This window comes from Lycium barbarum, chromosome 9 (genome assembly GCF_019175385.1).
Source record: "Lycium barbarum isolate Lr01 chromosome 9, ASM1917538v2, whole genome shotgun sequence".
Taxonomy (NCBI): Eukaryota; Viridiplantae; Streptophyta; class Magnoliopsida; order Solanales; family Solanaceae; genus Lycium; species Lycium barbarum.
The window spans coordinates 116,142,822-116,214,910 of NC_083345.1; the positions used below are offsets into that span (position 1 = coordinate 116,142,822).

The following is a 72,089-nucleotide window of genomic DNA, read 5'->3' on the forward strand; positions in this document are numbered from 1 at the left end:
CATACTCATGAGAAAAGGTATTACATGGGGGGATACTTCCAGCAGATTTTTCAAAATGTAGATCTATGCCTTGTTGATGATTTTAACTAGTTTACATACTAGAAGAGCATGATTTATCTTTGTATTTATTGAAGTTCATTTTTTTTTAATGTTCTATGTACTATACGTTGTATTATTTCTTTCTCTGCTCTTTGTTCTTGATATGATACTATTGTGGAGCCCTGGTATGGAGATTTGGGGACCGTGTGGTTCAGATGTCTTTACTTATCTTCCAGAGGCTATGGTGCCATTTAGGAAGATTTCCCTTCTTTCTCTCTTTATCATGCGATACTTGTTTCAGATTAAAGTTTGAATTTTTCCTTTGTATTCTTTCATAGACGGTGAGGAGGAATTCATCTGCGTCTGGAGCTTAGGGACAGTACTGCATGCTGGGGCGACTACCAGAGCTAGGAGTGGGTCTCGAGGATGGGCTGGTATACAGACCAGTGTTCACACTGTGGCACAACCTAGGGCCAGAGCACCTGTTGTAAAAGTACGTTAAAATTGAATGTACCAGCCAACTATTGACACAAAGTCTACCAAAATTCATGTAGATAGGTTTTGCACCCATGATACTCAAGTTCGTACTAATATATTCCCCAGGGTTTCACCCCATAGTATTTCAATAACAAACTCGATCATCTACCACAGAACTCTCCTTATATAGCAGAACAATGGAAGTGGCTATACATGCCAACAAAAGGGTCCTCAAATTGCACAATCATTATCAATGGCAAAGGCACTGCTAAAAACCATGTCCTCCAAGAAACTATAAGCTACATCATGCTACAGCTTTTTCTAACAAAAAACATACGTTACTATACTTTATCCGCTAAATAAAAGTCAATTCTTCCCAAACAAAAGTAAGACACTCCAATTGTATTGGCCAAAATACTAATTTGACATGTGGATGACTCAAGAGGCGACACGTGGCAGTTTGAGTCTAGTTGATCCAGCTCAACCAAGATAATTCCGGTCAGAGTTCAAGGCCGCAACGGGGTAACATCCTCTGAGTACTACTCCAGTTCGGCCCAGACCCGTTACATTTAATGACGATTTACCTCACTCCGGAGTAAAGCAATCGGTGATCATCTGTAATCGGTCAAGATAAACTTCACCAGCTAACCAACAGTGTTGTTAGAGGCGCGGTTAAGCCCTGAAGCAGGGTCTAAGACATGTTGAGCACTTCACCTTGCTTAATGTGTGTTTTAGTGTTATCATCAAGGTTTTAAGACATACTTTTTCTTTTCCTGAAGAGGCGATGCTAGACAATTACTATTTCACTTTATTGTATTTTTTTTTTCAATTTCTTTATTTATGTATTTGTATCCATGCTTGTGATTATTAGTCTTGGACTAAAGATATATATTTGTATTTTTTATCGATGTGCGCCTTTTTCATTAAAGCCCATATTTTATTTGCAATTTGTGCATAAATCCCAAACGGACCTTAGAGCTTTTTTGCGCTTTTCGCTTTTGATGAACTGGTAACCGACCTTGAGAAATCCAGGATTCGCTTTAGTAGTTACACACCCACATACGTAACAGCTTCAACGTGTAGATAATAATCATTAAGAGGGGGAACGGCTATGGTTGAATATACGCAGGACATTACTTAGGGATGCCTTATGAGCACGCCACTCTCCCTCACTTGTAACCCATTTGATTTTCATCACAAATACTGCATAAACACTCAATTTGTAACAAATGCACAAGGTCAACTTTCTCGATGACACTGCCTGACAGTTCCGCCGAAAATAATTCAATAAGATCTTTTTTTATTCTTTTAATTATTGCTTCACAGCCGATGGTCTATCGGAATCAACCTCTCTACCCTACAAAGGTAGGAGTAAGGTCTGTGTACACTCTACCCTCTCCAAACCCCACGTTATGGGATTACACTAAGTATGTTGTTGTTGTTACTAATTGTTTTACAGTTCATTTTTACTTGTTAGCTCAATTTGTCATTATAAGCAAGACCCTAAGCTTCAAGAAGTTAGTACATAGATGATCATTATAATCTGTGTGTCCTTGACCTTCAAATATAAATTCAAATTGTTATCCTAAGTTACAAATTTAGGGGCAAACACCAATACCAGTACCATTAAAACCCCAAAAACTTCACCTATATCAAATGACAATATCCAACCTTTTCACAAAAACGAAGTAAAACCAAATGATAATTCACAAGAAGAGCAAAAGGACAAACCAAAAAAACAGAAAAATAAATTAAAAATTAGTAGAAGCATTAACCTTTATCAGATAAACCAATAGAAGAAAGACAGTGAATCAAGCATAGAAGTCGATTTTTTTTCTTCAGAAGACACAGATAAAATACAGTTGAGGTACAATTAAAAACTAAAAATGATCAAAATAGTCCTATGAGGTTGGACTTTTTTTATCCATACAGAACACATGACCAAATGGTGAAAAAAGCGATCACTTTACCTTTTGAAAGTAACAGCGCAAGTGAAAAAATATGATAAGTTTAACAAGCAACTCACAAGAGTTGTATAAAATCGTAATAAATGGGAGTGTAACCTTTTGACTGTAACCAAATCTTATATGATAAGAACAAATGTCAACTTTTGCTATTTTTCATGGAAACTCTTGTACCAATAATCAACGTATGAAATCATAGCTCAATTGTGTCTCTTGCTGCAAGACGAAAACTATGTTATAAGAAAAACAAGAAAAATGTATACTCTGGTGGATGGTTAAACTTAACAAATAAATTTTACTTGAACCTTTACGTTTAAGATTTAGGACTAAAATGATTATATTTTTTTTCATACATTAAAAATTATTTTAATTATGTGATATATATGAAGGGTGGTCACTTTTTTCTTACATTATGGACAAATTCGTTTGATATATACTTTCTCGTTCATTTTTACTTATCCACTTTTGACTATGCACACTCTTAAGAAATAATAAATGAAGTGCATAATTTATCAAGGTACCCATATTAATTGGTGCATATTTTTATTGAATTTGAAAAATAATTTGAAGTGAGTATTTAATATTATGAGTAAAATAGGAAAAAAGAAATTGTTTTGTTTTGATATACTAAAAATGACAAGTAAAAGTGAAAATCTATTACTCTTCTGATCTCTTAAAAAAATAAAAAAAATGAAAACCTATTTTTTGAAATATTGAATAAGTAAATGTGACCGGAGGGAAGTATAAATGAAGGAATAAAATAGTCAAACGCTCATACATTAATGACCATCTTCTCTCAAAATTTTCTAGTAACCAAAATTTATAACAAATCAGAAAACACACGTGGCGACAAGAATATGGATCATAAGATAAAAAGGCGGTTGTGTCGATAGGCCAAAAACTAAGCCCGTTATTAATGGCCGAATACTTTTGGCCCAAGGCCAATGCGCACGATTGCCTTTATTCGGGGGTGGTCATTAGTTTTTGCCCCTCAAATTGCTGCTATTTTAATTTTTTTCCTTCACCTAAAATATCAATAAGTTATAGGTTAGAATTTTAGCTCAGTCAAAAAAAGTAAAATTCACAAGACAGAGTTTCATAGAAAAGTAGGCCTCCTAAATTTTGCCTTGCAAAGTCAAAAGAAAAAAAAAAAGTTCAACATATATTTGGCGAAGACTAATAATATTAACTTTTAACAAACTTAAAGGACTAAAACCGTTAAATGGATACTTAAAGGGATATTTTGAACCAACATTCAAAAATACAGACGGCAGAAAAGCTATGGATCATAGGAAAAAAGAAGCATTTTTTTGCGCGGATTGCCCTTCTTTTGGGGTGGTCTTTAATTTTTGCCACTCAAATTGGTGGTCTTTAATTTTTGTCCTTTGCCTAATACCCCGAGGTTCTGGGTTCAAATCAGACTCAGTAAAAAAAAAAAGTCGCAAAGCAGAGATTTGAATTCACAAGGAGAATTTTGTCTTCAAAACTCTGCCTTAAGGTAGAGTTTGCCTGCAAAACTCTACCTTAACGCATAGTTTGCCGGTACACTCTGCCCCATCAAGCATAATTTGCCTGCAAACTCCGCCTTAAGGAGAGTTTTGCAGGAAAACTATGCCTAATTGGGCAGAGCTTGTAGGCAACCTCCGCCTAGAGGTTTTTTTTTTTTTTTAATATTCTCCTGAACAGGGGTTTGAATCTGAAATTTTGAGGTTTTAGGTTAAAGGAAAAAGTTAAATACTTTCATTTTTATGGGCAAAAGTTAAAGACCACCCCAAAATAAGGGCATTACTGTGAATTGCCCTAAAAGGAGGGTCATTGGCATGCCCCTTGGGTGGTCTTTAATTTTTGTCCCTCAAATTTGTGATCTTTAATTTTTGTCCTTCAATATTTTTGACGCGACCTAAACTAAATTTCGGGCGGCATAGTTAGCGTTTAGCTTCTGACATATGTATCATAACATCCCACATGTTACGCCGAACAAGATAAAAATTTTAACATTCAACAACATCTTAAAAAAAGTTCTAAGCTTAGATTTTGCAGACATAGTTAGCATTTCACTTCGACATATATATCATCACATCCACAAGAGTTATGCTGAAAAAGACAACAATTTTAACACTCAACAAAATCTGGAAAATACTACACAACTTACGCCACATAACTTAATTCTTACATTACTTATATCAAGCTAGGAAAAATTCATTTTTCAAAAATAAAAATATTATAGAACCTATGCCGAGTGAAGCAAGTCTGGATATATTCATTAAGAGGACCTTCATTAAATGAGCAACAAAGACCAAAGATAGGAGGGTACGTCGATAGGCCAGAACATAAGCCCATTGCTAAAGCCCAAGTTCAGCTACCCTATATATATATCCAAATATAGCCATTCTCCAAACCCTAATCACAAAAAGAGGCCATAAAGTGTATTTTTGAACACTTCATCATCTTCACGGCCTCCAACCGAAGATGAAGGTTGCTAAAATAAACCTTAATTATTTTCCTTCATTATATATTTTTCAGTATAATAATGCAGCTAATTAAATTAGCCTAATTTCTATTGTTACGTTTTTTTTTTTTCAGTTTAACATTGCAAATCCAACCACTGGATGTCAGAAAAAGCTCGAAATCGACGATGACCAGAAACTGTAAGATAATATAATTTTTTTAAAAAAAATTTAATTTTGTGTATTTTAGTATTTAGAACAGAACTCATTGTGATTGTATGTTGGTGTAACACTCTGTTTGGATCCTTGTTAATAGTTGTTTCATAATGTATCGTATTGTATTATATCGTTCTGTATTGTTTTGATGAATACAACGTGCGGATAGGTTACTATGCGATCACACCAAATCCGTCGTTACACAAAATGTGACCTTTCGATGTTATGTAATTATGGATTTAACGATACTATACAATAAAATTTAAGTAGCAGTCAAAACATACATTGTATTTAATTCAGCAACACAATACATTACGATAGGTAACAACCATCCAAACAAGCTGTAAGTGTGAGATCCTTGTCAATAAAATGTTCATTTAAGTGTGAGATTGTATAAGATAAAATTATTTGCTGTTGGAATTAAATAGAGTGGAATGTTTGTAAGGCAAAATAGTATTTAATTTTTTTTTTAAATTTCAATTATGCCTAATTTATTATAGAAACATAATTAATCAGAAGTCATTGTGGTTGTATGTTCGTGTAATTGTGAGATCCTTGATTTATAAAAAAAAATGTTCGTGTGAGATCGAAGAGATAAAATTATTTATCGTTGGAATGAAATGGACCTAAAGATAGGTGAATGTTTGTAGTTTATTAATATGGTCACAATGATTTCAGTGTTTATAGTGTATTAATATGATGTACCCCAATTAATTTGGAGTTGAGGGTAGTTTCATTGAGTGGTTGATTCATATTGGCTTCTAAGAAAAATGATTGGTGATGACAAGGAGCTGTTAGATGCCGTCTGCAATGTCGGAAACCCATTGTTCCTATTTACTGTGATTAGTGAAACCTCTGTTTGCTTTTGTTATTACCAGCTATGCTGCTTTTGGATGCTGGTAAAGCTTAAGTTAAACGGGAGAGAATAGAGCATGATTTAGAGAATTTAATTTTATAGAACTCTTAATCTGTCTTTTAAGACAAATATTGAGTATCGGAATGAAATGATCCTAGATAGAGTGGAACGAACAAATTAGAGGATCGATAACTGACCATAACTAGTTTGGGATTCAGCGTTTGGTAGTTGTTATTGTCTTAATATTTTTACTTAGCTTAATATCTGTCAAGTGATGTATTTATGTAGCAGTCTCTGTATTTGTTGGAACATGTATGTCCAGTATTTTTATTGGCGTTGGTGTATCCACAAGTTACTTTGAAATAGCAATGTCTAAGCTGAATTATTGAAATGCAGCCGGGCTTTCTTCGACAAAAGGATCTCCCAGGAAGTTAGTGGAGATGCTTTGGGAGATGTAAGTTTCTGGTTGCCGTACTCTCTGGCTTTTGGTTGGAGATCATGCTATTTCCATCGACTCTTTTTCAAAATTGTTATGTTTAATTGACAGGAGTTCAAGGGTTACGTTTTCAAGATAATGGGAGGATGTGACAAGCAAGGTTTCCCAATGAAGCAGGGAGTGTTAACTCCTGGCCGTGTCCGCCTTTTGCTCCACAGAGGTATATTCAGAATGAGCTTGATCGGCACTCCAAAATTGTTCTTTCATCTAAAGCTGTTAATTTAAGATACTTATAGAAAGCAAAGCTGTTGTATTGTGTATCTAAACATTTACACATGAAACAGGTACTCCTTGCTTCCGTGGTTATGGAAGGAGAAATGGAGAGCGCAGAAGGAAGTCTGTCCGTGGATGCATTGTCAGCCCTGATCTTTCTGTTTTGAACTTGGTTATTGTGAAAAAGGGGGAGAATGATCTGCCTGGACTGACCGACACTGAAAAACCAAGGATGAGAGGACCCAAAAGGGCTTCTAAGATTAGAAAGCTCTTCAATCTTTCCAAGGAAGATGATGTCAGGAAGTACGTCAACACTTACCGCAGAAATTTCACAACCAAAACTGGTTAGTTCTTACTCTAATATCTACTTGTCATTAGTTTTTACATTTTGGGTGTGTTCGGTCTGGAGGATTTCCAATTTTCCCATGTTCGTTTGTCAAATTTTTGCAAAACATATTCTCTACGAAAATGACTTCCTAGTGGAAGTAGAGAAAACAAGTTCCACAAGTGGCATTCCACATTGATTGTGTCCTGTCGAACACAAAAAAAAAAGAAGAAACACACTTACTTTTTCTTGGAAAATATTTTCCAAGAAAACATTTTCCTTCATACCGAACACACCCTGTATTCAAGTTTGTTTATGTGTGCTTTTTGGTGTGGAGATCTTGAACTTTGCTAAGTGTTGTGATGTTCTGTCGGGACAGGTAAAAATGCGAGCAAAGCTCCTAAGATTCAGAGGTTAGTGACACCCTTGACTTTGCAAAGAAAGAGAGCGAGAATTGCGGACAAGAAGAAGAGAATTGCCAAGGCTAAGTCAGAGGCAGCTGATTACCAGAAGCTTCTTGCTAGTAGGTTGAAGGAACAAAGAGAAAGGCGTAGCGAGAGTTTGGCTAAGAAGAGGTCCAGACTTTCTGCAGCTTCTAAGCCATCTATTGCTGCTTAAGATCAGTGGGTTCTTATGAGGGGGAAAAAAGGATAAGTGGGATCTAATTCCTGCTATTTTTTTGGTCTGGTTCTTATAGTTGTTTCTGCATGTTTTATGTGGTTTTGATGTTCTCTAGTGTTCTCAGATGACATTGATGTGATAGTTGCCACATACAAAATCTTTTCAGGTTCCATATTTTGGTTCCTTTGTCTCTTGATCTATCAATATACTTACGTACTGTTTTATGTATTTCGTGAGATCAATCGGATCTTTTTGGTTATTTTGCATTTATATGTTTTCTAAAGTTTATTGAGGTTGATGACTTAGAATTGGAGAAACAAATGACTTGACGTGTCTTCACCATCCGAATCTAGATGGGGGTTGGTGCATTGTCACCCGTCTAGGTGTTGTGCGTTCTAAGTTGGTCATTTTTATTAGCTTGTGTTAGATTTACAGATGTTAATTATTCTTCTACAGTTTTAGCATGTCAAAATGGACTGACTTTTTGCTATATGAAGTATTACATAGTTATTTGAGGGTATTAGCACTTCAAACAATGCTTGTAAACTATCTAGAACACCTCGTAATACTGAAATCTAGTAGTTAACCAGTTTGCTTGCTGTCCTATAAGCTTGGTAATAATTGCTGAAGTCGAGCAGAAATGACTGATATAGATAGTAATTGTGCACCCTCATTTTTGTGACAAGATTTGTATCCCATTTTTTATATTGTAGAATTCATAATATTGCATAAGAAATCCTAAAAGATTTCTCAAAATGGTTATGTAAACGTTGCTTTCTCTTTGAGGGAAATTTCACGGCTGGTCATACAACTATTTCTCTATTGCTATGAAGTTACTTTTCTTTGAGACGTGAAAATTACAACTCAACTTTCCAGTCATCAACTAAAAAGTATCCTTATTGAAAATAGACATATTTGGTTAAAAATAACCGCATTGATTAAGTGGCATGCCACATTACCTGTTTGTGGGTTCAATTTCACACCCAAAATTTATCAACCCCATTAAAACCTCATTACTCGTTCACCCAAATAACCAAAGAGGAAAAAACAAAGCTAAATGGAGAGAGGTATAAAGCTGTCAAATAGATGGTAAAAGAGGCTATGTGAAGGCCAGGGATAAAGATGCATAGTAAGAAGGTGCAACTCAGGTGTTTTTTTTTCCCCTTAAATTAAACAAAGCTAAATCATAGCATAACAGATTGCTTTTGCTTTTTCAATGTTGTGAAATCCATTTTATCGCGGAATCACACTTAAATTTGCAACTAGTCTTTTGGATTTTTTTTCCCGAAAAGAATTACTACAACAGGAAGAAAATGAAAGAAAAAGAAACGTCAAGTTAGATGTTAATTTGAGCAACAGACATATTAATATATTACTCCTATACTTTACTAGGATTTTGCAACAAAATTTCAACTGGATTCTTGTAAACAATTTCTGCATTTGTGAATAACTTACATTCAAAGGTCCCAACTACCAATCAACAATTAGCATTTCATCAGAAGGATCAAATTAATCAAAATAAAGTTCCAGAACTTGCTAAATGCAGGAATATTGTTTTGTATGTATAATCTAAGAGCAAAACAATTTTAATCAAATGAAACTATATCTTTCGTGATCACAGCAATAAGAATCTAAAAAATATAATCTCTAAGATAATCCATGGAGTAAAAGCATCATTAAGAACCCTCAGGGGTTGGCCTGGTGGCAATTGGCTTGAGCCTTGGGGTGCTCCCTTTCAAGGTCTCAAGTTCGAAACCCACTGGGTGCAAACAATTTCTGAGGGCCATCGGACTGGGTAAAACCCTGAATTACCCGTGGTGCACTTGCGGGAAACTCCTTGCCGAGGGCCTGTGCACCCCCGGGATTAGTCGGGGCTCAAAGAGCCTCGGACACCCGGTGCTTAATAAAAAAAAAAGCATCATTAAGATTAAAAAGTTAGTTTCATTTTCTACAGAAGCAACAAAAGGAAATTTGCAGTGAGAATGAGTGGATTCTTTGTGTAATGGAAGGTAAAGTTAGACTTTTCATATACCATAAGCGTAAAGTTAGACTTTTCACAAACTACAAAGTAAATCTAAACATCTTGCCGATATAATATTGATATGTTAATATAAAAAATAATTATAAGTCGAATGTTTATATGTTAGAATAAGTCAAAATTATATATTAGTCACTCACTTATGACTTTTGCTTATAGGCATTTTTTGTTTTTAAATCGCTAATATTTTTGTGAACCTCAAAATACTCTTCCCATATAAAGCTTCTAATTGTCTTTCGGTTTCATTTTCACCATTCATCTTGTAAATATATGTACTTTCGCAAATATCTTTAAGGACATTTTAGTTAGCTATTTTAACTGAAGAAATATTTATCAACGTCTTTTATCAAATGCACCAACAATTTGTGACCATTTTCAACTTTTTTATCCAATCAAGTAATTACATAATATTTATTAAAAAAAATCAGTTTCAACATTTTAGAATAATTTTGATAACTTGATACCTATTGACTTCTTTTAATCATCTCATCTAAAAGGGTTCACAGTTAAGGGAAGCAGGTCAGAGCAAAACAATTCATTTCCATAGACTAATTTCAATAAGATCTACTGAATTATATTCAAAAGCAAATCTTAACGTCCTAAATTTTTTATTCCTGTCTATTTTTGTTTTCTTCTTCTAAATTTTACTGTAACTTTTTTGGGGGAGAGGGCAGATAGTTTAAATTAAAGCAAGCACTAGTCTTATTCAACATGTGTTAATAGCATTAAATTAAAGCAAGCACGATATTATAAAAGTTCAATTATGTGTAATCATTCATTTAAATATTAATTAAATATTTATAAGTATCGGTATATACAATGTTTGTCGGTAACACGTGTTTCCTATTTTCTTTTAATAATTAATGTGGATTGTCACCAACCAACCACCGTAGTGTATGATAATTAATAATATATACTCCCTCCGTTTCAATTTATATGAACCCATTTGACTGAGTACGACATTTAAGAAAGAGGGAAGACTTTTGAAACTTGTGATTCAAAATAAGCCTTGAAAATTTGTGTGGCTCTAAACCATTCATAAAATGAATTTGTTTCCAAATTAGGAAAGAGGTCATTCATTTTGGCACGAACTAAAAAGGAAATAGGTTCAAACAAATTGAAACAGAGGGAGTAATATATATAATCATGTATAATCAATACATAATTTATGTATACCAAAATAAACAGTAAATTCTAATCAGCTATTTGTATAAAGATTCATTCTTTTTTATCATTTGATTTCCAAAACATACTAACTAGACTAATTCAAATTCCGGAGAAGTGCATCTATAGATACTCAATTTTAGTGCCATTATCTAAATTTTGTCATAAATTTCTACATTTTTGCATATTGAGTCGAGGGTCTCTCGGAAACAGCCATCCTACCTTGGTAGGAGTAAGGTCTGCGTACACTCTACCCTCCCCAGACCCCACGTTGTGGGATTTCACTGGGTTGTTGTTGTTGTTGTTGTTGTTGCATGTTTATCCACTTCGGAACAACTTTAGACATGTAATATCCGGGGGCGGAGCCACATTGGCTCCAGGGGTTCATCCGAACCCCCTCGGCGAAAAATTACAGTGTATTTTCAAAGTTAAAATTATTTTGTTATGTATATATAGTAGATGTTGAACCCCCTGACTTCTTCGTGTATTTAGCTTTTAGAATTTTTGAACCCCCTGAATGAAAATCCTGGCTCCGCCACTGGTAATATCTACAATTTCATGTGACACTCAACTATTTTTTGGTAAAGTGCATCCACATACGGCTAAAGTTAGACATTTCATCATTTTAATATTAGAAGTTTTTTTTTTTTTTTTAAATATTAGAAGGTAAATTAGCTAATGTTGAAAAAATGAGTTTGATCACTCTTCCTTTAATGCGCATGATGTCCCAGAAGTACTTCATTTTGTTCTAGAGTATTTGAGCTGACATGCTAAAGTTACTCAGAATTGTACGTTACAGTTGGCCACTTGTACTTTAGTTCAATTTTGACATTATCAAGATTTCAAATGGTCTTCATATTCCATCATTACCAGACACGTACTAAAAAAAAAAAAACCCCAACTACCCAAACAACCTCGTAATTATACTACAAGAGCAACTTCATCAGAATAAAAATTTGTTTCCCCTTTTAACCTTTGTAAGATTCCCATTCTTGGAAATTCCAAAACAAGATTTGCTTTTAGCTACCCAAAAAAGATTATATCTTTATATATACATTTCATAATTATAACTCTTTTCTTGATCACCTTATCAGCCTTTAGTTTTTCTTAGGCTGTAGGTTTGTAATGGCATCATCATTAAGGGTCATTTTCTTCACTATATTGTTTTGTATTGCATTTATATTTACACAGATCAAAGCTGAGACATCTTTGGATGATGAAGTGGAAGTGGTTCAATCCCATGATGTTTCTAGTTCTTCAGAGATGGATCATCTTAAGTCCAAGATCCAATCTTTGGGTTAGATTTGCAAATTTCTTTTTTTTAATTGAGTTTTTGTTTAGTTTCTGATCTTTTCTTTTTGTGTGTATTTGGAAGTATTGAAAGAAAGTCTAGCTTTTAAGGTGCATGGGAAAATGTTCAGCATTGATCATTTTCTGGAACATTTGAATTTTGCTTTTTTGTTTAGTTTATGATGTGTTTCAAGAAGTGTGTTTTTTTAATTTATGTGTGGATTATTTGATAGAGAGTCTAGCTTTTTAAGGTGCATTAGGAAATGCTTTGCATTGATCATTTTCTGGAACATTTGAATTTTGCCTTTTTTGTTTAGTTTATGATGTGTTTCAAGAAGTGTGTTTTTTAAATTTATGTGTGGATTATTTGATAGAAAGTCTAGCTTTTTAAGGTGCATTGGACAGTGTTTTGCATTGATCATTTTCTGGAACATTTGAATTTTGCCTTTTTGTTTAGTTTATGATGTGTTTCAAGAAGTGTGTTTTTTAAATTTATGTGTGGATTATTTGATAGAAAGTCTAGCTTTTTAAGGTGCATTGGACAGTGTTTTGCATTGATCATTTTCTGGAACATTTGAATTTTGCCTTTTTGTTTAGTTTATGATGTGTTTCAAGAAGTGTGTTTTTTAAATTTATGTGTGGATTTTTTGATAGAAAGTCTAGCTTTTTAAGGTGCATTGGACAGTGTTTTGCATTGATCATTTTCTGGAACATTTGAATTTTGCCTTTTTGTTTAGTTTATGATGTGTTTCAAGAAGTGTGTTTTTTAAATTTATGTGTGGATTATTTGATAGAAAGTCTAGCTTTTTAAGGTGCATTGGACAGTGTTTTGCATTGATCATTTTCTGGAACATTTGAATTTTGCCTTTTTGGTTGAGTTTTTGTTTACTGTATGATTCTTTTTCTTTCTTGTGGGTGTTTGGGGAAGTGTGTTTTTGAATTTATGTGTCAATTATTTGATTGGAAGGCTTAGGTTTTAAGGTGCATTGGATTGGAACATGTTTTGCATTGATTATTTTCTGGAACATTTGAATTTTGCCTTTTGGTTGAGTTTATGATTTTGATTTTGTGGGTGTTTCAAGAAGTGTCCTTTTTTAATTTATGTGTGTATTATTTGATTGAAAGTTAACTTTTTAAGGTGCATTGGAGGATCATTTTCTGGAGCATTTGAATTTTGCCTTTTTGGTTGAGTTTTTGTTTAGTTTAAAATTCTTTTTTCTTCTGGGTGTTTGGAAAGTTTTTTTTTTGTTTGAATTAATGTGTGGATTATTTCATAGAAAGTCTAGCTTTATAAGGTGCATTGGAGAATATTTTATAAGGTGCATTGGAGAATATTTTGAATTGGAGGATCATTTTCTGGAACATTTGAATTTTGCCTTTTTGGTTGAGTGTTTTTTTGTTTAGTTTATGATTCTCTTTCCTTTTGGGTGTTTGGGGAAGTGTGTTTTTTGAATTTATGTGTGGGTTTCCTGATCAAAATTCTAGCTTTTTAAGGTGCAATGGAGGATCATTTTCTTGATCATTTTCCATTTTTGGGTTAAGTAATTGTATAAGGTGTCTTTCGGAAACAGCCGTCCTACCTTGGTAGGAGTAAGGTCTGCGTACACTCTACCCTCCCCAGACCCCACGTTGTGGGATTTCACCGGGTTGTTGTTGTAATTGTATAAGGTGGGGGATAGGGTGTGATGATGATGTCTTTTGGTTGTATATTTTTGTATGTAAGATTGATAATGATATCTATGAGTTGGTTAAAACAAGTGGTATATAGTAGTAAGAGAATTTATAAAGAAAGTGACTTCTGCTCATATGTGGTAAAAGTCATTTGCTTCCTTTTGGTGGAAAATATATTTTTTTTTGATTTTTTTTTTTTTGGCACAACTCAAGATAACCAAACAGGGGAAAATTGATTTCATCATAGATAATTTTGAATTTTGCCCTTTGATTGATTTTTTTTTTTTTTTGAATTTTGCCCTTTTGAATTTCTATGTGGATAACTTGATCAAAAGTCTAGCTTTTTAAGGTGCATTGGAATATGTTTTGAATTGGAGTATAATTTTCTTGAAAATTTTCCATTGTTGGTTGGATAATATCTTAGGATGGAAGATAGAATATGATGATAATGTTTTGGTTGTATTTTATTGAATTATAAAGATTGATAATGATATCTATGAGTCAGTTAAAACAAGTGGTGTAAAGTACGAGATGTGATCTTTGTAAAAGAAAATGGCTTCTGCTCATAAGTGGTGTTAGTCATTGTTCCCTTTGGTGGAAAACTACTTTCCATATTTAGAAATATGGGCAGAGCCATGATTTTTACTTTTTGGGTTTTGGATCACTGTTCTTTTTGGTTTCTGGATACATTATTTATACTGTGTATTAGTTATCTACCTGTCAACTAAAAAGTTTTTGCTTTTGAAGAATCAAATGTGGAGGACACGGCCGTGGAACTGAAACGGAAGGATGAAGTCATTGCTGCCAAGGAGGATATGGTAAAAGAGAAATCAGAGACAATTGCTTCATTGCTAGCCCAGATAGCTTCTCTCCAAGTGAGTCGTCTAACTTATTCATACTAATGTTGAATGTGCAATTTTACATTGACTAAAATGTCTGAATAATGTTTTCTACAACACATACTCAAAGACTTGATAATTTGTTCTGCCAGAAAAAAAGTTCATTGGATGCTGAGGAGCAAGTTAAAAAGGCTCATGCACGAGTTGATCAACTAGAAAAACAAGTCGAGACACTAAAAAAGGAAGTTGATATGAAGAATAAGGAGAAAAAAGAGTTGGGAACCCAGATTAATGAAGCAGAGAAGAGAGTAACTGAATTAAATTCAAAAGTTGAGAAGGTAAGCTTCTCACGTGTTTACCTTTTCCACATAATATGGACTAGTCTATACTATTTCTATTACTATGAAATTATGTTCCCTTGACCTTTTTGCTTTATGCAGCTTCAAAAGACCGTTGGCGAGCAGAATGCAAAACTAAGAAAAACTGAACGGGCTCTTCAGATTGCTGAGGCATGCACTTGATAAAGACATAACTCTAAACTTTAGAAATTTGTATGCTTAGGATACAATTTCTAATACCTCTCCAATTTTATACTCTTTTTTCAGGAGGAAATGATTAGAGCTAGATCTGAAGCCACGTCAAAATCTCAGCAGCTCGGAGAGGTATAATTACTTGGTGTATGCTTGAGCTACATGCATCTTATCATGTGATCCATCCTACATGCCTGGTAATATGAGCTTTTCTTTTATGAAAAAATCAGGTTCATGGTGCATGGCTTCCACCTTGGCTTGCAGTTCGTTTGACTCATTTCCAGGTATTTGGAGCAACCATCATGTTTTTCTAGAAGAACTTCTAAAATTGGAGTAGTAATGGTTGAATTGTGTGACCATCTCATCGAAAAGCTTAAGCTATTAGAAAGAGCACTTTTTTATTTACTTAATTATATTCTCAACACGCCCCCTGACGTGAGGGCCTGATTCCTTTTTCATGGGCCAAGTGGATATTCTTTTTGTGGGTGGCGGTAGGATTCGATCCCAGGACCAATGCTTGCTCTGATACAATAAGCTGTCCAATGCTTGCTCTGATACAATAAGCTGTCCAATGCTTGCTCTGATACAATAAGCTGTTAGAGCGAGCACACTTTTATTTACTTAATTACTCAAAAGTAATTATAACCTCATCCAACGATATTTGTTGATAAACAGTAGTAAGACGAGAGAAAGAATTCAAAAAAGTCACAAAATCATTATAACCCGATAAAGAAAGAGCAAAACAGACAAGAAAATTGCCAGACTCCGTATGGAAAGACAGAAGCTGACATTATTGTGTGTGAACTGCAGTTTCTTTTGGAGAAGCACTGGGAGGAGCATGGTAAACCTGCTATGGACATAGTGATACAGAAGGTACACTATTCCTTTTCTTTGGCTGTTTGATATCCCTGTTGGCTGTGTGCTTCTGTTATTAATGGATTCTTGTCCGAGTAACCAGTTTTAACCTGCTTATCGCTTTTATTTGCTTTTCAGGCTACTGAAAAGAAGGCCCAAGCTGAAACATGGGCTTCACCACATGTTGAAACAATCAAAACAGTAAGCATCATTAACGTTGAACATCTTCCTTTCCTATAAGATTGTGTCATTCAGTTATACCTTCAACATTTCCATGACCTTGCAAAGAAGTTGTTTATTTTACATTCTCGTAGTTTTTGTTTTTATTTATTATCATTATAGCTTCTAGTACTTCATTTGTTTTGTATAATATTGGCCTCGGATGAGCTTAAATGGAGAACATGGTTTGTGAGGATTCATCTAGCCGACCTCAACTTATTTGGGATTGACCCATAGTTGCAATAAATATCATTATATATTATACTCCCTCGTTTCAATTTGTTTGTCTTAGTTTGACTTTGCACTAATCTTGTGGTCTTAAACATGACGTGGGAGGTTGGAATCAAAGAGTTGCCAAATCAGGAAAGAGGCATTGTTTTTAAGACAGATTAAAAAGTATTTTATAGTGAATTCAACTACAGTAGGCGAGGATGTGAGTATTTGCAGATATTGTTGCCTAACTTCTTATTCAAAATTGAAGAAATTCGCTCAAAACTCAACCGAGATTGATTTGAAAATCCCAGCGTTTACTGAACAAGTAATCATACAAATCTATCCTTGAGCGATTTGTTCTTGCGAGGCGAAATATCGCGTGCTAAGCTAGTTGACCGCAAAATCCTTGTTGCTATAGAGAAACAAGTGTTGATGTACATGCCAAGGTTTTCTCATTCCTTGTGAGGTAAAACGTCGTCTGCTAAAGTAGTAGATCATCAACAGATCTTTCTGGAGAAAGTTGCTTTACAAATATAAAGAGGCTAAATAGTGATAAGAGTGACTATTAAATTGTAAAGAATATTCAATAGTTCTTCTTGATGGAGGTTCATTTTTCGCTTCAGAGTTTTATATTATCCAATATGTATTAGTAGTTGGGGTATATATGTGTTGACGTTCCATGTGCTGCTCTACTGTTTGAAGCAATGGATACCAGTTGCAAAGGAAAAGTGGTTGGTGATTTCCACTACCGCCGAGCCACATGTACAATTGCTAACTACAAGAGCTCTTGAAATTTACGATACATCTAAAGGCGCTATAACTCCACATATTGTCAAGGTTCAAGAACTAGCAACTCCTCATGTTCAGGTAGCACCCACCAATCTGCTTAAGAATAATATTTTTTTAATTTTTTTTTTCATTATTGGCTCGTTGGCCGAAATTATTTACGGGCGCTAGCCAAAATATACAAAACCTATACACTGATTATGTATATTATATGTATGCAAAATGTAAATTATATGTATTTTTATACTTAATATACAAAACCTATACATCTACATCAGTATTGTTAAGAAAAAAAACAATGAAGAATTAGAAGCAGATGAAAGTGAGATGGAGAGATTATTAATACTGTATTCCCTCCACAACAATCTTTTCAAAGAGAAAACGAGGATGAGGTCCTTTATTTTGCAGCCTTTTCAAAATTATTTGAAAATGATACTGTCAGATTTGCTGGCTATTTTTTTTTACGGCGTTCCAAAAATGTAATTATCCCTAATATTTTCCCTATCTTGACATGCATTTATAAAAGCATAGTGCTACCTGTTAGTCCACCATCCCTGAACAGAAAAATGTTTCTGACAGGAAATTAAGAAATTCAGCAAGCCGTACATTGACCAGGTTGCCACTGCTGCAAGACCACACGTTGAAAAAGTTCGTGTTGCTGCTAAGCCTTACACAGAGGTGGCAGTTCATCATTATGGGAAGTTCCTTGAGTCTGCAACTACATACCATAATCAGGTACGAGAAAGTAACAAGACATTAATCCCTGAAATATGATCTCAGGAAGATGTTTCAGTTTAAGAAGTCATATTCTCCCCTTTAGATTCCACATTTCTACTACCATCTCAACCACTTGTGCATAATATTTGGATATTCCTATAGGTTAAGAATGTCATTATTTTCTACCTACCTTTTGAAAAATTTCCTGTATTTTTTTCTTTGGCTTATTAATAGCAACATTAACTTGATCGATTTGGCAAATATTATATTGGATATTTGGTCCATCATTTGAAAAACATTGTTTCATATCCTGTGAAGCTTCAAGGCACAGTCAAAGAAACACTAGAGAATCATGACCTTACAAGATCTCTCGCAACAAAGGAGCTGATCTGGTTTGCTGTATGTATCTGTTTGCATATTTCATTTGCACAGTCCTTCCTATCTCCACTTTTTCCTCCAATTTAATGTATCTGATAATCGTAAACTCGGTTGATTTTATGTGCTGTAGGCATCAGCATTGTTGGCTTTGCCCATTATAATTCTGTTCAAGTTTTTGTCTGCTGTTTTCTGGTTAGTACAACATCTAATCTGCCCCTCATTTCCTTAAGTAAAGATTATCATTGTGCAATGTGAGGCTCAAAGTTCTCTTTCTTAAAATTCTTTATTGTAGTACAAAGGCAAAGGAATCCGATCACACTGGTAATTCGCCCAATTCACGTCGTAAGGCCAAGAGGGGACATCCGGACGAGTAGGGCAAAGGAAGTTGACTTCTTTTATCAAAACTGAGGCACACTTTTATAGTTCACAGGTAGCACTTTCAGCTATTCCCTATTTCGATTAACAGGTGTGGATTAATCTATGGATGCATAGTCCGTCTTATTTTCGGTATTAGGTTCGAAAATCATAAGCTGATGGTGGTAGCTTGGCTAGTGTTTTCAAAAGTCTTTATTTCTTAAACTCTGTGCCTAGTCAAATAATGTCAAATAATCGGGCGGAGGGAGTATAGTTTTTTCTTTTATTTACTAGAGAGAATAAAATGCCTTTTTCATTGCTGTATAATGTGTACTCACATTCTTGTCATTTACTGCTTGGTGTCTTAATCTGAAATATGGTATTTTTGTTTGTTGCAGATTTGGCTGTCCTTTTCTCCCTGGGTATTTGGAAATATTTGTCCATCTACAAATACCTTTCTTTGTTTATGAAGCTCTTTCCTAAGTTTTTTTTTTCATTTTTTTTTTCTGGTTTGTGTATAAAGCCAAAAAAAATGGGGATACAAAAATTTTAGGTTTGAAAATTTTGTGTTGGTGTATCACAGTTTTGACTTTGGATATATAGTCATATATAGTCTCATTATTCATGTATTATCAGTCCAACATGCTCTTAATTAAACTTCATATACTGCTATTTTAATTTCCACACAACAACATGCGTTTAATGCTGCCTTAATCTGTTCTCAAACAATCAGCCCTCTTGGTAAACTAGTTTCATTAATGCTCCGGCCTAGAATACAGTTAATCCAGCATAGGCAACATGAGACCTTATGTTGGCATGGGGTTTTGGTTAACAACCGGTTATTCTGAAACTGATTTTGAATATTGTTTGCAAGCTATGCATCGGGCCGTTCTTTTTTTTTTTTTACAAGCTATGCATCCAAGAGTGTAGTCTAGTGGTCAATGAAATGGTTGAATCATGAGGTTTCAGATTCAAATTCTAGTAGAGCCAAAAAACACTAGGTGGATTCTTTCTTTTTGCCCTAGCCTTAATGAACATAATTACCCCGTATTTGTGCTGGTGGAAGGTAACAAGTACTCGGTGGAATAGTAGAGGTGCGTGCAAGCTGACTCGAACATCACTTTCATAAAAAAATTGTTTGCATGTTGTAATTCTAAAGGCACCCTTCTCTTTGCGGCATATTAAGTCCGGGTAAGGTTTTGGCTGGGGGATGGAGCCTTTGCTTGGTGGGTTCAACTAAACTCAATATTTTCGATGACATATGTGTGTGTCACTGGTAGTTCAACAAATAAAATAATAAATTGTGAATAATGAGTCCAAGCAGCACATGCGAGGATCCAAAATGAAAAAGGTTTACTAACTTAGTTGATGTATGAGAAAAACCTCAAATAAGCTCACTCAATTCACTATAAAAATGCAACTAAGTATCATTTGATAATCTTATAATAACTTGCAGTGAGTTAGAAGAAACATTTCCCCACCTACCAGACATTTGACAAAAGACACAACGTATTGTATAATTTTGCTCCTTAATATATGCGCATTGCTTTCAAGACTTTTTGTCACACTTAGGGTGAACGAAAATTTCGGGTTGTTCTTAGACCAAAAAATTTGCTTGACATTAATCAATTACTTAGGTTTGTTGTATGTCGCATAGTTTAATCGACATTAATTCAGGACGTCTAATTTATTGGATATTACATGTCGGAAGGACGGTTTCACTGTTTGAGATGTCTAAGCTTTGCTTCTCTAATGTTATAATAGAACTAGAGATCCCAATATCTAGGTTTAAGGAGATCAAACAAAAATATTAATGACGGTTGAACGTTGCTTTTAAACTAAACTCATTCTCATGATAAGATAATGTTCAGGAACAGAATAAAACGTTAAGACTTTTTAATAATTTTTAAGTTTGACATAATATGAGCTAATAATGTATCTACGAGTTACACATTTAAAAATATCCTATGTGAGTGTGAAGTGTAAGCCTCTTCAAAGAGAATTATTGTAAGGTCTGTTCTCTATACACTCATGAAAGGTGTTCATGGCTAAAACAAACACAATAATGAGAACAAAAAACGGTTAAGGGTTAATTGTGTGACATATGTTGTCTAAGTATATATCAAAGCTCGACGGTTCAAAGATAACAAATCTACTGATTGACCTAGTATCTCCTATGTATGTTGACTACGTAAAGTTCTAAGGAAAGCCTACTTACCCAAAATGTGATTATTCATACTTGCGAATCACACAGTTTTGTCATGCATGTTTTTCATCATATAATCATTCCCTATTAATGTGGGGATTGTTGGAGTTTTAAGGCGTGAATGAGAAAGAACAAACATTTTTTGGATTACACCAAAAAGGCACCTTTTGAATTTCTTCTCTCCATCTCACCATTTCATTGCCTATAAAATCAAAGGTATTGCCTCAAATTTTATATACCAAAATCTGAAAACTTTCTCCCCTCATTTCTGCATTTGTTTCAAAACAAAAAAAGTGTCATGTGATCTACTCTATTTTGTTGAGTTCGTTGAAGTTCTGTGATTCTGATTGCAGTATTGTAGAAAGTGTTATGTTTTATCCTGAGAGGAATTAATCGAAACTTTAGGCAATTGTGAGGGGATTAAATTTCTTAAGAAAACACAATTTTGTGTTGGTTCAGAACTTAATTAATCTAACAGATCTCCTATTTCAGATATAATTTTGAACACAAAAATAACAAAACATTTGAGGGTTTACAAGGTTAACTACACACGATTACATAAGAATTGTGTGACAAGTCCCATGTGTAGGATGTATGGCGCATCCTAGGTGTACGTTCGGGTGCTTAGGGCGTAAGCCTGATGGTTATAAGCCCCACAATTAAGCCCAAGAGCGTTTCATGAGGGGCAATTCCCAGAATTGCCCTTCTTTTAGGGTGGTCTTTAAATTTTGCCCCTCAAATTGCTGGGCTTTAAGTTTTTCCCTTCGCCTAAAACCCATGGGTTCCGGGTTTGAACCCCCGCTCAGTCAAAATTTTTTTAAAAAATCGCAAGACATAGTTTGAATTTCGCTCTGCCCCCTCCGACAGATTTTGCCTTGAGGCATATATTTTATTTTATTCACTTTTCAAGGCAAACTTTTAGTTATGCCTTAAGGAAAAGTTTCGTCTTATGGGACATACTTTTAGTTATCCCTTAACTAAAAGTGTGTCCCATAAGGAATAACTAAAAGTATGCCTCATAAGGCAGAACTTTTCCTTAAGGCAAAATCTCTGCCTTAAGGAAAAGTTCTGTCTTATGGGACATACTTTTGGTTATGCCTTAACTAAAAGTCTGTCTCATAAGGCATAACTAAACTATGCCGTAAGGAAAAGTTCTGTCTTATGGGGCAGATCTGGCATAACTTTAATTTTTCCTTAAGGAGTTCATGCCGGATCCGGCATACACGCCCCTAGCCTTGCCTTGCAAAATTATCTTTTTATTTTATGCCTGAGCGGGGATTCAAACCTAGAACCTCAGGTATTCGCACATCTTTTCAAGCGAAGAGCAAAACTTAAAGACCACAAATATGAGGGACAAAATTTAAAGACCACCCCAAAAGAAGGACAATCCGCGCAAAAAAAAAAAAAGTTTCGTGAGTGCTACTCGAGCCCCCAATTATGCATTTTAAAACAAGGGAAAATGGTCAAATATACCCCTCTACTTTAGTTTAATAGTTAAATATACCATCCGTTAGTCAAAGTAGATAAATATACCTTTTCCGTTAGTCAAAGTAGATAAGAAAGTACACACATATACCCCTCAGTTGACAGGATCCCCAATTCCACCATTAATTATTCGATTTAACTTTAAAAAAATCATGCCCGATCCGCCCCGTCCTGCAAATTAAATTCTTTCCACCCAAATATACCCACCACCACTACAACAGACCCAACACAACCACCACCACCACAACCAGTAAATTCTTCATAACTATCCTTAACCATGTCCTTGGACATCACTGAATAAAACAAAAAAGATCATTCGATCTCAGTAAATACATTAAATCCTTAACACAGTATTGAATATCATATGCAAAATACCAGAGAAAGAATGATTGTCATCAGTCAAACATGATTATTATAATATTTCACACTTTATAAAAATACTTAGGTATCCAACAGAAAGCTTTGGCTTGGAGCAAACTGAGATAAATTTCTTCAAGTATCACTGTATCACATATCCAGGTAGCTAGCAACATTAAAATCAATAAAAATGAAAGCTTTAGGCTAAACAAGGCTAGAAAATCCCTGCCACAAGCCTCCTTTCTAAACAACGGTCCTCCAATCTAAAATTAAAAACAAAAAATCAACAATCTCTTGAAGTTTTAGGCACAAAATAATTGGGGTTGTTGTTAAGGATGATTATGAAGAATTTACTGGTTGTGGTGGTGGAAGTGGTGGTTGTGTTGGGTAGGTTGTAATGGTGGTGGGTATATTTGGGTGGAAAGAATTTAATTTGCGGGTCGAGGCGGGTCGGGCATGAGTTTTTTAAAGTTAAATCGGGTAATTAATGGTGGAATTGGGGATTCTGTCGATTGAGGGGTATATTTGTGTACTTTCTTAACGGAAAGGGTATATTTGTCTACTTTGACTAACGGAAGGGATATATTTATCTACTTTGACTAACAGAGGGTATATTTAACTATTAAACTAAAGTAGAGGGGTATATTAGACTAACAGAGGATATATTTAACTATTAAACTAAAGTAGAGAGGTAATAATGAGAAAAGAGTCAAAAATACATTTTGACCCAAAATAAGTTTGGGGATATTTTTAGCCTTTTCTTCCAAAGTAGAGGGGGTATTTTTGACCCTTTACCCACTTATAATTGCCACTGATGACGTTGGAGCAAAGAGACGTCTTTAATTAAACATTTGCAGAGCATTTTAGATTTGCAGTTTGGGGACTATGCTTGGTCTTGTGAAAATCAGGGTCTGCAAAGGCATCAATCTGCCAGTTAGAGACTCAACTAGCAGTGACCCTTATGTTGCTATCACCATGGCTGACCAGGCCTGTCTCTTCTTGCCTTTCAACTTCTTTTACATATATAAATCCTTTTTAAGCTGGCTGCTTACATGTCAACCATCTTGCAATATATTAATTTTTGGATATCAATGGATTGAAACAAAAAGAATTTGTTTCTAATTGATGATATTCTTTGATTTAGTTTATTTTCTTTAATTCTTGAAAACCACTAAGGAAGTGTAGTTTAGGAAAGAAAAAAACAATTAGAAGAATAATTTGGGATATTGTTTCAACTCTCAAGTTGGGATTGCTAAATGGGTCTTGGCTCATAGAAATGGTATTGTAGTCAACGTATATAGAAAAGGAAACAGTAGAGCTTATAATTTGAGTGTGTTCTTGAAATGTTCTTTTCAAACATTGTATGGCAGAAATTAAGACACAGATGCATGCGTTAATATGATGACAAGACCGGAAAAGAAAAGCACCCCCTCCATCTGGCACGAAGTTTAAGAAAGTAAAAATGATTTTTGAATCTTGTGGTGTTAAATTAAAGATATGCAGGATGTACCAAAATGCCCTTTAATCTTGTTGTTTTAAACAATGCTATGTGGAAAAAAATTACAAAAAAAAGAAAAGAGTCATTGAAACGGACTAAGAAAGAAAGTAAAACAAACAAATTGAACCGGAGGGAGTAAAAAAGAAGAGCAGGGTACACTCAAAATTCCAAACGCCACTAGAACAAATATTCCACATGCAGAATAATTCTTGCAAGAATAGACAAGCACTAAATGTGTACGAGAATTGCAGAAACAATGAGAGACTCTTATGAGTTTGACTCATTAATGTGCCAAATATACCACTCGTTTAACATGTTGTTCCTTTGAGATAAGGTGTTCAAACAAACTAAGGGTCCCAATACCGGCACACACCCCCAACCTACCAAAAAGAAGATATAATGCAAGACTTCAGGAGGTCAAGCTAGTATAATATTGCAGAAACATTGAATTTTTCTTATTGGATTAATTGTGGTTTAAAGGAAAAAAAAAAAAAGGAATGGAAATTCTGGGGCTTCTGAAAATTCAGGTTCTCAGAGGAATCAATCTGGCAGTTAAGGATACATTTAGCAGTGATCCTTATGTTGTTATTGACAAGGGTGGCCAGGCCTGTTTCCTTTTCTTCATTCTCTATGTTCTCTCGCTTATACTTCATGTCTTTCTGACAAGTTTTCTGTGTGCCGAAAGAATCCAGCTTTGTATATTTTATGGTGACGTTTGCTAGTTTGTACTCCAGATGTTCTATTCTCTTGGTTTTATAGATATGAGCATTAAGCAATTCATGTTCCTTTGTGTTAGGCTGATATGCGTTCCTGGTTTCTGTGAGTCTGGTTACAGTTTTTTGGGCACCTTCTTAGAATCCTTCTTGCTTGTTTTGGAATTGATCTTGATCAGCTTTCAAAGCTCTAATTTTCTTTTCTGATTGTGGAATGTGTATATGATAGCAAGGCTCTAAAAGGTAACTAGGTAAGAAATGTTTACCCCATTGAGTATGTGACAGAATCCTGTTTGTGTATTTTTGAGAGGGGGGAGGGTCTCCTTGGAAATGAACTAGAACTTTAGACAAATTCGACATATAATGCTTGATCATAATAACTGAAGATATTGTACCCAAAAGCGTGGGGTGTGGTCTAGTGGTCAATGAGGTGGGTGGAAACCTTGGATGCCTAGTTTCAGATTCCAACACAGACAAAACATGAGGTGATTCCTTTCCATATGACTAAACCTAGTTGAAAAAAGTTACTCAAATACATGTGCTGGTGAGAGGTAGTAGGTACCTGGTGGAATAGTCGAGGTACATAGACTGGGGCGGATCCCACTGTTAAAAAAAGTGAATATATTTTGAACACAAGAAGTGCATTTCGATGCTTCGATTTCTTTGATATAAAACTCTCTATTTTGCTTAAGGTGTAGCCTGCTTTGAATAGAGTTTTTAGGAGGACAGTTTACAGAGCCCTTTAGAGTAAAAGAATCAGTTCATAATTAAGTTGCAATTGATGCAAATTTCTACTTAGACTGACCATAGTCTGCTCATTCAGAATAAGAAATATTTTCTTGATATTCAACCTTGGGCTTTTTTTTTTTTTTTTTTTTCCTTTTTCTTTTTTACTGGTTTTGAAGGTGGGTAAAAATAATTAATTTTTAGAATTAACTGCTAAATTTATACCTGTTATAAAAATGTTTTATGATTTTGTAATTTAGTGAAGGGCATAGTTGGCATGCAAGAACAGCAGATCCTATATTGAGTTCCCCTTTATTCTGAAACTTACTGGTTGAATAGATGGAATTACTTCCTACCCTGAGACAATAGGACATGAAGAAAAACATTGGGATAAGGAAGATGATTGTCTTTTCCTGATACTCGTGGATAATGAAAGAAGACCCCCCCCCCCCAAAAAAAAAAAAAAAAAAAGGGAAGAAAAAGAACTAGAATTGTTACCATTGTTAAATTTGTTGCTTAAATTCTGCACTTCTCCTTAATTTAAACTTGTTGTGACATTACTTAATTTTTTTTTTTTTTAATGACATGGGAACCCTCAATCGCTACCCTTTGGGTGCGCACAGGGTAAGCCTAGCTCCTGTGCAATAGCTCGCAAACCACACAGGAGAGATAACCCGCACTAGGCAAGCCCCGTGCGACGAGCTCGACCCAGAAGGCAAATCCCCTACTGTTGTAGGCAAGGGATTTCGAACCTGAGACCTTCATTATGAAAGCCCCATGCTCAACCAACTGAGCCACCAACTGAACAAATCCCCTGCTATTGTAGGCAAGCCCCATTACTTATCCTAGAAGCTTTACAGTTCAGGAATCATACTTGGTGCGCTATGCTAATTTTATTGGTACGGAAAAATTATCTTCAATCTTGGGACATTAAATCTACTGGTAATTGAATCAAAATGCTGTATTTCTTAATGGTTGGGGAGGAATCCCAGTAGACTTCTTGCTACATTATTCATTCCAATGTCCATTGGGTCTATGCGTGAATGTAGAGCAAACCTGAGATTGGCAAGGCATGTAAATCTATATTAGTTGAACTACTCAGATCTATACACGACTAATGCATACAATGAATCCTTTCCGTCATCTTATTGGTATATATGATGGTATTGATTATATAACGGTATACTACCTTACAGAGAGTGAAGACCAGTGTTAAAAAGAACAGCTGCAACCCTGTTTGGAATGAGGAATTGACTGTTGCATTGCAGGACCCAAACATTCCAATTGTTCTTGTAAGTACTTTCCTTATGTTAGTACAACTGAGCTATGAATACATGATTCTTTTGACTTAGATACAGTATCATCATTCATATAAGTTACCATGACTATTAGTAAGTGCATCATAACTCTGGTAAACACATTTCTAGTTCTTCGTTTATCCTATAGTAACTAATTTCCACAGTTATAGGCAAATTTGATTCATTTCCATCTAAGAAAAAGGCAAAATACACATGGTCACCTAAAGTTGTCCGGATTTTTCATTTAGACACGTTAGCTAAGGTTGTTACCTACTAGACACCTCACGTAGGTAAAACATGTGCCTATTAAACACCCCGCTGATGGTTTCTAACAAAAGCGAAATGCTTGATTTTCACACGTGCTGACGTGGCAAAACACCAAATTAGAGAATGACACGTGGCTATCCCATTTTCCTTTTTCTTTTTTCTCTTTTTGGTATTCACTGTCATATTTCTCTTTCTCCTCCCATGAACTCTTCCATTTCACATTGATAGACCTCCAAGAGTAAAGAAACCCAACACTTCCTGCACATTCGGACCACAGCTCTTCTTCTTCCCGTGTACTCTTAATGCTCCTCCTAATTTACATCACAAAAACATCAAAGGGACGATAGTTACAGAAGCAGGGTCATTGAGGTTGATAAATAAAATGAACTCTATCATGTTTATTGTTCTCTTCATTAAGGGCAACAGTTTCTATGCTTTTTCTTTCCTCTTCTTCCCAGGCGATGTGTCTCCTCTGATGTACTACATTTTGTTATGATGGAAAAGGAGAGAATCTGGGTTCACTTCTAATTTTGGGTCTTCCGGAACAGCTTCCTCTTTAGCTGGTGCAGTTTCTTCAGCACCGCCGGCAGCGGCGTCACCTCTCCACCACCCTCCTTTTTCGTCCCTCATCTCTCTTGGTTTCTTTTTTGCCTTTCCTGTGCTTTCTTCTCTACCTTTCTCATTTTAGGAAAGAGCAAAGGAAATGACAGAGTATTGAAGTGAAGAAACATCAATTTTATCTGCTAAAGAACAAAGAAAAAGATTAGAGCATCAAGGCGAAGAAAAAAAGAAGAAGAAGAAGAAGAAAAAGAAGAAAGAAAAAAAAATTACACTTGGCTTGTTCACACACTCAACTTAGAGTGAAAACTACTGCTTGTATCAAGTCAGTGTGAAGTGTTTAATAGACACATGTTTTATATATGTTAGGTGTCTAATAGGTAATAGTCTTAGTTTAGGTGTATAAATGAAAACTCCGGTCAACTTTAGGTGGCTATTGGCCAGTTAACCTACATAGTGCACAGATTCATTTGCATCCAAAGTCAGTACTGACTCACTACTTCAAATTCTCTGTTTGTACTTTGTATTTCTTGTTGCATTTGGGTTATCATATTCGGGTTTCTTGTTAATATGGTGTATAGAGTATATGAATCCTTAAAGCATGATTGGCATTGATTTTGCTTCAGAGTGTGTACGACAAAGATACATTCACCGGAGATGACAAGATGGGTGTAGCAGAGATAGACATTAATCCATACCTGAAAGTTCTGAAGAGGGGCTTACAAGACCTCCCAAATGGTGTCAAAGTTGATAGAGTTCAGCCAAGCAAGGACAACTGCCTAGCATCTGAGAGCTGCATTGTCTGGGAGAATGGCAAGATGATCCAAGACATGATCCTTAGATTGCGAGATGTGGAATGTGGTGAAGTAGAGGTCCAAATTGAAATGATCCCTAAATGTCTCCCCAAATGATCTGCTTGCTGTATTTTAGACAATGAAGGTTGGTATAAAACTACTCTCGAAAACTCTGCATACAATAGAAAGCTTTGAATGAGCAATGTGACAGCTCATTTTTACTGTAAGTGAAAGCTTTGAATAAGACGACCAGTCCAAGGCTTAATATATCGTTGTATATGGCACTTCGTCCGTTTGCTGCAATAAGAATAGTTGTTTCCTGTAAGGCCAACCGTTTATTTAAATACTTGTTTTCGAACACGTGCGTTGTATGTGTAACTAATGCTAATTAGAATAAACATTTACAAATATTGTAATAAGTGTGCGGATGAATTAGATAGAAATTGAAGGGGGGAATGCAAGCTCAAAGTAATGGATGATGAGTTTACTCGACCGGCATACCTAGAGTTCAACTTGTCAATTATTTCTATTTTATATGTCAACAACACATAAGAATAGTTGTTTCCTGTAAGGCCAACCGTTTATTTAAATACTAGTTTTCGAACACGTGCGTTGCATGTGTAACTAATGCTAATTAGAATAAACATTTACAAATATTGTAATAAGTGTGCGAATGAATTAGATAGAAATTGAAGGGGGGAATGCAAGCTCAAACTAATGGATGATGAGTTTACTCGACCGGCATACCTAGAGTTCAACTTGTCAATTATTTCTATTTTATATGTCAACAACACATAAGCTATATTTGAGTTTTAGGAGCACCGACTATGGTAAAAAAATGTTCCGTGTCTTAAAGTTTTTGCCTTATTTAAAAAAAAAAAAACTAGTATAGTACCATGCGCGGAAAGTAAAAAATAAAATCATTGTGTATGGATAATAATAATGACATAAAGACTTAACAATTGAATAAAGTTAAAAGAAACTTTGAGGTGCCTTGGCAAGAGCTGGCCTTGCAAGATTCGCATTTTACTCAAAGAAGAAAGAGCTCCTCAAGCCTATCAAAAATTAGCAGCAAAGCAAATAGATCTAAAGGCATAACAAATAACCTCATGATTAAAATGAGAGTTTTTAGGATCTTTGAGGAGTTGAGACACTTCTAATTTGACTTGTGAGTACAATTATCACGGATCAGGATAATACTTGAAACAAATTGGTTGATTGTCCTTAGCATTTGCCCATCGATTTTGTCAATAGTAATTGAGGCACCAGTTACAGTTTTGCGATACATTATAATCCCATGTTGTTCATTTTATCAAACATGAAATTAGATGCACCTGAAAGTTGAATTAAAGAGTATGTAAATGAAATCCATTACATGTCATTTCATCCTTATGCACATCGGAATAGAAATCCTAATGATCTCATAATATGGACACTAAGAAAATATATCAACTTATTGCAAAGTATAATTTTTCAGTTCAATTTAGAAAAAAAAAATGATCATGTTTAGTGCAAATAAATAAGCATGTTTCCAATAATAGAGAGAAGATGAATTCTCAAGCTCTTTTACTTCAAAAGTTACATGGTATCATTAGTGTTTAATTTTCTTTTTCTCAAGGAGATTTTATAAACTGAGTTGTAGCTCGTCATTACAATAATTGATGCTGATTGGTATAATGAAAATCACACGTATCAGATTACAGTAATTGTTAAATTAGCAATAGTAAGCATGTAGTTATTTCTAATCTTTATCTAATTGAAGTAACAATAACCTCTTTATATATTTATACAAACTTCATCTTCCAACCAAGATTTGCTTTATAGATATTCATAGCTACTAACATGAAAGTCTCATGTTACTATCTGTTTGGTTCTCATAAAAGCAACAACGGTCGTATATTGAGTTTTTTAGATACCATTTTTAACACACTATTTTGTGACGATCTTTTAGGCGTTCAAGGAGTAGTCATATAAGCCATTCAACCACTTATACATCAATGATAGATTTTAATAATTTATTTCCAATCACAATATTTCCAAGGGAGGGGTAAGATCTACGGACTCTCGACCCTCCCCAGACCCCACTTGTGGAATTACACTGGGTATGTTGTTGTTTGTTTGTTTCCAACCACAATATATGTATTGATTAAAACCATAGATTCTAACTGATAAAAGCTAAATGTAAATTTGACCTCCATAGAGATCTTGTATATCAAATGCTTCTTTCTAAGTCACAAATTCTTTTTTCTTTATCACTTTATGTTACCCATTGATGGAAGATGTGTAACGGTTATGGAAATACATGGACTTCTTTCAATTTCGTTTTTCTTTCTTTTGCGGTTTTAACTTTCCTTTTCAATTCTAGTACTTTACAAATGTGAATATGCGGACAACATAGATCTCCTTCACTATTCTCTATATTAATGACGCCCTTGCCTTTTTTAACTTGTTGCTTCGCTGCTTCTTTCTGTAAAAGAGAGGCCAGACCGAGCAAATGTTTAGCAATCAGGCACTTTGCCTCAATATATAAGCAACTTTGTTGAGCTGCAGGCGAGAAAAAATAACAGACATTGAGAGCCGCAAATCAGGTCCTGTTAAAAAAACAATGCACAAGTGAGTAGATATTCAAATTATGTGCCTAGAAGATATGCTTACACCTTTTCTCGAGCCAACACATCCTAAAAGGTGAAATTACATACAAATGATTAGTAGTTAATACCTACTAAATATGATTGTTGACTGTTTGAGGTACATTATAACGATAACTCTCAACATTTAACAAAATACCAAAGGAACAGGAAGTTGTATTTAAGGTCTAAGTCAAATTTTGGAAATGTTGAAACCTGTAACTGAAAGGTTGTTTTTCTACGGCTACTGTGCATAAATAACTGCAACACAATAGACAAAATGTTACCCACCAGTGTACGCAAATTTAACTTTTTATGTCATATTGATTTACCAAATCAACTTATCGCTGAAAAATGACTTTGAAACCCATCTTACCTTGTCTTCTTAAAAAATCTTCTTAGCTTCTTAACAATATGTTGATTTTAAAAGTTAGTACTTGGACCATAGGTATCAAAATGAATAGATAGACATAGTAACTCATTCTCAGTATTTCTCATTTAATGATGCATTTGTCCCGAGACCAGAGGCAACATTAATCTGGTAACACAATAAACTGACAACTCCATATCCACTAGAAGGAAAGAAGATAAGCTTATTTCTACTGTCCACATCCTAGCAGGTAGAAAAAAATATATAAAATAATTATTTTTCTGTCTAGAGGCCAATGAGACATGCAATAGTTGAAATTTAAAAGAACAACTTTGCATGCTACTATAAATCTTAATTTTAAGTCATAATTCTCACGTAAGAGCCTGAAAGATATAGCAAACTACAAAATTAATAAATGTAAGCACATATACTAAACAAAAGTATCATCATGAAAATAACATCAGTACATAGTGTGATTACCTACTTGCGAGAGTAAGCCGATAATAGTATTAATCTTGGAAAGACGGAGTTCAAACTACTCTGTAATTAACATCTGATAATTTTTCCCTTTCTGGATAAAATGAAAACCACTTATAGAAAAATGGGAAAGCACCAAATTAAGTGTTTGTAATAAAATATGCTAAGTATACAAATAGAACTTATAAAGATGATAGATATTTAAATATTTAATAAAAAGAGAAACACATAATCCTCTGAAAATTACATATTTGTGAGAAGCAACTTAGAAGAATGTTATTAACCTTGCAGCCAAGCGTAGCATATCACAGGTATAGAATATCCTCAATTGCTTGAAAGAAAGAAAGCAAAAGAGTTAGAGTAGAAGACAAATAAAGGTTGTTTAACATGAAATTTTGGTTGTATCCATCTTCTATAATCATTTTTTTTTTTTGAGATGGTATCCATCTTCAACTATGTCCTTTGCCTTCTAATAAAAAAAGAAAAAGACAAAGGCCTTTGCTTTTTAGACAGCCTGAAGATATTAGGATATATGAACTTTAGTTACCTACATCACCAGGAGAACTTTTTAAATCAGACAGTATGTCCTCAGGCAGCAGAAACTTAAGAAACAACTTGCCTATTCAAAATTCCTTTGGCCCTTTAGTATCAAAGTTAAAATTGCAAGCAGGATGAAATTTGTATCTCCTATATGATGAAGATGAGAAACTGATGGATATTAATAAACAAACACCGTATACAACTTTCAAAGTATATAAATGTCACGACCCAGCTAGGGGCCGCAACGGGTACCCGGGGCTAGCCACCGAGCCCCGCTCGCTATACTGCTCATCCTATCCATTTAGTGCTTCTTTTCCCATTTTATACACAATTTATAGAAAAAAACATACTTATATAGATGCATAAATACTTATATACCTTGCCTCTCGGCCATCAAAATAATATATATACATATTACAACATCTGTGAGACCATCTAACCCACACTGCGTATCTACGAGCCTCTACTGACATACTGTATCTACATAGACAGAACAAGACTCCGTCGTGCCCAAAATGTGCATATATACCAAAAGAATAATCATAAGCACCTCCGGACGATGGAGTGCTTTCAATCAGCTGACTGCTACTGAGGATCTGGACCAAGCTCACCTCCCTGCCTACCTGTGGGCATGAACACAGCGTCCAAAGAAAGAGGACGTCAGTACGAATATTGTACTGAGTATGAGAGGCATAAACAATGAAAGGAGACATTAATAATATAGTGAAAACATCAATACGAAACATCGGGGTCTGACTGATAATCATAAAAGAAGTAGTGCATGCTGTCTTACTCATACTCATCATCATAACATGTATGCATTATATGCAAGCTGCCCGTCCATATCGGAACGGTGTAATAATCAATAACATTAGCCCGCGTCCAGGCCTCCCGCGTCCGGGGTACCGTCTCATGCCACCCACTAGTGGTGCTGCCCATGCCAAAAGGTCATGGTGTATCCGTATAGCTGCCCGCCTTGGCGGTGACTGCCCAGCCAACTAGGCACGGTGTGAAATGCTCATGACATGCTCATCGTAAAATACTCATAATAATATGCTCATCATAAGACAATTATCTTATCAAAGTATATACATAAGGTTCGAGGTCAACTTTACCCTATCGGGGTGACGTAAGGTCGTGATCCCCCGATTCCATTATGGAGAAATTTCTGATATTCTGCCTCACCTTGAAGGAACTAGTGTATAAGGTGAGTGTAAGCGATGAATAACCTCATTATCATGCTAGCATCATCATATCATATCTCTTACATTATATAAACATTATGGATCTAGACTTTTAGCCTTCCGGACTATAGGAACTCATGAAGAAGATAGGAAATTCGTGCCATAAGATTCATGCCATTAGAAGGAAAGGACTAGCCTCACATCCCTTGGTTGCTTAGCTAAATCTCGTTCACTTGCTCTTCTTCAATATCGCGTCGTTACCTTCAAATGAGGAGTCGTTCTAACGTTAGTCAATGAGCCATAAGAACGCACTACTAATTCTAAGGAAATTTGGACAGCACTTCCTTTGTTTATACTACTTTTCCCGTGTTCCATTTCAACTCCCAACACTACCAACAACAACCACAATATATCAAGTTACAATCATCATTCGATCACATTTGGCAAAATCCACCATTTCTCTCTATTTTCCCACATTTATGGTTTTGGGTTCGCTAACGTATTTTCTCATATATCATGCTTATCTCGTGGTCCACATGTCATTTACAACGCATTCATAATCATAGTATAACAACATTCATGGTTCAATCAAGCTATCTCCCAATTATGTCACTATTCACTCAGTAATGGTCCATTTTCTATGTTTTGCTAAAATTCATGCATTTTAGCTTTACAATACCTTAAGCCACATGGAATGATCATAAAACTCACCTTGGATGATGGTTGAACAAGCCTTGAAAGAAGATGCCTCCTTAGCACCAAAACCCTACTTCACTCTTCCTTGAATTTCCTTGAAGAAGATAAGCTTTTCTTGAATCTACACACTTGATTTCATGTAATTGATGTTGTTGATCTTTGATTCCCTTGGTGTTCTTGTGGTTGAAGGGTTTAGAGAATATTCTAGGGTGTTCTAGAGAGAGAGAGTGGAGAATGAATTAAAATGGAATGAGAAAAATGATCCCTTAAGTGAAATAAAAAGCTGGCCGAGGACCATTATACGGACCAACATACGGTCCGTATAAAATCTACGGACCAACATACGGTCCGTACTATTTATACGGACCGTATGTACTGGCGTACATCTGGTCCAGAGGCTGGTCTTACCCTTGCCAATTTTACGGCCAATTCTACAGCCCGTAGAAATTATACGGTCCGTAGATTGGACCGTATAACGCCCAGTGATTCCATTTTTGTTCTCGTTGCCTCTTTTGATCTCCGATCCTTATGGAACCTTCTTGACACTTATTTAACACATCAATATCAATCTTAGGGACATCATTACACTTCTCTAAGTCATCGTTATATCATCCTCAATTCGTTACTCGTTATTCTTTGTCCGATACACAACATATGGTTCGTTTTACTTAGCAACTTTCTTTCCTTGCTTCGTATGCTTTTGAAACCTCGTTGAGGGTCATCTAATACCCTTTTCTTACTCGTCAAAACATCATATACGCTACGTCATCTGTTAGCCTATTCACTGTGCATGTACGGGGGATTTTCCGAGGTGTAACAATAAACAGTAGCTTTACACAAAATACAACAACATAGCCAGCAAGAGAATATAAAAGAAATACAGTAGCAAAGCTTCTTCTATAGCAGCAGTAACCAAAATGAATTACACCTATTTTTTTTCCAGCCTCTTTCAAATACAGCCATACTTCAGCCTCATTTAGCTTTACAAAACAACATATCAGCACAACAGCTAACATGCCAAACAGGAGAGTTGACTAAACCAATCATAAAACTTCCAATGATAAGCAGTACACGAAAGAAAACTCCATGTACAAATCTTTAGCTAAATACATAACTACAACAGCACACATAAAAAGGCTCTCTTCTCATTAAAAAAATCAGCGGTGAACTGTGAATTCTTATTAAGATGACTGGTAATAAAATCATGGTAGGACAGTCTTTGACAGAGCTATATAATCCAACTTCCATGAGAATTGATAACTTAGTCAAAAAATTTAAGAAGGCAAGCCACTTATGTCCCCGATAACAAATAAGCTTTCTATTCCAATCATCGGTAGAACTACCATAAACAAATGTGGATCTATGATGTAGATTCAACTTTTAGGAATTTCCCCATAAAAAATCACATAAATATGATACCTTAAAATCCAATCCTCAAGTAACAAATTCTATATCCACTATGCTCTCATCAGAACCTTCTGCATTAGAAGTAGCAATTCCTCGCCGATGATCTGCGAGGGATTTGGGGTTGAAAAGCGAAGGCGGAAATAACCGATAATTCATGGAGGTTTTTTGTTCTGCTAGAATGAAAGTAACCATTACTAATAGAAACCATATGATTACTGAGAAAGAGAGAAAAATCGTGAGTTTAGGATAGTGTTGAGAAGTTGTAACTGCTTGAAATTAAAATTATAATTAAAATTCATTTTTAAATTTTAAAAGTAAATACAAAAAATCTGTAATGTATTCTACGCTGACAGTTGTCATTTTACTGTGCTTACACTTGGCATCTTAACAGGTTTTTGCCTCTTCTATTATTGTCATACCCCTTTTTAACCGGGTTAAATTAGAAGTACGACATATTGGTGATTCCTATTTTTTATTTATGTTAAGGAGTTGCCACATAATTATTTACGATGAATTAGGACACCTAAAGTTATTAAAGTAATTATCTAAAGTTGAGTTTATTTTAAAGTCTACGAAATCAGTTGATTCTAGGTACGGGTTCAACTAACCTAGAGGGAAGGTATTAGGCATCCTCTAAATTCCATTAATAATGGTTAATCCGACCGAACTTATAATTAATTAGGCTAAGCGTAAAAAAACGTGAACATTTTATGAAAGAAAGTATGTTGAAGATCTATTTTATAACGTGTAAATTGGTTAACATAATGTTTTAACAAAAGGCCAAAATGATTTTGAAAGTAGAACTTTGATTTGAAGACTTAGAAAAGTTTTGGTAAAAAAGGGGGCTTAGGATTGAATACCAATTTTAATAATTGACTAACTCGATTAGATGTAGAAAGAAAAATATATCTGGCTGTTGGAGTTGTTAAACGTCCCAAAAAAATGATACAAAATAGAGTTTTGCAAAAACGTTACTTTTATAGCATATCTTCCCTTCTAACGAAAAAAAATGTCAAACTTACGAGGAACAATTAAACTCACCTGGTTTAAGACTTAAATTCACTAATTGAGGCATCCTAATATAAAATAGGATCGGTTAAACGTAAACAACTAAATATTTATCATAATCACACAGTTAGGCAAATGTTAGTCACACAAGTCATTTAAATCACGCCAGCCAATAAACAAAGTGACACTAAATGATTTTAGCCATCTTCGGCTTTCACGAAGGGATAATGATGCGCAATTCTCTGTTCGAGCAAAGTTAAAAAAAATGGAGACGGTGGATGATATGCGGACTCCGTATGAAATGTCGATGAGTCTCAAAGTGAAACTCTTCGGCTCCGGTGTACATGCCAAACAAAGAAAGAAATGACGAAGTTAGAGAGAAATCTTACTGTCAAAAGGTATTAAAGAACCAAGCAGTAAACCATACCATGATTTTCATATAAGAATATATATGAAGACCTTAACATATATTTCGTATACTCAAACAGATTCCGATACCAAATGTGACCGACTATAACAGATATGAAAGAAGAACTATGTTTTCTAATGACCAAGTATGGCAGTCTATATTTTTTATTAAGTTTATCCGAGATACAACACAGTGTCAAGTATAGCAACTATCTTATGTTTGACTGTGGCATTTATTCATCTTCGAATTCCCTAATAAGCACAACATCAAGTGATGCATCTGTTAATTTCAAGTCCCACAATAAACTTGCATCAAACATAGTATCTACTCATTTTGAATACAATTGTCATTAGCCTTAAAGATGCAGCAATAATGTGTCTAAACGCAGCAGTGATTCAGCTCAAAAAATGCAGTGGTTCATGGCTCGAAAGTATAACAATAAAGTGGCTAAAACTATAGCAGTTCATGACTGTAAGTAAGGCAGAAAATGACTGAAATACAACACTTCATGGCCCAAGGTGAAGCAGCGAAATGGCTAAAATGCAGCAGCAGTTCCAGCCCTAACTAGGCTTCAAAATTAAATAGCCAAGTCCATCAAAGTAGAGAGATTTTTACTCTTTCTCTAATCCTTAAAACCAAGACATCTTCATTAAACAAGAATGGTTTCATAGAGAAAGTGCATATATTCATCCAATTTACACAATGTCCTCAGGTGAGTACAAACAAATCCAATTTACTAAAAAATGATCAAATAGCACTCGACTAGCATGTTTCATCAATAAAGAAATTTCAAATATCATCACGAGACTGAGAAAGTCACTTGTACAGATTTAAAGTGGCTAAAACTGAGCTTTTAAATGCTTAGACTCTTTTGAACCTATTATGTGATTTGGCAATATTAGGGCCAAGCAGCATATTTTTTTTATTTTTTTTTTGTAACAGAATCACCAAACAGATTTTAAACTGGCAGGTTCATAGAAAGGACAAGCATTTGAGGGACATCAACTGATTTTTGAACACCAAATCATCTCGGCTTAATCATCCAAACATGAACTCATACGAACATCTAAATACTAACAAAATGAGATTAAACTAAATTAAAATGAGACGATAACATATAGATGCTATCCACTGTTAAACTGCGACAACTGAACTAAACACATACACTAACAACAGGATTGGAAAATGACGAAACAGAACAGGGGCCAAACAGAGCCAAAAAAATTAAAAAGAAGAAAGGGAATTTCTGCTTGAAACTTTGTAGGAATTCAGCTCGAAATGCAGCGACGAAGAATGGTTAAACTACAGCAGTTCGGGGTATTATGGCAGCAGATTTAGAACCCACACAGCTGTAATTCGACTTACCAATAAAGACACCATGTGACCACAAAGTATTCAAACTAGCGGGCAGAGATAACACCAAACAGATGTAATCACAAGTGAGACCAATTGATGACCAGCTTATCCTTTTTTTAAACTCAACAAATTTCATGTAAAGTAATGCCAAATGAAAGATTTTCACATTTTTCTGAGGACTTGCATACAACACAAAAAAAAGAAAAAAAAAAGAAAAAAAAGAATGACATTTGTTTCAACCATAGGAGACTGTTTGAGCTAAGTTAACAGAGAAGTAAGAAACTTGAACGCAGCAATCAGACATAGGGAGAAGACAATAATGAATATGAAGTATGACATGTTAAGCATGTATCAACTATACATAGATCTGGCTTGATTCCTATTGAGTTCACAACCTGTTGATGTCAACACATAATCATCATAGATGTGCATTTCACAATCCTAAATTAAACCAACAATGCTCTGTTCTAAATAAAGAGCAAACATAGGATACACACAAGACACCATCCTTTCAACTGGTATCAACATGATTTCATCTACCAACTTCAAAACAAGTAGGGCATAATAGAAAAGCACAAACAGAAAAAGATATTGAATGGAACAGGGACTGAACTGACTTAATCAAACACATACTAAGTATATTAAAAAAAAGAACAGGTTCAGAATAATGCAACACCTAACCAAGCAAGGTCCACTTTCAGGGAAAAGAATTCATATTCAATATGGTGAGCCCCCTTTTATGGTTTATATCCATTACCTCACAACACAGCAGAAGGAGGGAAAGGCATAATAGGTAAAAAAAATAACAACAAATCATACTTTTTCTTCAAGTGAGTTACGGACTATCTCAACGGATGCAAAACAAACACATCTGAACAATTTAAATATCTCATACCATTACTGATATGACATAGACCATAGAAAACTTCAGACTAACAGGAGATAACAAATATGGGAGGTTCAATAGAGGACCTAGGCATGTTAACTCAGTATTAAGCAACTCCCAAACAATTACCATGTTAACTAGACAAATCACAAGCTTGAACAGTTATGTTGAAGTCCTAAAATGCTACTTCAAGTTCATTTTACAGGTAGGACTCTTTACCGTCAGTTTGAAAGAAAAAAAAATCATATTGAACACCTTTGCCGAATTTAAAACTCTCATGAACTCATTAAAAGGGCAGACGATTATATACTTATATATCATGACCAAATATGCTTCTAAAACATGCCAATGATGGGATTAGGCAAATAAGACTAAGCATGGACAAACTGCATAATAGAGTATTTTTTTTGTTGTCGAATTCCTATATGCGACATCTAAACCCCAAAACGAACCCTGAATATAGTCATATTATACTACTAACACATAACAGAGACCATTAGAGCTAATATAGGTATTGACAGATTCATTTCATGAATTTTTTATAAACAAAACACACGGATATGACTAGTATCATGGTCTAAGATATGTTTATCTTCATATAAACATACTAATCAAACTAAAAATAGAACTAGGTCTAATACATGATTGCTAATGGAACTGAGCATAAAACACAGATTTGAGACCAAATTGAATCAACAACCAACATCGACATGTCATATAATCATTTCATCGTATCCACCCAAACAGGTTGCATTCATGGCAGGGTATATTGCTTGAATAAATAGAGTGAAAGAGAGACGGTGCCGACCTGTTTTGGGTACAGTGAAATGGGGGTCGTCGAGGCCTCGAATCTACGCTTGAACTCGAACGAACCCGAAAACAGAACGGAATTTAAACAAAAAAATCCCAGATTTAGAATAGGTAAAGTAGAAATGTTGAGGGTAGTAAAGTATCCCTTTTTCTGATGAATCAAAGCAGATATAAAAAAAACGGCGAGTAGGGATTCCTTTTTCTTCCAAAACGTTCAGTCCCCCCCCCCCCTATTGTCCTCCCAATTCGGATTATTTATAGGGTTGTGATTAGGGTTTAAGAGAAGAGAAAAAGGAGCGGGGGAGTGGGGTAGCGGCGGTAAGTGGAGAGGAGCGGAGGAGTGGGGTCGTCGAAATGATGAAGGGGAGCGAAGTGCGGCGGTGAGTGGAGGAGTGGGGTCGTCGGTGAGTGGAGGGGAGCGGGGGGAACAAGTGGGGAGTGTAGGGTAGGGGGGTGTGGCGGTATTGAGATGAAAAAGAGAAAGAGAGAGAGCTAAAGGGGGTGGGGGTGTGGGCTGAAAGAGAAAAAAATGGGAAAGAGAAAGGGATTAGGGTAGAAGGGAATAAAGGGGTGGGCTGGACCGGGTCGGGTAATGGGCTGGTCCGAATGGAAATGGTAGTGGGCTGATCTGTTGAGATATGGGCTGGTCTAATTAATTAAAGTATGGACTGGTTGGGTTGAAAAATATTGTGTTTATATTTTGGGCTATTAATTTGGCTGAAAAATTATTAGTTCTTTTTAATTCAATAACTAGTACAATATATACTATGTGAAGACAATTAATAATTAATATGTAAAAAAATAAAGATTTTGCAAAGCGTTGTCTTGTAATTAATTTAACGATTCCAAACCCGAAAATGAAACGATGACGAATCATTTAAAATTTGTGATAAAGTAATGCTCGTACTGTTGAAAATAAAAGTAGCGAAAGTAATAGTAGTGAAAATAAAATAAAATAGTGAAAATAAAGAGTTTAGCTCGTCAGTAAATTTAGAAGCCCGAGTAAATAAAAAATTAAAATAAAGGAGGGACTAAATTGGGTGTCAACAGATGCCCCTCTTCGACCGGAGATGTTGTAAGAGTTTTTGGGCGAAGAAGTTGACGTAGTAGCCAATTTTGTTTCGACCAACAAGTACGAACTCGGAAGAACTTGAGAAAATATGGGTTAGGAGAATTGGTGGAAAATATTATGAAGGCAGAAGGGATTATAGGATGTTGGGAAGTGAAGATGGACGGAGTATTGAGAGGTGTTAATGATTTGAAAAGATGTTGGATGAGATGTCATTTGTATCCTCGCGGGTCGAAGACAGATGACGACAGTGTTTGAGAATGGACCGTATGTTTATAGCCTCCTAACTATAAACGTGGTGCACAACACACCATAAGTAGGACTCTACTGGACACGATGTAAATTCTCCAAAAATGCCCCAGTGTTGAGTTATGGAGACGTTGGGATATAGACAAGGATACGAGACTGTGAAAAGAGTTGATTTAATAGAGTCTTAGCGATGTATATGAAAGAATTTTTTTGGATAACCTACGTATCACATGTTTGTGGACGTAGGCGGAGTCGAGTTCGAGAGTAGATCCGTGACCTTTGCTTATGAGTTTGATATTCCTCTTCAGCATTTTGCCCCAGTTCACTACGTAAGATAAAGTTCCACGTTGCGCTGCATCTCTGTAGGTTGTATTTTCTGTCAAAACTGAAATTTATGTCAAAATCAGTAATAAAATCTGGGATAAAGTTGAAAGTTTAAAACTTATAAAGAGTGTAAAAATGATAATAAATGTGAGTGTGGGAATGAGGACGAAGCCGTGTGGCTTATAATGAGGCAGTATGGCCAATGTTGTCTCTGGTTGTCTTCAGGGACTTGAATGAATGTGTGATACGTATGCCAAGGATGTAATAATATCTCCAGTTGTATTTGGAAATTTTAATGATAGTGATAAGGCATCCGGCTGTCTTCTGGGACTTGATGATAAATGATGTCTACGAAATTTAAGGTAAAGTCGTTAAAGTAGGTAAAGTGTATGATAAAGTAAAGTAATAAAGTAGGAAGTAAAGTAAGTGTATAGCCGTTTGGCTTATGCAGGTGAGGCTGTGTAGCTATGTGATGTCTCCGGTTGTTGTCGGGACTTGATGATGTGACATCTCCAGTTGTCTTCGGAGATTTGATGAAGATTCCCGTACAGTCAGGGGTAAAGTGGATGATGTCTCCGGTTGTCTTCGGAGGCTTAATGATAATTCCTGTAAAGTTCAGGGTAAAGTTGTTAAAGTTGGTAAAGTAAATGATAAAGTAGAGGGTGAAGTCGTAGTGTAGCCATCTGGCTTATGAATATGAGGCTGTGTAGCCGAATGATGCCCCTGATTGTCTTCAGAGACTTAATGATAATCCCTGCAAAGTTCAGGATAGAGTCGTTAAAGTTGGTAAAGTAAATGATAAAGTAATGGATAAAGTAGGGGGTAAAGTAAGAGTGTAGCCGTTCGGCTTGTGCAGAAGAGGCTAAATAGTCAAATGATGCCTCCGGTTGTCTTCGGAGATTTAATGTTGATTCCTGTAAAGTTTAGGATAAAGTCGTTAAAGTAGGTAAAGTAAATGATAAAGTAATGGATAAAGTAGGGGTAAAGTAAAAGTGTAGTCGTTCGGCTGATGATGTTGACGGTATCGCGACAGGCTGAATTAATGACGCGTAATCCTGATTTGATTCGTCTTTAACCTACAAAACAGGTATATTTGTTAATGAAGTCATAAAGTTGTTGTGATAAAATAAAATTAAAGATAGAGTTAGAAATAAAGCCGTTTGGCTTTTGAGGCGAGGCCATATTGAGCCAGATGATGCTTTTCGGTCGTGATAGACTTGACTTTTGATCTCGCGGTCTTTTAATTCCTGCACTCAAAGAAAAATTCTTAGTTTGGGAGGGGGAAGTTGATTCGTATTGACTCGAATCTTGACGTTGTTGGCGCTCCATTCATCTTGTTTGTTTGGATCTTGTGATCTCCGTTCAAGCTTTGGTAGATGAACAGTAGTGAAACGATTGAAAGAAAGTGTTTCATTTGAAAGGTATGTATGTAAGTATATGTATAAGGAAATGTGACTATATGTATATAAGTTGTGAAATATATATATGTAAATGTATGTATGCAAGGAAAGATATATATGTAAATATATGTATGTAATGAAAGATATATGTGTAAATATATATATGTAAGTTGTAAAATATTTCTGCCAACTTCAGATTGTGACACTTCCAAAGTAATCGGTCTATAATACTTCCTGTCTGGTAGCCTTAATCTTGTCGATGTCCAACCGTTCTTTTGTCTATATCTTTTCAAAATATGCCCCATTTTTGGGCTCAAAAGGGTATACTAGACTTATGTTCTGGTGTGACCGAACCTTGTATAGGTTACCTACGTATCCCACCAAAGGAATCAGGTCAGAACGTAGTTCGTAAGGTACATAGAAATGGTTTGAAAGGGACCGAACCCGATGTGGATTGCCTACGTATCCCACCATGGGAATCAGGTCAGCGTAGTTCGTAAGGGTAAAGGAAAGGTTGCAAACTAGGTTGTCTAACCTAATGTCGTACTTTGATTTCTTCTTGAATTGCTAGCTTTCTGCTTGTGTCATTGTCTATCGGCTATTTCGATTTCTTCCAAATGGAATATTGTCTTGTACTCGAGTTTTCTTTGTTACTCTCTTGAGATGTATGTTGTTTATTCGTTCATTTTATGTCACAATCGTAGAGTTGACAGTTTTGATAAATAAAGTAGAAAATAGATGATTAAGGAAAATCAGAAATGCATTCATAGTTTTTGCAATTCAAACTTCCACAAGATGAAGCAAAACAAACAAAAATTTTGGGTACGATTCAAGCATCAATTAAAAAAAAAAAGTTCACTACATGTTCATACTACCAAGACTCCCGGCGAATCAGGGACGGAGTACAAGTCCAATTCTTTAGAGTCTCTCCTAGTTTGGCATCTCGTGTGATAGGTGTCTCGGTGTTGTGAGTTGTTGTAGCAGTAATCTTCATGTGCGTTTGCCTTTGGATTGTTCCCAAAAGTTGATGACATGTCCCTTTCCATAACTTCCTTCAAACTTTGGCATCTTCGTGAGCAGGCAAAGGATTGTTGACCACATTGGGCTTAGCTCCAGTGAGCTGGACTACCCCTTCCTTAATCAGGGCTTCAATTTTGTTTTTAAGCCCATAGCAATTTTCAGTGGCGTGCCCAGCAACTCCAGAATGGTATGCACAGCGCTTGGAACCATCAAACCATTTTGGGATCGGATCAGGAATTTTTCCTTCAATCGGTTGTATCACGCCTGCTGCTTTCATTCTTTCAAACAATTGAGCCAAGGGTTCAGCGAACCGAGTGTAATTACGGGTGTTTTTTATGTCAGGGTTTGGACGGGTTCTAGGTGTGGCATGTGGTCGATTTTGGTAAGTTGGAGCTTGGATGGGTTGATATGGATGTGGGTTTTGATGCGGAGGTGCTCGGGGTTGGTAGTAGTTTGCTTGGGCGTTGTAGACAGGGTAAGGAGATGGTGGAGCTTGGTAGGGTTCAGGGTAGTGGTAAGGGTAGAAAGGTTGTTGTGGGTGGTTAAAGTATGTAATGGCTTGGCTCGGCTCATGCCCTTGGATATCCATGACTCCAGCGACATCTTCTTTCTTCTTTTTAACCCCGCCGACAGAACCAGATTGAATAGCTTTGTTTATTTCTTGTAAAGCAATAAGATCCTGAATTTTCCCCGATTTGATTCCTTCTTCTAAGGCTTCTCCCATTCGGACAACTTCTGTGAATTTTTGTCCCATCATACCTATCATTTTCTCATAAAATACGCCAGCCTGGCATTCAATGAAGGTAGCAGTCATTTCTCTATCATTCATCGGAGGTTGAACCCTGGCCGCTTCTGACCTCCAACGTAACGCATACTCGCGGAACGTCTCAGTTGACTTCTTGGTTAACTTAGTCATGTAAACTCTATCAGGCGTGATATCGGTGTTAAAACTGAATCTGTCCATAAAGTCTTGTGCCATGTCACTCCAACCACGCCATTTACGGACGTCCTGTTGTGTATACCAAGTAAGAGCCTCACCAAATAAGCTTCTTATGAAGAGCTTCATCCTTATGTTCTGGTCTCTACCTACTCCAACCAGTTTGTCACAATAGGCCCTTAAATGCGTATGAGGGTCGCCTGTCCAATTAAATGTATCAAATTTCGGCGGCTTGTAGCCTATGGGCAAATCGACGTCAGGCTGAACACAGAGATCCTCGTATTCTACACTCTTAGTTCCCCTAGCAACTTGAAGGTTTCTCATCGCTTCTTTGAGACTGTGGATCTCTTTTAGCAATATGTTGTCTGCCCCTGCTTTTGCATCTTTTTCCATTTCCTCGTATTGATCTACCTCGGGTTGGAACCTGACCGTTACTGGGTTGATAAAGGCTTGTGTTTCTGTGGCATATACCGGAGGAACATATTGTGCATTAGGAGTGGCAAAATGTCCCCCTTGTATATGCTGGGTTGGATAAGTTTGGACGGTAGGAGTGTTTTGGATTAGAGGTGGTATGTTATAAGTGATATTTGTAGGTAGTGGGTTTGGTGGGTTTAAAGGAGTAGTTGTAGATGATGGATTAGTGTTGGTGGGTAAAGGAACATAAGGAGTATGAACTAGTGATTGACTTGGTGGGTTGACGGGTGGTGGATTAGGAGTAGCATAGGTGGTGTAGGTGGGTGGTTGATTTTGTGGAAGAGTATAGTTAGTGTAAGTGGGTGGTTGATTTTGTGGAGGAGTATAGTTAGTGTAAGTGGGTGGTTGACTTTGTGGGGGAGTATAGGCGGATGATGGATTTGGTGGATTTGCGGGGGTGATTGGAAGTAAGTTGTTGTTGGTAGGTGCATTGTTTTGTGGAGGAAAATGTTCAGGAACTGGAGATTCGAGTGATGGAAAACGAGGTGGGTTTGGTGCAGTATTTCTAGGTTCAGGGGGTGGACTTTAGAGTGTGATGGATAAATTGGTCAAGTCCTTAACCCGATTTAGTTCTCCACGCAGATTCTCAATTTCTTGAGTCAGGCGGGCGATATGTTCATCATGTTGAATAGTAGTTCTGTGTTCGGAAGTCTCGGGGGGATCGCTAGAGATCACGATGTTTTCCAAACCAGTTGAAATAGATGCGGCTGGATCAGACATAATAATTTCTTTTCTTTGAATAGCCCAACTACGTCGCGGTAATGATGATGTCTTTGACCTTGTGAGGTAAGGATGGTCAGCCAGCTCGAGTGTCAACACGAATCAACTCTTTGGGAATAAACATAAAAAGAAACATAAAGTGGAAATGATGTCAGTGTCATTAACCTATCTAGGTAAAGTCATGATCACGTAGAGTCAAATAAGTCATGTAGCAAATAATTCGTCAAATAAAGTCAAAGAAGTTGTCAAACAAGTATATCAAACAATAACGCGTCCTAATATGCATGTGACCTCTTTGTGCCAGAGGTAGGCCTATCGTTTGTTTGAAGGGTAAAGTGTGCCATAATACGTCATCCCATTGCTTTTGATTAATTAAACAAATTCTATTTCTCAAAAAATAAGGTACAAAATAATGTAATATTTATTATATGTCAAATGAATACAACATAAAATGTTTCCTAATCTAAGTAAAGTAGATGCAATTTCCTATGTCTAAATTTCAGCTCCGTTTTGTGATGTTATTGATCTTCGTCATTCATTGTACTCCAATGCAAATCCATACCTGTTATAGAAACGTTAGTCATTCCCTCCCTCCTAAAGTTTAATTAATTAGAGCAAATAGTCAATATTTAGGCACAATTATCCTTCAAACATGCACATAAAAGTATGATTAGTGTCACTCGGGGTCGTGAACCCACTTGGACGTTTGGGTAAAGTCATCTAATGGATTTAATACACCAAGGGTATTAAACCTCCTAGGTCATGAAATGTATGCTCTTAATAGAGGGTGTTGGTTTAGCTCTATCTTAGGCTGACTAAGAGTGGGTTTACTGGACGCAAGGTTCCCGAGCGGACAACTCAAGTGAGAAGGCTACGCGGTCTCCGTTATTCGGACACCCCGCGCATACGCCGACTCTCCTAAAATTTGGATTCAACGAAGAAATTTGCGGGTGTGCTAAGCACACCTCGCGTGTACGTGTGATAGTGTGAGTTTTCCAGAAGTGGAGGAAGTACGAACGAAATGACAATTTATCAAAGCAGTAACACTTAACAGTTTATATCAAACAAACAACTAATATCATGTAAGCAGTTTATAACCAATAAAGTAATTAAAGCAAGCACACAAAGCCTAATTAAAACTAAGTCCGTTATGGTTAGAACCTAAGTGTCCCCAGCAGAGTCGCCAAGCTGTCATACCCCTTTTTAACCGGGTTAAATTAGAAGTACGACATATTGGTGATTCCTATTTTTTATTTATGTTAAGGAGTCGCCACCTAATTATTTACGATGAATTAGGACACCTAAAGTTATTAAAGTAATTATCTAAAGTTGATTTTATTTTAAAGTCTACGAAACACAATGATTCTAGGTACGGGTTCAACTAACCTAGAGGGAAGGTATTAGGCATCCTCTAAATTCCATTAATAATGGTTAATCCGACCGAACTTATAATTAATTAGGCTAAGCGTAAAAAAACGTGAACATTTTATGAAAGAAAGTATGTTGAAGATCTATTTTATAACGTGTAAATTGGTTAACATGATGTTTAAACAAAAGGCCAAAATGATTTTGAAAGTAGAACTTTGATTTGAAGACTTAGAAAAGTTTTGGTAAAAAAGGGGGCTTAGGATTGAATACCAATTTTAATAATTGACTAACTCGATTAGATGTAGAAAGAAAAATATATCTGGCTGTTGGAGTTGTTAAACGTCCCAAAAAAATGATACAAAATAGAGTTTTGCAAAAACGTTACTTTTATAGCATATCTTCCCTTCTAACGAAAAAAAATGTCAAACTTACGAGGAACAATTAAACTCACCTGGTTTAAGACTTAAATTCACTAATTGAGGCATCCTAATATAAAATAGGATCGGTTAAACGTAAACAACTAAATATTTATCATAATCACACAGTTAGGCAAATGTTAGTCACACAAGTCATTTAAATCACGCCAGCCAATAAACAAAGTGACACTAAATGATTTTAGCCATCTTCGGCTTTCACGAAGGGATAATGATGCGCAATTCTCTGTTCGAGCAAAGTTAAAAAAAATGGAGACGGTGGATGATATGCGGACTCCGTATGAAATGTCGATGAGTCTCAAAGTGAAACTCTTCGGCTCCGGTGTACATGCCAAACAAAGAAAGAAATGACGAAGTTAGAGAGAAATCTTACTGTCAAAAGGTATTAAAGAACCAAGCAGTAAACCATACCATGATTTTCATATAAGAATATATATGAAGACCTTAACATATATTTCGTATACTCAAACAGATTCCGATACCAAATGTGACCGACTATAACAGATATGAAAGAAGAACTATGTTTTCTAATGACCAAGTATGGCAGTCTATATTTTTTATTAAGTTTATCCGAGATACAACACAGTGTCAAGTATAGCAACTATCTTATGTTTGACTGTGGCATTTATTCATCTTCGAATTCCCTAATAAGCACAACATCAAGTGATGCATCTGTTAATTTCAAGTCCCACAATAAACTTGCATCAAACATAGTATCTACTCATTTTGAATACAATTGTCATTAGCCTTAAAGATGCAGCAATAATGTGTCTAAACGCAGCAGTGATTCAGCTCAAAAAATGCAGTGGTTCATGGCTCGAAAGTATAACAATAAAGTGGCTAAAACTATAGCAGTTCATGACTGTAAGTAAGGCAGAAAATGACTGAAATACAACACTTCATGGCCCAAGGTGAAGCAGCGAAATGGCTAAAATGCAGCAGCAGTTCCAGCCCTAACTAGGCTTCAAAATTAAATAGCCAAGTCCATCAAAGTAGAGAGATTTTTACTCTTTCTCTAATCCTTAAAACCAAGACATCTTCATTAAACAAGAATGGTTTCATAGAGAAAGTGCATATATTCATCCAATTTACACAATGTCCTCAGGTGAGTACAAACAAATCCAATTTACTAAAAAATGATCAAATAGCACTCGACTAGCATGTTTCATCAATAAAGAAATTTCAAATATCATCACGAGACTGAGAAAGTCACTTGTACAGATTTAAAGTGGCTAAAACTGAGCTTTTAAATGCTTAGACTCTTTTGAACCTATTATGTGATTTGGCAATATTAGGGCCAAGCAGCATATTTTTTTTATTTTTTTTTTGTAACAGAATCACCAAACAGATTTTAAACTGGCAGGTTCATAGAAAGGACAAGCATTTGAGGGACATCAACTGATTTTTGAACACCAAATCATCTCGGCTTAATCATCCAAACATGAACTCATACGAACATCTAAATACTAACAAAATGAGATTAAACTAAATTAAAATGAGACGATAACATATAGATGCTATCCACTGTTAAACTGCGACAACTGAACTAAACACATACACTAACAATAGGATTGGAAAATGACGAAACAGAACAGGGGCCAAACAGAGCCAAAAAAATTAAAAAGAAGAAAGGGAATTTCTGCTTGAAACTTTGTAGGAATTCAGCTCGAAATGCAGCGACGAAGAATGGTTAAACTACAGCAGTTCGGGGTATTATGGCAGCAGATTTAGAACCCACACAGCTGTAATTCGACTTACCAATAAAGACACCATGTGACCACAAAGTATTCAAACTAGCGGGCAGAGATAACACCAAACAGATGTAATCACAAGTGAGACCAATTGATGACCAGCTTATCTTTTTTTTAAACTCAACAAATTTCATGTAAAGTAATGCCAAATGAAAGATTTTCACATTTTTCTGAGGACTTGCATACAACACAAAAAAAAGAAAAAAAAAAGAAAAAAAAGAATGACATTTGTTTCAACCATAGGAGACTGTTTGAGCTAAGTTAACAGAGAAGTAAGAAACTTGAACGCAGCAATCAGACATAGGGAGAAGACAATAATGAATATGAAGTATGACATGTTAAGCATGTATCAACTATACATAGATCTGGCTTGATTCCTATTGAGTTCACAACCTGTTGATGTCAACACATAATCATCATAGATGTGCATTTCACAATCCTAAATTAAACCAACAATGCTCTGTTCTAAATAAAGAGCAAACATAGGATACACACAAGACACCATCCTTTCAACTGGTATCAACATGATTTCATCTACCAACTTCAAAACAAGTAGGGCATAATAGAAAAGCACAAACAGAAAAAGATATTGAATGGAACAGGGACTGAACTGACTTAATCAAACACATACTAAGTATATTAAAAAAAAGAACAGGTTCAGAATAATGCAACACCTAACCAAGCAAGGTCCACTTTCAGGGAAAAGAATTCATATTCAATATGGTGAGCCCCCTTTTATGGTTTATATCCATTACCTCACAACACAGCAGAAGGAGGGAAAGGCATAATAGGTAAAAAAAATAACAACAAATCATACTTTTTCTTCAAGTGAGTTACGGACTATCTCAACGGATGCAAAACAAACACATCTGAACAATTTAAATATCTCATACCATTACTGATATGACATAGACCATAGAAAACTTCAGACTAACAGGAGATAACAAATATGGGAGGTTCAATAGAGGACCTAGGCATGTTAACTCAGTATTAAGCAACTCCCAAACAATTACCATGTTAACTAGACAAATCACAAGCTTGAACAGTTATGTTGAAGTCCTAAAATGCTACTTCAAGTTCATTTTACAGGTAGGACTCTTTACCGTCAGTTTGAAAGAAAAAAAAAATCATATTGAACACCTTTGCCGAATTTAAAACTCTCATGAACTCATTAAAAGGGCAGACGATTATATACTTATATATCATGACCAAATATGCTTCTAAAACATGCCAATGATGGGATTAGGCAAATAAGACTAAGCATGGACAAACTGCATAATAGAGTATTTTTTTTGTTGTCGAATTCCTATATGCGACATCTAAACCCCAAAACGAACCCTGAATATAGTCATATTATACTACTAACACATAACAGAGACCATTAGAGCTAATATAGGTATTGACAGATTCATTTCATGAATTTTTTATAAACAAAACACACGGATATGACTAGTATCATGGTCTAAGATATGTTTATCTTCATATAAACATACTAATCAAACTAAAAATAGAACTAGGTCTAATACATGATTGCTAATGGAACTGAGCATAAAACACAGATTTGAGACCAAATTGAATCAACAACCAACATCGACATGTCATATAATCATTTCATCGTATCCACCCAAACAGGTTGCATTCATGGCAGGGTATATTGCTTGAATAAATAGAGTGAAAGAGAGACGGTGCCGACCTGTTTTGGGTACAGTGAAATGGGGGTCGTCGAGGCCTCGAATCTACGCTTGAACTCGAACGAACCCGAAAACAGAACGGAATTTAAACAAAAAAATCCCAGATTTAGAATAGGTAAAGTAGAAATGTTGAGGGTAGTAAAGTATCCCTTTTTCTGATGAATCAAACCAGATATAAAAAAAAAACGGCGAGTAGGGATTTCTTTTTCTTCCAAAACGTTCAGTCCCCCCCCCCCTCTATTGTCCTCCCAATTCGGATTATTTATAGGGTTGTGATTAGGGTTTAAGAGAAGAGAAAGAGGAGCGGGGGAGTGGGGTAGCGGCGGTAAGTGGAGAGGAGCGGAGGAGTGGGGTAGCGGCGGTAAGTGGAGAGGAGCGGAGGAGTGGGGTCGTCGAAATGATGAAGGGGAGCGGAGTGCGGCGGTGAGTGGAGGAGTGGGGTCGTCGGTGAGTGGAGGGGAGCGGGGGGAACAAGTGGGGAGTGTAGGGTAGGGGGGTGCGGCGGTATTGAGATGAAGAAGAGAAAGAGAGAGAGCTAAAGGGGGTGGGGGTGTGGGCTGAAAGGGGAAAAAAAATGGGAAAGAGAAAGGGATTAGGGTAGAAGGGAATAAAGGGGTGGGCTGGACCGGGTCGGGTAATGGGCTGGTCCGAATGGAAATGGTAGTGGGCTGATCTGTTGAGATATGGGCTGGTCTAATTAATTAAAGTATGGACTGGTTGGGTTGAAAAATATTGTGTTTGTATTTTGGGCTATTAATTTGGCTGAAAAATTATTAGTCCTTTTTAATTTAATAACTAGTACAATATATACTATGTGAAGACAATTAATAATTAATATGTAAAAAAATAAAGATTTTGCAAAGCGTTGTCTTGTAATTAATTTAACGATTCCAAACTCGAAAATGAAACGATGACGAATCATTTAAAATTTGTGATAAAGTAATGCTCGTAATGTTGAAAATAAAAGTAGCGAAAGTAATAGTAGTGAAAATAAAATAAAATAGTGAAAATAAAGAGTTTAGCTCGTCAGTAAATTTAGAAGCCCGAGTAAATAAAAAATTAAAATAAAGGAGGGACAAAATTGGGTGTCAACAATTATATATAGATAGATTGTTTAGTGAGTTCTTCTGCTAGTGAAGTGCATAAGTCAAAGCTTTACTTTGTTTGATACGGTGGAAAGTATTAGACAAATCCTTCAAATCTTTCGTCAACTACGTACATGACTTAAATTAATCAAGAGAAGAAACTCTATGTGTTACATCTCAAAACTTTTCGTGTCGTTCGCATCATAAGTAAACTAATGCAAGCTTGGAGAGGTCATGGAATACTTTTAATAAGTGCTAAGCAAGTGTCTAAAGGTTCCGGGATAAAGTGAAATGAAAGAATTAAGTTTGTCAAAATTTTGGGAAAACTTGGCAGAATTCCGGACAGAAATTTTGATCCAACTTGAGGGAGGTGTATCTCCTAGAATATGAGGAGTTATGGAATATCTAACCTACGTAAATTGAAGTTCGTTGAGTCTAGTTTCTAATGCAACAAACCGTTCGTCGATACGACATCGAAGTAAACAGTTATGGGTGTTTCAAGATGGGCTGGCAGAGGCTCTTCGCGAACACGAGCCAAAGGCCTCGCGAACGCGAAGGCCAAACTTGGAGTCGGTAGAACCGACTTTAAAGGGGTATAAATACCCCCCCCCCCCCCCATCAACACCATTTTTTCATCATTCAACACTTCCAAGAGCTCTAGAAACCTCCAAACACATCCCCTAAGCCCTTATAGCCCTATTGATCAAGAATTCAACAAGATTACGCTAAACTAGTTCATGAAAAGTGATTATTCTTGCTTCTACTTGATGTTGTGGTGAGTTTGGTCTTAAAATGAGTTGTGTGAGTTGAAGTTCTTAAAGTATAAGGTATGTTCTTCATATTTACTTTGATATTAAGTTATTTTTGGAGGATTTTAATGGTTTAAGTAAAGGAAAACATGGCATAAAGGTTGTAATTTGATATGTTGATGTTGTTGGCCTATGGACTGATTTTCGAAGAAAGTTTTGGACGGATTGCTATATGTTTGTCATGTAGTATCTTGATTATGTTGTTGTTGATGTTGTTAGTGATCTTCTTTGAATCCTCATGCATTATATATATGTATGCACTATTTTACTCACACCGAGCCGCGCTATAGTCGGCCGGGTACTCTTCACACCGAGTCCTACTAGGGCCAGGTACATATATATATATATATATATATATATATATATATATATATATATATATGTGTGTGTGTGTGTGTGTTTGTGTGTCACGACCTAATTTCACTAAATCGTATGAGCACCTACCTTTCCCAACTCGATAGGTGAACCCTTAACTCAACATTCACAAATAAGAGAAAATAGCGGAAGAAGTAAATAGCGTAAGTCTCACAAATATAATATAAATAAGAAAATACAGAAGTAAATGAAATCTACCCTAATATCTGGTCTGGTCATACAAGAGCATCTAACTAAATACTACAAGTCTGAATCATAATAATACATAGTAGTCTCAAAGATCATGTCTCGTAATGGAAATAAAGACATAATGATAGAAAGAGTCTTCGGGCAGCGAACATCCTCATGCTCACCCTGAAGGACTCGAATCAACAATCCTCGACTATCATCCAGGAGGAGTAGAAGTCGATCTCATCTGGAATGCAGCAAGTGCAGGTCAGTACAAACAACAAGTACTGGTAGGTATCATAGGCCGACTAAGAATAGCTAACGTATATAAAGACAATAAAGTAAGATAAACACGTAAACCAACAAGTACAAGTCAACACGAATCCATATCCACAGAACAAGTCATCTCCTATGTTATAGCATCTAAACCCAACTGTGCCAAGTCTCAGTATAATGAATCTGAATCAGTATATCACAGTAGTGTCACAACAATCAATAGGAACCAAGATACAATGCAATGCAATAATGTATATAGGATGAATGCAATGCATATGCAGCTTTGTACAACATGTCCCGGACGGAGTAACTCCACGTCTCGGCCATCATGACCCATGGGGGACCCGCGAAGTCCATGTACCACCGGAATATGACCTCAGATTACGAGCACACTCTCACGATCCCAGCAAAGACCTCGGGCATCGGACACTCCATCGTTCCCGGTAAGAAACCTCGAGCAACAAACACTCATCTCTCTTTTACGCTCTCCGGCAAAGACCTCGAAGGCTACACTCTCTCACATATCATCATTGGTGCCATAACCATGCATATTTCAATGTATCATGGAAATGCGTATGAATATGATGAAATGTAATATCAACAACCAATTCAATCCGAAACAGTACCACACATGCCATACAAGTGATATCATCAGTAAGGCTACACAATAAGCCATAATGTAGTCACCATTCTTATCTCAGTATCAATCAAGTAAAGTACCGCAATATCATGGCCATGATATCTCACTAGTCATAATTACCAATGTCTCAACGTGTCAACGAGCCAACAAGGAAATAGATCAAGATGAGTCAGCAACACAACGGGGTGGCTAGCCCCCAAATCATACAACAAGGCCCAACCTAAGACAATATCCATCCCAACTTCGTACCAGAAGGCTTACATGCGTTCTCCGACAATATCATCTAAACATACGCTTCGCTAATCGAAGTCTCACCATAAGGTAAACCGTAACCTACCTGGAAAGCCGAACAACAAATCTCCAACAGTCAAACTTTAGTCTTGCCCTTCCTTTGTGCCTCGATGTAATGAGAGTCTAGTCATATCTGGATTAGGAAATTAGAATCAAGAAGAATCAATACTCACAACCTTACTTCTATTCAAGACCCAAAGTTATAAACAAATTTTGATCTTGCTACCAATTAATTAGTCAACCTGTCAATTAACCAAAACTGTAACTTAAGATTAAATCTCACTCTTCAAATCTCCAGTATTGCAAATTTAAGAGTAATAACCCCAAAGAGAAAGTTTCACTAGTATCTTATATAAGTTCATTATTTCCATGATCTTAATCCCGGTTGGTAATCGTAGTACGTATGGGTAGATGACAGTGTCAAAAAGAAAAAAAAGAAAATTTAAAAGCTGGATAATGACACAAATGGTACCTCACGTAAGAATTTCTCCCTAATTCTCTAAAATTAATGGTCATGGCTTTGGTTTAAATGCACCCCTCTGTAATCGTGGTGTCATCATTACTAAATGATGGAATCCACTAATTCTTGTCCCTAGTATTACAAGGACTAAGCACCAACCTATTATGATAAATGTAAGTTAGAGAGGAATTCCTTTCCACCAAAACAAAATACTTTAATACTTAAAAACAAGAGGCATTTCTTATAGCACTAACTATATAAATCAAACATTAGAGCTTAAATGAAACTTCTCACCTGAAGCAGTACACGTCGCCCTTCTCTCAGTCATTTTCGTTCCGCCCCCGCGACGCTGTCTCTAGTCTTAGTAATTTTTATTTTTATTTTTGATGTTGTTGCTATGACTCCCAGATGTCAACCCTACTATTTTTAATTCATTCATGCACATGGGCCTTATAACATAGGGTATTAAATGAAAGGTGGACTTCGCCCACTTTCCATCAACTAAATTAATTATCCCAAATAACTTTTATTTTTACTCAACCAATATGTATAAAACGTATTCTTGACCCACTTAGTCAATTACATTATTCACCAACTTATACCTTATGTTCGCGCAAATAAAATCCCTGTCAATCAAATATTCACATACATTAAATAAATTCAAAAAAATTACCCCCCAATTAAATAACTGTGCCACCTATCGCAAGTCAAAAATACCATTTTAAAGCTATGAAAGGGTATTTTGGGGAAAAGAAGTCAAAAGCTCAAAACGACCAAATGGGTCGTTACAATATATATATATATATATATATATATATATATATATATATATATATATATATATATAATGTCACTTCTTTGATTCCTCATGCATTATATATATGTATGCACTATTCTACTCACATCGAGTCCTACTAGGGCCGGGTACGTGTATATATATATACACACACACACACGCACACACACTATGTATATTTACTTGCATATGAAAAATGATTTTCTCATGCATGGCATATTGTATGGTTTCAGATGTCACAAGTTACCAGTTATCACTAATCTCCCATGTTTACATTTATTTATTTTTTGATGTAATTACTTCTCTGCCTTACATACTCAGTACTTTTATCCGTACTGACCGTCTCACTTCTTAGGGCGGGACGTCAGCAAGTACCACTATGCCGGACTTGCTAGTTGGATATATATCGAGTCTACATGTTATGTATACGACAGATGTACGTACTCTTAGAGGCTCATAGACAGTGTAGTAGGTGTCAGAGTCATGTATGTTTTCATTATACTTATGATACACATGTTATAGGCTGGGAGGCTATATGATACTTTATGATGTTCATGTGGCGGCCTTGTCAGCCAGCTTATGTATACAGTCATTCATAAAGAGGTTATGTTATCCTTGTGTTGGGCCTTTCTGTGTACCGGTGCTCTTATATGTACATGCTAATGATTACGATCAGGATTGTTGTATTAAAGTTATATTATGTCACGTTAGGTGGTACTCGGCTGTTAGGGTTGGGTGCTCGTCAGGCCCCTCGTCGGGGTGTGACACTATGTCCTTAGCCAAATTCGCAGAGCTACAAATCTTCTTTAATCTTTATTCTTACGTCCTTCGTTTGCTAAAGTTGGCACATTGGTTTTCCTCCCTCCAAGTATGTGTAATGGTGGCATTGTTGAATTTCAACAAAAATATTCACAATATTGTGAGCAGGCAAGATTAATCTTTATTAATAGCTTTTAGTGGGAGACATAGTTATGTCCTGCTCACCAATAATCTTGATTCCTAGTAGGCAATTTTCTTTCACTTCATGATAAGCAATGTGTACTAGTTAAAATTGTTCTTAGGTTTATCAATAAATAAATGTTGAGATGGTCGAGTTGGTATCAGAAATAACGTCTCTACCCCACAAAGGTAGGGGTAAGGTCTGGGCACATCCTAACCTCCTCAGACTCCACTTGTGAGATTACACTGGGTACATTGTTGTTGTTGTTATGGTTATGGTCGAGTTGGTCTAAGGCGATAGATTAAGGTTCTGCCCTGAAAGGGCATGGGTTCAAATCTACTCTCAACAAGAAAAATAGTAAATATTTCTACTTTTGAAGTTATTATATTTCATATAAGCTTTTGAGCAAATGGCTTAACACATGTTGAGATGGCCGAGTTGGTCTAAGGTGCCAGATTAAGGTTCTGGTCCGAAAGGGCGTGGGTTCAAATCATAATTTTTTTTCTCTTATCAAAAGGGTATAGATTTTTTGTGGTTCCCCTTCCTTAGGTTTAGAACTTCTAAAAAATCCTATTAAAAGGAGAAAATAAAACGGTAAACAAGAAGATACACAAAAGCTTTCATCGGTTTAGGCTTGACAAGTTCAAATCAAGGGATAACTACATGATATAACAAACATATAGTGGGTATTGACATTTAGTAGCTATAGTTTAACTTAATTACTTCTCATAGCAAACATTTGTGTATTAATACCATTTAATAACTATATATATATATACACACACAAAATAGAATACTCATCCCACTATTAACTTCCAATCCATTCCTCCCATTTCTCTCCCCCCTCTTCTCCCTACTGCTCCGCCGCTGGCCACCACCGCCGACGGAGCTCCGGCGAAAATGCCGTGCCCTTTTTTCCACTGCTCCGGCGAAAATGCCGTGCCCTTTTTTCCACTGCTCCGGCGAAAATGCCGTGCCCTTTTTTCCACTGCTCCGGCGAAAATGCCGTGCATCTTCTCCGCCGGAGCTCCGGCCACTGCCGTCAACCACCATTACTGCCAACCTCGCCGGAAACTCCGTCTCCGGCGAACCACAACAACACCACATACAAGTTCGCTAGAGATGCAACAACACCACCACAACCACCCCTGGCCGCAACAACACCACAACGGATCTGAGATCTGAAATCGTTCAGATCTGAGATCGTCCTATCAGACTCCGCCGTCGTCGTAATGATAGCAAATTTTGGTATTCTGTTGCTTATTTGATTTCTTATTCCCAAGTTATTAACGTTGGAGTTTATGGTTAATTTGTACCATTACTTGATAAAAGAGTTATTCGAAGTAAATGTTTCTATTCATCCATAGTGATGCTTGATTAGCAGGTCCCTAGTAATCTGGTACGTGTGGATTGCCTAGGTGAAATTTCCTGGTCAGATCTGGAAAAAGTCCAGATTTTCGCTTTATTTTGTTGTATATTTACCGTGTATACAATGTTTTTCGTTTGTATTTGTTGTATACATACTGGAAAATATGGCATCTTTGTTAATTTTTTGGTGTATGAATATTTTATATTGTATTTTTCGCCTGTATCTGTTGTATACATACCGGAAAATATGATGTATTTGTGTAATTATTGGTGTATATGTATTCAGTTTTTACTCGTTGTATTCATGAATACAACAAGCCAATTTATGAATACAGATAGTTATTTCATGAATACAGTGGAAAAAAAAATTGTTGTATTCATGAATACAGCTAAAAAAAAATTGAATACACATGTGGGAGCTAGACTGATTTGCTACAGAACGTAAATATTGAAACATTAGCTATGCAGTTTGATTAAACCCTAAATGTTTGCTATTTATGTAAAATGCCCTTCAATCAAACGGACTTACTATACCTTATAATTGTAAAACTCTCTTTTTAATTTGGTTTGTAAAAATTGAACATCATAGACCATACAACACATAATGCTTCAATTGTTCTAGAACATACTACCTTTATGTAACTCACTGAAGTGAATACTTTTAGTATACTGGGAGATAAATTTGAGAAATACTAGTGAAAAATTCTAATATGGGATTACAATTGATGTCCAAGAGAAAAAGAAAACGTTAACCAATTGATAGCTAATCTCTTGCAAGTTTGTGTATAAAGTAGCAAATAATGCTACACTTATTTTGTGTATAAAACATGATATCATGTCCTTTCCCTTTTCTTCTATTTCAATTATTTTACTTTTAATTCATTACAAAAAGATTATGCAATAAATTAAGCTACAAAGTCATTCTTTCAGAATCTACAGGCTTTGCCACAAAGTACTAATTAACACTCCTCAATAAATAACTTGAATATATTTTGGTGTGATGACCCAACAAAGTGGGTATCTTGTATTTATAGTACAATTACAATACACAGAATAAAAATTTAATAAATATGTCACGACCCGTCTAGAGGGCCGCAACGAGCACCCTGTGCTAGCCCACCCGGGCACCCTTGGCTTACATATATACTTACATCTAGGTGAGCCATCTATGCCACATCTTTAAATCATCATTGACATCTATGCCACATCAAATGTATATAAGCCGACGAGGCTATCAAAAGATACACAAAATATAGGCCGACAAGGCCGGACACGTCTAATCATACACACGTGACTACGGGCCTCTAAGGAGAGTATAACATATCACATGAGCGGGACAGGACCCCGCTATGCCCACAATTATGTACACAAAAGATTAAGTACCCATTAGCTATGGCTCCGAATGAAATGGAGCTCTGTTGTGAAGTCTCTGAGAAAGCAGCTATGGATCAAGCCTGTCTCCCTGTGCACCTGCGGGCATGACGCAGCGTCCACAAACAAAAGGACGTCAGTACGAAGAATGTACTGAGTATGTAAAGCATGATCAATATCAATATAGAAGCATAAATAGCAACATAATAAATAGCATAGGATGGGAGATGACAATATTGTCGTCATATACACTTACTTGCCTTTCATAGGAACTTCCCTTGCTAATACGTATTTGTGTACATACATCATTATCTGTATTCCGTGATAGTACCCGTACCATATTTGTGCTCGTATTCGTATACATGCCCTTATTCACATTCATATACATAGTCATATCATATTCGTACTCATATCATATACATAGAATTTCCATAGCATACCCGACCACGTAGGATCGGTGTTTCATACATACTTGGCCAACCAAGACTCAAGGTTACTCATACCTGGCCCTACCAAGGCTTCAGGGTTATCCGTACCCTCTGCAGAGGTGCGCGCGCGTTACGTAATCGTATACATACTTATTTACATATCATACCCGGCCTCATAAGCTCGGGGTTCTATAATAGTCGTACATATACATAATAGCTCATAAACATCTTTATTTTTAATCATCGTTATAATAATCGTCACCGTTATAATAATCGTCACCGTTATTATCATTATAGTCATCATCAATAGCATTATCACTACTATCGTCATCCACCTCTTCTACCTTAATAGGCCTACTCGTAATAAGAGAAACTTAGTACAATCGTAGCGTATCAAGAATCGTGAGCTTACAAGCTCGGAAGATCAATTCATTTGGAAGGCAACATACTCGTATACAGGATTTGGATGTTTGGCCAAAGAACCATGCCTTATGAAAGAAGGGTTAGCCTTACATACCTTTCCGTCGCACTATTCTACACTTGCGCGTTCCCCTCCAACGTTAGCGTTTCTACCTTCATTAAAAAGTCATACTATCATTAGAATCGATAATTAGCACACATGGATAAAACTAGGGGAAAATCGGACAAAATTTCCTTCACATCATAATTCAACTCCCAACGTCAACAATACATTCACAATATCATAACAATGGCCATTAGTCATTCACATTATCCACATTCCTCAATTTACTTTCATTTGCCCATATCTATTGTCATACCCCATTTTAACCGGGATTAAAGTAGAAGTACGACATATTGGAGATTCCTGTTTTTGTTTGTTTTATTTGTTTTAAGGAGTCGCCACCTAATTATTTATGGTGAATTAGGACACCCAAAGTTTATTAAAGTTATGTTTAAAGTTAACTCTGTTTAAGGTCTGCGAAACTTAAGATTCTAGGTAAGGGTTCAATTAGTCTAAAGGAAAGGTATTAGGCATCCTTTAAGACCCATTAACAATGGTTAACCGACCGGACTAAAATTTAATTAGGCTAAATGTAAATATAGTATTACAAAATATTTAAGAAAATATCTTAAAAGTATTACTAAAGTTTTAAATAGAAGTAAAATGTTATTTAAAGTAAAAAAAACTTGTAGAAAAAATAATAGTTGCATAAAGAGTTTAAAATAAACTAAAAGAAAATTGGACATGTGATATGTATTTGAAGGAAAAGTGAGTTATGCCGACTCACAAATTGAAAGAGTTATCGTAAGATTAATGTTGAATAATTTTCAAAGGTTTCATATAAAGATTAATAGTTTAATGTATATGTTGCACTAAGGTTGTTTCAACAAAATATGTATTTCAAGTGTTGGAAAAAACAATTAACATGGAAGAGTTATCTGTTAAATTAGTTTGCCCTTTTATTCCTTAGATTAAGCTAATCGTTAGTGTGAAATTTGTGACCTTTTAAATTTCTAAATTTCTAAGATAGTAAGAGTAAATAGTGATTCCTTTAACCCAAAAATATGTAGGCATACTATTTGAAAACCAATTACTCAAATAAATGTTATAGATACTATAAATAGTTTAGAAAATAGAAGTGAATGTAATTTATGGAATCAACTACCCATTACTAAACCAAAACCCTTAATATACTAGTATTTATCTAAGTTAATAAAATAAGATGAGATGTTAGTCATACAAAGCAAATAAAAATATACACAACAATAAAAAATAAGGAAAAAAGTAAAAGAGTAAATGGGTTTGGCCTATTTATGAGGGCCCAACTGAACTGTTCACGTTTATTGGGCTTAGGCCCAATAAATTCCTCTATATTGCTGATGTGGGCTGTGTTGTCTATTGGGCTTTGGCCCAGATTTTGTACTCTTATTGGGCTGCAGACAGGGGTTGTCACAGGAGGAGTTACGTTGGGCTTTTAGCCCAGCGCCAAAATGCGGAAGGAGGCGAATCCCGTTGGACTCGTATGTGATGTTCATGCATTTAAAAACGAACGAAAAGGATTAGTACATGATTAATGAATAAAACTAAACATACATAATGTAAACTCAAGAGAAGGACAGATTAACAACTCACATTAACTCCTATACTGCTATGTATAACTAGTATATTCCATGTATACATATTGATAGGGAACATAGAAGCGAGTTGTCAACTACTTAATAACCTTTAATTATCAGTGAACTGCTTATAGTTAAATATATTTAACGTTCTCTAAACTAAAAGTAAGGAAAGAGATTAAACAAATGTAGCAGCCCATAACAATTAAGCAACAACCCACAATAGTCGAAAGATATCTAGCCAAAGTAATGGCCCCGGAACCTGAAACCAGTAAGTCCTTTCTTTGGTATCAAAATGATATATAGCAGTAGTAATTTTGCCTTCAAAATGGTATATGGCAGTAGTAATTCAGCCCAAACGAACAGCAAACCATCGGTGATATATTGTAATAAACAACGATAGCAACAGGCAGCCATCCATTGCAACAGCCATATTCTTTTACCTGGTGCGATATATATTCATTTTTATTGGGCTGCATATGCATGTATAATCATGATGGCTGAAGTGTTAATATCAATAATCCAGTCAAAACAAGTTACAACCCAAATCTTTAAAAGAAGAATGTTGTTTTTGTTAATTCCCTTTAGTTCAATTGTTAATTCCCTTTAGTTCAATAAAGAGCAGGTTAATACGTGACGACTTTAAAGGGTACGTATGCTATTCCACCTAGAATTTCTCCTTTTGTCTTATCTTTCAAATAATCAAACAAACTACAGGCAATTCAAGCAGGCAGTATTTTAGTCCAAGTTAGGTGAAAACTGACTCCATTAAGCCTTAATAGTCCTTACCCTTTTATCCGAACAACACATGTGAAAAATCTGGACAGTTTGATCCTTTATTAATGCATCATGGATCACATAGAGAACTCAAATTAGTATACAGATGCTTGTTTGGCAAAATTATGATCAATTATCCAACAAATGTGCTTATAGAACTAATTTCCAGTATTACCAGACCACTTCATGACAGATAAGACAACATGCAAGTATTTTATGAGGAAGAAACATGTACAAGTGCAGGAGAAGGAAATGAGCTAAACCTGGCATACTGGGATTCTTAACTTCATTCTAGGTAAGACAAATGTAGTATATAGCATTTTCCACGAGATCATTTGTAAATTTAGGAACCCAGAAACTGTTTTGATGGAACATAATGTATGCATATTTAACACTGCTGGAGGTGAAACACAGATCAAACGATAGGTTCAAATTCTCAAAATTTCTACACACAAATAATGCTAGTAGGCATATAATGCAAGCAAGCTTATCACAGACCTTAAGTAACGTGGTCAATCACTGCCGACATATGAATCGTGCTTAGACAATCATACGCATACAAAGACAATTAAACACTTTAAAACAAACATCATTTTGAAATCCCAGCTCTATTGACCAAAAACCGAATGTACATGTACTTAGATATGACTTTATGTTTCTAAATAGCGAACTCTCAATCACATACGGGTCATGTGAATCGTCAAACATGTCATTTAGATATCTAAATATTTTCAGCATTTGCAACTGAACAAGATATTAAGACTGGCACAGTATTAATCAAATCACTCATTTACATAATTAAGCCATCTCCAAATGGACAGTGCTTGTGAAGAAACAGATACAACATACTTTTTCACACATTTCTGAGCTTGTACACATACAAATCCACACACTTAACAGCTGTGTATGTTGTGTTTAGTTCATTGACATTACTGTATTAATCAAGCATGATGATAAATCCAATTGACTAAAAAAAAGGGCAGGACTGCAACTCATGCATCAGTTTATTATAGGCTATATCTCAATCTTATTTAGACCATATAACAGGTATTCAAATACTAAGCCTAGTGTTCAAGCGACAAACAGACATATACTTGACTGGGGATGGACTAATGGACATACTAATCTCACACTCCATAAACTAAAGACATATTCAGATCCAAATAGCGGACTAATCGACTTAAAACAGAACTGGATTTGGTCAGATTAAGCACTCCCTTAACAGTAACAATGTCACTGCTGCTATTTTGTACTAGCATTAACAAACAGAAAACTCAAACTTGCAGATGGAAGACAATTACATGGATGATTCAGTGTCGGCCTGTTCTAATCATATACGCAATATACCTAAGCTATACACACCATCAGATGTATATCGGATGTATATCGAATGTATATCTTTTCTTATCGTGATAATCCACTGTATATCATATGTATATTCGACTTCATCTAGATTCTAAGTCTTGGAAATTTAGTCTGAACCTCCAAGTCACAATATACATCCTTCAAATTCGTTTTAGCAATTAGTATTCTATCCTAAACAGCTCTCAAACATCAAATAAATAACATGACGATAAGCAAACTACATAACTGCCACCAAAAAAATAGAGCAGAATAGGCGAAGATTTCAACTAAAACAGAAAAAAAAACTAAAGACTAAAACAATAAGTGTGTCGAAGTTCACCTGTTTTGTGCGCAATGAACTGAGGCGTCGATGTCGTCGAATCTACTCGAACTCGAAAACGATTAAAGTAATTAAGGCTTCGGGTTCGAAAGTAAAAAATAGAGTAATATGTGGCTATATCATTGATCAAAATTGATGTTTTGTAAGGGATTTTCTGGGTTCCAATTCCTCTTCTAATGTTCGGATTTTTTTTTTCTCTTCTCTGTGATTTTTCATCCTTTTATAGGGCTGTGATTAGGGTTTAAGAAAGAGGAGAGGGGAGCGTATGAGAGAGGCGTGGGGGACAGGCGTGGATATGGCAGGTGGAGATGGCAGGTGAGGGACAGGGGGTGTGGGGGTGTCAGGCGGAGTGGGGGTAACGTGGGGAGTAGAGGGAAGTGGGGTGTCAGAGGTGTAGGTGACGATGAAGGTGATGAGGGAAGGAGCGGCGGAAAAGGGGAGGGAGCGAAAAAGAGAGAGTGAGGGAAAGAGATGGAGGGAGGCGGCGAGCGTAGAGAAAGGGCGAGAAGAGAGAGAGAGATGAGGCGGAAGATGAGAGGAAAGAAAGAGAAAGGGAGGAAGGGTTAGGGTAAAGAAAAAGAATAAGTGGGCCGGGTAAAAATAGGATCGGGCTGGTCCATTTGGGCTGGCCCATTAATTTAAATATGGGTTGAAAAAAATGTGGGTTGGGTATAAAATGTGGGTTGTTTATTTGGATAGGGAATAATATTGTATTGGTATTTTGAGCCATTAATTGGGCTGAGAATTGTTGATCCTTCCTCCTCTATTTAACTATTTTTTGGGCTTCTAATTTAATAACTGGTACAATATATATTATGTATAGAAAAAATAAGGATTTAACAAAGTATTGTCTTGTAATTAAATTTAACGAGTCCAAACCCAAAAAATGAGACGATGACGATCATTTAAAATTAGTGATAAAGTAATGCTCATAATGTTGAAAATAAAAGTAATGATATTAGTAGTAGTGGTAATAAAATAAAATAAAGTATTTAGCTCGTCAGTAAATTTAGAAACCCGAGTAAATTAAATAAAAGAGGGACAAAATTGGGTGTCAACATCTATGGCTATAACACATGATTTCGTCCATTCACATACAATGTCTATTTCATGGTCTTTCAATGTCATTTATAACCCATTCATGTCACAATATAACAACAATCATGATTCGATTCCAACTAATTCTCTAAATGACACTATTCATCATTCATGACCCATTTTACCATATTCTTCTACACTCTAAGTATTTCAACTCTCCAATATCATAAACAACATACAAAAATCATGAATCTTACCTTAGATGTTGTAGGAACAAGCTTTAGTTGATAATACTCCACTTTGAGCAAAACCCTAGCTTATCTCCATTTGGATTTCTTGACCTTGGATGATCTTAATGGTTTCCTTACACTTAATTCCCTTGATTTATGTTGTTGATCACCAAATATCCTTGAATTCTTATGGAATATATGTAGAGAGATGTTCTAGAGAGAAGGGGTGTGATGTAAAAGTGAAATGAAATAAGCCTTGGTCCCCTTATTTAATGACTTAAAAATCTAATTTGAAGTGCACAGTGGTCGTAAACTTGGTTTACGGTTCGTATTCCAGTTTACGGACCGTCCTTCGTGGTCATATGTAATCATAACAGAACCAGAAACTCAGGCTGGGACATGGTGATTTACGATCATGGTTTACGGGCTGTAAACCACTTTACGGTTCGTATTCCAGGTCGTATTTAACCATTGATCATTTGGCAGAAAGCTTGAAGTTTTGGAAGCCACAATACGACATGGCAGTTTACGGACCATATAACACTTTACGGTCCATTTTACTACCACTGGCCAGAATGCAAACTTGCAACTTTTCACATTTCCAAAACCTATAATTATTCGTTATGGAGCATAACCTCTCTCTTATTGCGATTGCCTTTGGAATCTTATTTAGGGTCATCAAATGTCGTTTCTTACTCATGGAAACATCATACACTCGTGCTCATCACTAGGTCATTCACTCACGTACCAACGGAAGATTTTCCGAGGTGTAACAAAATACAAGGCTACATATATGGTAATACAATCAATCGTAGTAAATACTAAATATCCTATGAATCTGCTAAATGATTGCAGAATATTTCCTAACACCCTCCCTCAATCTGAGCGGGAGGTTCAAACGTTCAGATAGCTAACCAAATCGATAAATCTGGTAGAAGGTAATGACTTATTTAATATATCTACAAGTTGTTGGGACGATGAGACATGAGGAACTAGAAGATTTCCCAAGGCAACTTTCTCAAGAACAAAATGATAGTCTATAGATACATGCTTCGTTTGAGAATACAACACTGGATTTTGAGCAAGATATAATGCGCCAATGTTATCACAGTAAGCTCGAATAGGATCTTTCATGAAAATGTGTAAATCACACAATAGTTGTTGAATCCATGTGATTTCAGTCGCAGCAGAGGCCAGAGCACGATATTCCGCTTCAATACTTGAACGTGCTACTGTGGGCTGCTTTTTAGCTGACCAAGAAATAATATTCTTTCCAAAGAACACATAATAACCAGAGGTTGAACGTCGACTAGATTGACATCCCACCCAATCGGCATCAGAATAAACAAGAAGATTAGGTGATGAATCACAGTAGAGTTGTAGACCAAAATCAACAGTACCTCGAAGGTAGCAAAAAATTCGCTTGACGTTATACAGATGAGCATGGCGAGGTTGATGGAGAAACTGTGATGCTAAGTTCACAACAAACTGGATATCGGGTCGTGTGAAAGTCAAATATTGTAATCCTTCAACCATTTTTCGATATTCAGTCAGATCCTTCAAAAGGGGAGAATCAAGAGTGTACCAATTTTGCTTACTATGTAAGGGAGCACTCACTGGCTTTGATTCAGACAAATTACTATGTAAGGTAGTACTCACTGGCTTTGATTCAGACAAATTTTTCCGAACCAAAAAATCTAAAATATACTTTCTTTGGAGCAGCATTATTCCATCAGAATTAGGAGTGATTTCAACCCCTAAGAAAAATCTCAAAGGACCCAAATCCTTCAGGAGAACTCAGATTTCATAGCATCAATTATTTTCTGAATAAGATGAGGACAAGAACCAAAGATAGCAATGTCATCAACATATAAGAGAATAATAATATGAATACCTGCAGATGAGTATAAAAACATGCTATGATCTGAACGACTGTGGTTGAAACCCAAATTAGAAAGAAATGTGGTAAGGTGCTCAAACCAAGCGCAAGGAGATTACTTTAACCCATATAATGCCTTATTAAGCTTGCAAACATAATTTGGATAATCTGGATGGATGAAACCTTGAGGTTGGCGCATATAAACTCTTTCTACCAAATTTCCATGCAAGAAGGCATTAGAGATGTCTAGTTGTCACATAGTCCAATTCTGAGAGAGTGCGAGAGAAAGGACAAAACGTACAGTAAAAGGTTTGACAACTGGAGAAAAAGTCTGATCATAATCAATTCCAGGTTGTTCGGAGAAACCTCGGGAAACTAAACGAGCCTTGTAGCGCTCAACCTGTCCATCAGTTTTTTTTTTAATCTAGAATACCTATTTATTACCAATCAAATTGTGATGAGGAGAAGAAGGAACTAATGTCCAAGTCTTATTCAAAATGAGAGCGTTATACTCAACGCTCATGGCATCTCTCCAAGATGGATCTTTTACAGCTTTAGAGTAACAAGAAGGCTCACATGGAATAGGGGACGACACTGCTAGTAAGGAAGGTAAGACTTTAGAGCGAGTTGTCATCCCATGGATTTTAGAGTGCTGAGCAACAACCACCTGAGAAGAAGAGGTTGATTGGGATGAGTGCGTAGAATTACTAGAGGGAGATGAGTTTAGAGAATTACTTGAGAGAGGTGAATTATGAGAATTATTAGTTGTAGAAGAATTTGGAGAATTATTAGCGGTAGAAGTATTAGGAGAATTAGGAGTATTATTAGCTGTAGAAGAATTAGGAGAATTATTAGATGGAGAAGAATTACGAGAGTTATTAGATGGAGAAGAATTAGGAGAATTATGTAAATCGAGAAGTCTGTTGGCATGAGAATTGGTTGATATTAAAGGAAAAGTAGAATTTGAGTTGGGAAGGGACTTTATATTGGAAGGTGGCGTATGAATCCCATAATTTGAGGGGAGAAATACATGGGTAGGTGAAGGAGAAATATTAGGAGATGATGTAGAAGAAGTTGAATTGTGGAAAAAATCAAAGTTGGCAGGAAATTTAGCAGTACTAGAATCAGGAAACATAGCAGGATAAGGAAACATATCTTCTACAAATTTTACATGCCTAGAAATTAGAACATTATTAGTTGAAGGATCAAGGCATCTATATCCCTTGTGATCTGGTGAAATCCCCAAAAATAAGCAAGGTGTAGAATGAGGATTGAGTTTCTAGCCATGACCATAGGCAGTATATGGATAACAAAGACACACAATTTTTTTTACAAGGGATAAATCTGGTTCTTTTTGGAATAAACATTTAAATGGTGAGGAGAACTTCAAATTTTGATGTGGTATCCTGTTAATAATAAAAGTAGCATAAAGTAGAGCGTTAGGCCAAAACGACGCAGGGACATTAGCTTGAAAAAATAGGCAACGAATGACATCATTGAGGTGGTGGTGTTTGCACTCGGCATGACCATTTTGGTGAATAATACCCTTATCACAGAAAAAGGATTTAAATTGAGTAATCGTATTCTTTACCCCTATCAGATTGGAAATACGAAATTGATGAATCAAAGACATTAGATATCATATTATAAAATTCAAGAAATTTGCTAAAAGTTTCAGATTTTTGGCGCATGAGATAGGTCCAAGAGAATTTGGTATAATCATCCATAAAACACACATAATAACTATAACCAGAGTTGGACAGAGTAGGGGAAGTCTAAACATCAGAGCGAACTAGAAAGAATGCTTTATTCGTTGTACTTGTAGAACTTGAAAATGGGAGCCTAGATTGTTTGCCCATGTAACACCTCGTAACTTCGGACGAAAGTTTGACTCATAAGATGATAATATAATGGAACCAATATGAGGGTTATAGGAAGTGTTTTGAAAACCAATTAAGTCATAAGAAATGTCTTTGGGCAAAGAAAAGTTGGAAGCCACTCTACGGGGCATGTTTGCAAGTGAGTTTATGGAAGGTCTTAATTCCATCGACCATAACCCCTCTATTAATTTGGATTTTGGGAAAACTTCCTTGATGAAAGTTGTATCCCCTTGAAATAGATTTCTAACGGTATATTATGGGCCTCAAACGGACATTTGTGCAAAGATCTATGCCCATTATACGACAGACTGTCTGAGCAGAAGAATTTTGACGGACCATTTGACGGTCCGTAGAACAGTTTGACGGTCCGTAAAACAATTATACGGTCCGTCAAATGGTCACAGAGGATCATTTTTTGTTGGTCAGTTTTACGGTTCATTTTTACGGTCTGTATAATATTTTGACGGTCCGTAAAACAATTATACGGTCCGTAAAATGGTCACAGAAAATCATATTTTGCTGGGCAGTTTTACGGTTCATTTTGACGGTATGTAAAACAATTATACGGTCCGTCAAATTGACTCAAGTCAGCGTAAAATGATCACAGAAACTCAATTTTTGCTGGGTAGTTTTACGGACCATTTTGACGGTCCGTCAAACAGTTTGACGGTCCGTAAAAATGGGCGTAGAATTGCCCGATGCGTCAGATTCTAAGATATTAATAAGAGACCCAAACTCATTTTTTTCATTCCCATTTCTCCTACACGACTCAAGGGTTCTCTAGAGCCATCTAAACACTTCATATGCAAGAATCCAAGTGAAACTAAAGATCCACTTCATCAATCCACAAAACTAAGTGTGAGAAACATATCAAATCCATTCAAGTCAAGAAATTCCATAGAAGGTGGAACTAGGGTTTTGTTCAAGTGAAGCATTTCAACTCAAGGCTTATTCCTACAATAACTAAGGTAAGTTTTATGATGTTTCATGATGATTAAAGTGTTGATAAGTTCTTGGGAGAATAATAATTGAGTTTGATAAAGAGAATTATATGAACTATGCTAGGGTTTTTGGATTGTTGACTTGGGATTGTAGTATTCATATGGGTGATGGAGAATGATGTTAATTACATCTAATTAAGATTGTAGAATCACCTAGAAGTAATAGAATGGGAATTGGGTGAAGAAATCACCATTAATGGAGACTGTGGAGCTTCATGCCCACTAAGTGTTTGATAAAATGCTTAGATGACCAAAACATGAATATTATTGCTAATATAGAATCCCTTTGACTTGTATTGATATAGATCAAAGTTGAAAGGGTTGACGAACATTGTATTACGCTCAAAGGCTGGAATTAAGGTATGTGAGGCTAACTATCTACGTTAGGGAATGTTCACGATTCTCCCTACGCCTCATTCTTCATACTTGTCAGTAATTTGACTCAGAATACAGTTTAGCCCAGTTTTATGGTATGTTGTAGAACTGTTATCTTCTAGGGTTGCAGTTATAGAATTCGTTCATGGTTATCAATTTGAATATCATGAACTCAGCACGTAATCTTTATAGACTTATGTATTGTTACCACATGAGTCTCAGTCTAGAAATTCAGTATGCTCAGAAACAGTCAGTGTTTTCAATTCAGTCCAGCATGTCTATTTCAGTTCAGCACTATTCATTGTTGTTATGGTCTCAGTCC

The 72,089-nt window shown here is 35.9% G+C and overlaps 3 protein-coding genes across 5 annotated transcripts; all 3 read left to right on the top strand.

Moving 5' to 3' along the window:
• The first annotated feature begins 4,808 nt into the window (after positions 1–4,808).
• On the top strand, positions 4,809–7,882 carry LOC132609561 (small ribosomal subunit protein eS6-like). The gene is made up of 6 exons (XM_060323608.1): positions 4,809–4,955; positions 5,064–5,128; positions 6,396–6,453; positions 6,547–6,655; positions 6,780–7,052; positions 7,413–7,882. Exons 1-6 carry the CDS (start codon positions 4,950–4,952, stop codon positions 7,649–7,651), a joined length of 750 nt encoding a protein of 249 aa, XP_060179591.1. The 5' UTR covers positions 4,809–4,949; the 3' UTR covers positions 7,652–7,882.
• A 3,827-nt stretch (positions 7,883–11,709) lies between these two features.
• On the top strand, positions 11,710–19,337 carry LOC132609563 (uncharacterized). The gene is made up of 14 exons (XM_060323610.1): positions 11,710–12,153; positions 14,565–14,692; positions 14,809–14,994; positions 15,097–15,165; positions 15,262–15,318; positions 15,417–15,470; positions 15,997–16,059; positions 16,180–16,242; positions 17,176–17,340; positions 17,839–17,994; positions 18,295–18,375; positions 18,485–18,546; positions 18,647–18,784; positions 19,107–19,337. Exons 1-13 carry the CDS (start codon positions 11,982–11,984, stop codon positions 18,726–18,728), a joined length of 1,338 nt encoding a protein of 445 aa, XP_060179593.1. The 5' UTR covers positions 11,710–11,981; the 3' UTR covers positions 18,729–18,784; positions 19,107–19,337.
• A 4,246-nt stretch (positions 19,338–23,583) lies between these two features.
• On the top strand, positions 23,584–28,935 carry LOC132609565 (protein C2-DOMAIN ABA-RELATED 10-like). 3 transcript variants are annotated; one of them, XM_060323613.1, is made up of 3 exons: positions 23,584–23,743; positions 26,890–26,985; positions 28,443–28,935. In XM_060323613.1, exons 1-3 carry the CDS (start codon positions 23,642–23,644, stop codon positions 28,725–28,727), a joined length of 483 nt encoding a protein of 160 aa, XP_060179596.1. In that variant the 5' UTR covers positions 23,584–23,641; the 3' UTR covers positions 28,728–28,935. The 3 variants fall into 3 exon arrangements, with proteins under 3 accessions (XP_060179596.1, XP_060179595.1, XP_060179597.1); XM_060323612.1 differs by lacking the exon at positions 23,584–23,743 and adding an exon at positions 24,495–24,859; XM_060323614.1 differs by lacking the exon at positions 23,584–23,743 and adding an exon at positions 24,512–24,805.
• Positions 28,936–72,089: the final 43,154 nt, after the last annotated feature.

What these genes read in the sequence shown, in the direction of transcription:
- LOC132609561 (XM_060323608.1), top strand. An exon ending in ATCGACGATGACCAGAAACT is followed by an intron (nt 5,129 to 6,395) that starts GTAAGATAATAT and finishes ATTGAAATGCAG; the next exon opens with CCGGGCTTTCTTCGACAAAA. An exon ending in AAATTTCACAACCAAAACTG is followed by an intron (nt 7,053 to 7,412) that starts GTTAGTTCTTAC and finishes CTGTCGGGACAG; the next exon opens with GTAAAAATGCGAGCAAAGCT.
- LOC132609563 (XM_060323610.1), top strand. Translation starts at nt 11,982, where the DNA reads ATGGCATCATCATTAAGGGTCATTTTCTTCACTATATTGTTTTGTATT. An exon ending in GGGCTCTTCAGATTGCTGAG is followed by an intron (nt 15,166 to 15,261) that starts GCATGCACTTGA and finishes CTCTTTTTTCAG; the next exon opens with GAGGAAATGATTAGAGCTAG. An exon ending in TGGACATAGTGATACAGAAG is followed by an intron (nt 16,060 to 16,179) that starts GTACACTATTCC and finishes TTTGCTTTTCAG; the next exon opens with GCTACTGAAAAGAAGGCCCA.
- LOC132609565 (XM_060323612.1), top strand. Translation starts at nt 24,752, where the DNA reads ATGGAAATTCTGGGGCTTCTGAAAATTCAGGTTCTCAGAGGAATCAAT. An exon ending in TTATTGACAAGGGTGGCCAG is followed by an intron (nt 24,860 to 26,889) that starts GCCTGTTTCCTT and finishes ACTACCTTACAG; the next exon opens with AGAGTGAAGACCAGTGTTAA. An exon ending in CAAACATTCCAATTGTTCTT is followed by an intron (nt 26,986 to 28,442) that starts GTAAGTACTTTC and finishes ATTTTGCTTCAG; the next exon opens with AGTGTGTACGACAAAGATAC.